This window comes from Meriones unguiculatus, chromosome 11 (assembly GCF_030254825.1).
Source record: "Meriones unguiculatus strain TT.TT164.6M chromosome 11, Bangor_MerUng_6.1, whole genome shotgun sequence".
Classification (NCBI taxonomy): domain Eukaryota; kingdom Metazoa; phylum Chordata; class Mammalia; order Rodentia; family Muridae; genus Meriones; species Meriones unguiculatus.
Window position 1 is genome coordinate 99,693,270 of NC_083359.1, and position 70,949 is coordinate 99,764,218.

The 70,949-nt window shown below is 50.4% G+C and overlaps 1 protein-coding gene across 2 annotated transcripts; it reads right to left on the reverse strand.

Annotated features, from left to right (window-relative positions):
* Positions 1 to 831: 831 nt before the first annotated feature.
* On the reverse strand, positions 832 to 52,801 carry Stum (stum, mechanosensory transduction mediator homolog). 2 transcript variants are annotated; one of them, XR_009584658.1, is made up of 4 exons: positions 52,003 to 52,801; positions 11,074 to 11,253; positions 7,703 to 8,978; positions 832 to 6,745 (listed from the first exon to the last, which is right to left on the reverse strand). XR_009584658.1 is itself a non-coding variant. In XM_060364812.1 (3 exons), the coding sequence occupies exons 1-3, from the start codon at positions 52,196 to 52,198 to the stop codon at positions 6,711 to 6,713; spliced, it is 411 nt and encodes a 136-aa protein (XP_060220795.1). In that variant the 5' UTR covers positions 52,199 to 52,795; the 3' UTR covers positions 832 to 6,710. The 2 variants fall into 2 exon arrangements, 1 of the variants encoding a protein (XP_060220795.1); XM_060364812.1 differs by lacking the exon at positions 7,703 to 8,978 and having other exon boundaries at positions 52,003 to 52,795.
* Between the last annotated feature and the right edge of the window lie 18,148 nt (positions 52,802 to 70,949).

Here is a 70,949-nt window from a genome sequence, read left to right on the forward strand (position 1 = left end):
AGAAGAATGTGAATTCTATAGCATTTGAGCGGAGTGTTTGTAGTTGACGTACAACGTCATTTAATTTGAATTATTTCTGTTTACTTTTCGTGGGGATGGCCTATGATGACAGTGTGTGATTGAAGTCACCCTCTGCCATCATGCTAAGGTTCTTACATGGCATTCCATCTAATAACATCTGTTTTATGAGCTCTAGCGCTCCTGTGTTCAGGGCAGACACATTTAGAATCACAATGTCCCCCTGATGGATTCTTGTTCTGGTTTGAAGTCTATTTAGTCAAATTTTGGAACGCTTTCTGGATTCTCCTGTGTCTGTGATGTGTTTTGTAATTCTCCTGTAGTGTATTTGCTTCCCATCATCAGTAGGTTCGGTAAGTTCTTCCCTAGCATCCCTGCATCGGACAGTGAAGATGCTGGCTGGGCTGTAGACAGCGCCTTGCCATCCCCTCCTTGTTTCAAAGATCCCCCACGATGGCCGACAGCCAGATCTAAGTTGTGGCTGTGGATACCCCGGTGCTCATTTATGGAAGGCATCATGTCCACGTTTATCTCACACACGGTTCCCTTGCCAGTCAAGAAAGGAGATGGGCTCCCGCTGTGCATCATTCGGTCCTGGTGCTTCGTTCAGAGTCCACACCCTTGGCTACAGGGACCCAATGAGCAGAGAGAACTTTGGATCGGCCCCCTTGCCCCAGAAAAGAGGGAGGTGGCCTTCTGAATGGAAAGAACAGCAGCTGGGATTGTAGGGAGAGAGGGATGGAAATGTTTAGGGAGGCTGGAGTTCTGTCTGATTACAGAAATGGAAGACAAGGGAATTCAAGAAGCCACCAGAAAGGTCACATGAATGTTTATTACATAGAAAAGAGGAAAAAGAAGAAAGGGTTGCCAAAACCATTATTTCCAAGGATTAGAAAAACAAAACAAAACCCACAAATTGGAATGCCAAAGAAATGCCATGCTCTTGTATCTTTCTATCAGGGAGACGTGTGTATGTACACATACGTTTATGGAGATATGTACACAGGCTTGTGGGTGGTGTTCTTCATCACATGTACAGCAGCTGAGAGAAAGGGGTTCAAAGATGGACGGCTGGAGAAGCAGGAGCCCAGCTCTGCTCCTGTGGAGCCCGGTGGGCCCTGGGCCAAGGCTTGGGGCTCAAGCCTGAGGACACTGGGAAAGTTGAGCCAAAGTCAAACCTGGGCCCCAGACTTCAGTTTCGGACAGGCGAGTCTAGAATCTTCCCCAGAGCTGAGATAGTCCAAGTAGTCTCCAAGAATGCTTGCAACCTTTGGAAGGGGCTCGCAATGCTCCCCTCCCCCCCCCCCCGGACAGGAGCATGTGGGCTCCGTGTGAGTGGGAGTGAGAAAAGAAAGCCCTGGCTATTGTCAGAGAACATGAAAACGTTCAGCAACTAATTTAACAGGAAAAAGAGACCCAAACAAAGCCAATGGCAACACCAAAGACAGTGATTCACAGCCCAACACTTGCCCATAATTCAGTGATATGGCCAGTGCCTTCCTTTTATGTGTTGTTGAAAACAAAGGGGCACCGCAGGCGCCTGCAGGAATTTGTCACGTTCCCCACCATCACTTCCTGCTCAAAGCTTCCCTCCTCATCTACTCCTTGCTGGATCCTGAGCTGGTGCAGACAGTGTAGAAGCTCAGAAGCCAAAGTCCTGCCTGAAGCCCCAGAAAAACGTCAGGAAGATGCCCCCCTCCCCAGACTCTCCATAGTGGACCACTCTGGGGCCCGGGGGGCTTCAGTAGAGCTGGACTTGGTGCAGTGGGGACACTGAACCCACCGACCCCAGGAGAGAGGGAGACTGGTGTGGACAGTGGGCAGAGTTGGGTGGGGGGTAAGGACAGTCACCACGCTGGGGTGGGGGTTTTTCAGTGACATAGTTTACCAAGGGTCACCCATGCTCCCGTACATAACCCCATAAACTCACTGGGTCCCAGATTTACCTTTGGTGGAATCTTTTCTTTAGTCTTTTGATGACCTAGTTGGGGCGAAGAGGCACTTCTCTGAGTCTCCCTGGAAAAGGTCACTCACCGGTGACCTGTGTTTGTTTTACCAGAGACAGTTTAAGCCCTCCTTGCTCTGGCACTATCAGCCTTGTGAACCAAGAGGTTAGCATACCTCCCTTGCCTGGTTGGGCCTGGGCTTCCTAGCCCCTTCGCCTTGGCAGGATTGGTGAAAATGACAAGCTGGCTTCACTTCTATACTGTAGATGGTTGAAAGGAGGTTAAAAGGCAGCTAGCTGAAGGGGCGTGGGTGAAACTGGACCGTGGTCACCCTGGGATGCCCATGTCTGTGTCCCCTACAGCCTGGACACAGAACCCTCGGGAAGGAAACAGAGCTGCTGGTCGTTGAGGAAAGGGTCTCCTGCCCCACTTGCCATCACGTCACTACTGCAGGGAGGAGGCCTGGAGGGCATCATCTTTCATCAGTTCCGGATCTGAGCATTTTAGCCCCGAAGGAATGCTTGCCAACTGCAGAACCTCACAGCAGGGGGGTGGGCCCCACCGGCAGGCCCACAGATGGTGTCCTGGCTTCCTGCCTCCACTAGGGGGCAACCTTGGTCTGCATCAGGTGCACTTCCACGCCAGAGTAGGAGAGGCAGTGGCCACAGAGGAGCTCTGACTGATGGAGTCCCTCCAGCACTCTGAACACGGCCCCAGCTTTCTTCTGTCATCAACCACAAGGAACATCACTAAGGCCTGAGTAGCCTACTCCCACCTCACATGAGCTGGAGGCCTCGGAGGTCACCACCCAGCCAGCCAGCCAGCCAGCCAGCCAGGAAGAGACCAGCTAAAGAAAAGGACTTAGGGCGAGCCGGTTGTGTTTTTGCATCTTAAGGTAGAAGGAAAAGTATCATTCAGCCTCACTTTCCCCCTTTGGGACCCCTGGGCCTTTAAAGGGGATTTTTTTTTTTCTAGTTTTGGGTTTTCAGCCCACTATATGCTGGCCTTTGACCCTGTGTTTGAGATGTGTGGATGTCTTTTCTTTTGGACATCTTGATTCTTTTCAGACATGCTAGCCTGTAGTTCTTTTTTTTTTTTTTTTTTCTGTATCTCCTTTAGCTGAGTTCTCCTCCCTGCCCCACCCCTACTCAGTCCTTAGCATCCTACACCCCAAGACTGTATCGGGCATCAGTGCAGCCTCAGTCCTGTGATGGAGTGCAGGAACTGGATCCCACGAACCAGGCAGCTGTTGGCACCAGCTCTGTCTCTAGCTGCCCTCTGCTCCCACCCTCCATAAGGGACCTGCAGAAGCCAGGGGGCATGGCTTTGAGGACAGATGAGCTCAAGGATCCAGGAAGACAGGTGGGAAAATGCTACCCCATCCTTCTGAGGAGGTTCATTATTCCTCCCTTGACTTCTGAGGGGCGTGTGTCTTGGGGAGAAGCCTGATCTCTCCGGGTGAAAGCTTCCCTCCTCACAGGCTGCTCATAGAATAGTAGGAGATGAACTGCCCTGGGCAGCACCCAGGCCAGGCCTACTGCTGGGGCTGTTGGCTGGGCCTGGACACAGGTCTGGGGCCATGGAGGCAGGGAGCTTACGGTGCCCATGTTACTTCCTTCTCCTGTCTCCAGAGCATCTGGAGACTTGGCCCAGGCAAGGGCAGCAGGTTTGTCAGACCGAGGCTGGGAGGTGGCCTTTAGGCCACAGTCTGAGGTCTTCAGTAGCCTTCACAATACGCTACACACTGCTGAGTAGCTTTAACTTGACAAAACCTAGAGCCACCTGGGGAAAGTCTTAATGAGGAATTATTTAGATCAGATTGGCCTGTGTGCACGCCTGTGGAGGATTGTCTTAGCTGCTCACTGAAGAGGGATGGTCCACCCTCAATTCGGGTGGTGCCGGTTCCTGGGCCGAGTCCTAGACTTTCTAAGTTTACATAGAACTAGCTGAGGCACAGGACAGACAAACAAAGAAAGAATAAAAACAAACCCGGCATGGACACGTTTGCGTCTCTCTGCTGTCGACTGTGGATGTGGTGTGACTTAGCTGCTTCCTGCCATCGTGACTCCGCTGCTGTGCCGGACTATGTATAACCTGGATTATAAGCCCAACCAACCAACCGACCAACCAGAAAACCTCTCCCCTTTCCTCCTTTGTGTTGCTTTTGTGTTGGGATGTTGTATCACAGCACCAGAAATGAAGCCAGGACGCTTGGGTTACCTGGTGCTGCGTTCTTGCTCCAAGGCTCCACTCTGGTGGAAGCAATGGCCACTCCGATCACCATGAGACATTAGGTCCTGTCAGTGCCACACTCACCATGCTCCCCGTGTGCCTGTGATTTCTGCCCCTGGCGCTCATAGCCAGGGAATACCCTTCTGAATTCTTTCCCCAAGTTGGGACAGAAGCCCTGAACTATGTCGTTCAGGCAGCTTTGTCACTAAAGGGTCTGACAGCCACTAAGCACTCGATGGGCTGGTCACCCTGCTTTCTAGATAGCTGAAATGAACTCTGGCCACCTAGATCCAATGGCCAGCTTGGACTATGAGGCATGAACTAGCCACTGTCCATCACCTGAGAATGATTATGCTAAAGCCATGCCTCACCCAGGCCTTGCTGTTTAGAGCCGGTGACCACCCTCAGACTCTCTATTCTGGCGGATCCTAAAGTCTACCCACATCAGCCCCTGGAGGGAGGGGGTGCCCAGGAGACAGCTTTCTGAGCTCACAAACCCTGGTATTAAGCCATCCCACACTGGAAGTCATGGTGACACTTGTCACTCAGGAAAAATCCCACTCGAGTCTGGCTCATTTCACTAAACAAGCAATACAAATTGCTATCTCCTCTAACTCCCCCGGTAGCCACCCCCAGCCCAAGCCAGGGAAATAGACTTCTCCCTCGCTGTGGGGGCCGCTCTTGCCAAGGCCTGTCATCTCTGGCTATGTGGGCTAATGGGACGTGGGCTGGCAGCATGGGAGGGGACGCTAACCCACCATTCATTCCCCTGTGTCACGGCTGTCTGGTGTAGCTCTGATACCCGACTAGCCTCTTTGAGAGCAGCAATGACAGGGGCTTTGGGAAAACAGAAGCAACAGAAGAAAACACAGAAATACACAGGCCCCTGGCAGGTATTCAAAGGGTGCAACTAAATCCCACACAGCCATGGAGGAAACTAATGGGTGGAGACGTGGTAGGACAAGCCAGTCAGCCCAGCAGCAGAGGCAGGAATGAGTACATCACGGGACTCCCATCTCTTCATGATACTGGGGGCTCTCCAGTTGGGGGTCTGCTCCCAAAGGTTGCAATTAAGGAGCCTGGTAGGGGGCTGGAGCCCCAGTGAAATGTGGGAGCGTCTTCCCAGGAGCCTCCGTTCACCAAGGCAGAAAGTGGCAGCTCCTTTCTTTAGCCCTGGTCACTCTATGACAGAGCCTCAGCTGGAGAAGGAAAGATTCCCCAAGAGGGACCTACTGATGGCTCAAGGCCAGTACGACCAGGGGGAACTGAGCTCCGGGCCCTTCCCACATGTTAGCGCCTCCTACCTTAGAATGAGAATGAGGAGAGATGCAAAGAGCCACTCCATCATTGTCATTTTGGTTCGATTTTCTCTTAATTTCAAATTGGTGCCCTCCTACCTTCTGTTGGTTTTTCTCTCTATTGAGGATCTAGCTCTGTACCATCGCTCCCAGGTTTGCTGCTTAAAGGGGCACAGAAGTCCACGTGCCAAGCCAACAACTTCAGCCTCTCAGGGCGTCTCCTTGCAGCACGTCTGAAATTCAGGTCGAAGTCCCCAACCTCATGATGTCACTCGGCGGCTCTCATCCTTCAAATGCAGACCAGTCTCCAATGTTCTCCAGGACTTGCTCCGGCAAGGCTATTTACATTCCATGGGCCCCAAGGCTCTGCCTGTCCACAGGAGTGTTTGGAGGTGAGTGGGGAGCCCAGACGCAGCTGGGGTATTAAGAAATGGCAACGAATGGATTCCATCATCTTCCTCAGAACAGTCTGGATTCAGAAATACGTGAATGTCGGGAAAAGGAGAGGACACCAGAAACGGTAGTAAATACGTCCAAGAAGACCGCTTCTCGGCAGCCATTCACAACTCAGCCACTTTGCATATAGCCGTCTGGATTCTAACAATGACATCCCAGAGGTGGAGCCGGTGGCGCCCTAGGGTCAGGTCACAAAGGTCACAGGCACACCCAGCAACTAGAAGGCTGGGATGTCATCAGACACCTGGGGGGGAGGGGCAAGAACCTTCCCACACTGGCTATCACCTGGCTGCCTCATAACCCCCACCCTGGTACTGCCCCTGGGAGGGCACAGAGCAAATTCAGGGTACCACGTAGGGGGTGAAGACCCAGAGGAAGTGTTCCGTGAAGTCCTGACGCCTGGGAGAGAGCCTGATCATCTGCACAGGGCTACAGCAACCCAGCCTGGCAGGCCTGTCCAGTGGTCAGTTGGATAGGCATGCCCAGCACCCCTGGCACTTGGTCAATATGCTGCCTCTAGCCCAGTCCTGATGTTCTGAGCCTGTTCCTTCCATGCACCTCTGGAGCAGGGAGAGGAGTTGACCTTGGAGCCTGCTGAGAAAAGCAGGTGTGTTTTTCAAAATAAATAATATTTTTTTAAATACTCCCTTTCCACCCCAATCTGAGAAATGGCAGAAGAGAAGATGTGAGGGTCCTTGTGCCCGGAGCCACCTGGTACGGCCCTCACAGGACCCTGGACTTCCTCGGAGGTCCTGTAGGCTCACAGCTGCTGTGGGATACCCTGATCTTTGTACCCTGTGAGGAAGGAGGAGAGGAGAGGTGGTTAGGGGAACACACCCCCTTTGGAATTGTCCAACATGGCCTGACACCAGAATATACTCATGAGACCTTGTTTATACCACGAAGATCCTATTTGTACCGTAAGCAGCAATGATCTACTATTTACAGGCAAGGCTATACAGGAGGAAAGGAGGCATGGGGAAGGGGGAAGGAAGGAAGGAAGGAAGGAAGGAAGGAAGGAAGGAAGGAAGGAAAAGGAGAGGAAAGGAAGGAGGGAGGGAGGAAGGAAGGATGGATGGAGGAAGGGAGGGAGGGAGGGAGGGGGGAGGGAGGGAGGGAGGGAGGGAGGGAGGGAGGGAGGGAGGGAGGGAGGGAGAGATGGATGAGGCTGGCAAACCCAGGAAGGGAACAACTGTCTGGCATATGTTTGGCTAACTGGATAGCTGGGACAGGAATAAGACTGGAGCGCACTGAGTCTTCAGAGCATCATTGCTAATCACAAGCTTTTTGTTTTCCAGCCTCAGAGATGAAACCCAGGTCCTCACACACACTCACCAGTGCCTCACCTCTGGCTGTAACCCTATCCTTCCCTGGGAAGGTAGGAGCACTGATGTCAGACTTGTTGCCAACCTGGCTGGGTGAGATTACAGAGGTGGGCTAGCAGGTGTATGGCGCTGTGGCTCTGCCAGCCAGTTACTTTGGTCTGAGGAGGTATGCCCCAAGGGCTCTGACTGGGTCCCTCTCTGTGTAGCAGGCCACCTATCAATCTTGGGTGATAACAACCCGGTGCTGGTTAAGGGTCCAGGAGCAATAGAAGAGGTGAGCGTGGCCAAAGATGGTTTGGCTATTAGGGACCCATTATGCTAGGTGCTCTCCTCTCCAAAGAAAAGCTAAAAATACAATCAACAGTTAACCAACTAAGAGGGTGGGGTGTCTGTGCAGGAGAGAGGTTTTACCTACCAACAGACTCACCTTGGGAGACTGCAGCAGCAGGGATTCAAGGCAGCAGAAGAAGAGAGAGAGAAAGAGAAACAGTCTGAACACAGAAGGCAAAGCACTGGGGATGTAAAATGGGGGTGGAGAGCTCTATCAAAGACACTGCAAGGGCAGGGCGTCAGCCGGGGGGGGTGGTATTAGTATTCCCCATGACCAGCCATGTGGCCAGCACTCCACCTGTATCACAAATTCCTGCCCCTGTCTTCCCAGCACCCACTTCAGCCATGCCCACACCCCTGCTCTCCTCCTGTCTTCATTCTTTCTTCATTACCACCCCCCCAACTCCCAGCCCCTGTTCTGGATGATTTAGAAGAGGGACAGACAAAGCAGGTGTGACTGACAAACTAAAGATGCCATGGTGACCTGCCTTGGTCCCAGGCCAGCTCTGTCCAGGCTTTATGGTCTGTCCTTTCTATGGACTGGACCCACATTGATATTTGGGGAAGACCTTAGGATAGAAAACATTTTGCAGATATCCTGGATCAATTGGTAATGACTGCCTGGAACCTTGTGCTGAGACAAATGTCATAAATGATTACCAGTGTCTGGTATGGATGTAGCAACAGAAAGAGCAGTCGGGAGAGCCGTCAGACAAGTACTGACCAGTGATCAAGACAAGCCGCTGTGACTGTTTCCGCTCGTTATTAACACAGATGAAGCTTTTGTGTTTGTGACTGTTCTCAGAAGTTTTTATTTGATACTGTGTTTGCTGGTGGCACAACAAAGGTGCCGTGTGAAACCCAACCTATATTTCTATGTGAGTTATGCGAGGGGAACAAGCCTCTACCTAGCTGTTCCTGGGGACAAAGTCAGTTGCAGCTGTCCCAAGATGGCTCCCCAAACATGGCTGCTCGGAGCAGTCCAGCCCACCTCATCTTTTACAAAAGGCGAGAAGGCAATGGCTGCTGAGCCTGGTGGGTGTGTCTGGTGGTCTGGGTAGAGGAAGCAGGGGTCAATTTTCTTCTTGCAGCCTCCAGAAACCATGGTGACAACTTGGGTGCCAAGACAGTATGCCTGGATATGTCCCAGGCAACCAAGAGGCTGAGCAACCCCCAAGGGGGCTGAGAGGGCAAGAAGGAGGGCCTGGGCCCAACACTCTGCCATCTGCACATCCTGCTCCTCCATCAGCCAAGTCAGCAGCCTGGGAGACAGGGAGGCAGGGCATGGACCTCCATCTACACATCTGTGTTATCTCATGTGGGGTTGACGGGAACACTCTTGAGCTTAATGCTTTGTTCTAGATCCCTCGATTCTGGAAAATAAAGAAGATCAAAAGCAAGTGCAGAAGATTTCTGACATGCAGTGGTTCAACTCGTGACCTTTTAAGTTTAAGATGTGTTACTTGGGGTCCTGAGTTCATTTGTGACATGGCAGTCCTGGCATGTCATGGGTTCAATGGTGGTAATCCAAGGGAGGTCAGCCTCCGGGAAGCTGCCAGAATCCAGTTTGGCCTCATCACCATTATCGAAACCCCGCCTGGCATATTCATCAGCATCGTTGCAGACCTGGAAGGCCCCCTGAAGGCCAGGTATTACGTCTTGGTCTGCTAATGGGAAGTCTTTGGCTTACTTGGGGCATTCCCTTGAGGGAGGTATGAAGACCTGTGTTTCTTCTCTTTCCTTCCCTCCCCCGACCCCAGGCAGAAGGTGAGTGAGTGGCTTCTGTCCTGCCCGAAGTGCTGTCTGATTGAAACTCAGAGCCACAAGGCCAACCAACCCTGGACTGAATCCCCTAAAACTCTGGGTAATGTAACTTTTTTTTTTCTTGATGAGTCTATTTATCCTGGGCGTTCGTTACAGTAACAGAAAGCTGACTAACACTCTTCCTAAGGCCCAGCACTGACCCCGGTCTAATGAGCAGACAAGCCCAGGGTATGAAGATGGCGTAGCTTCCCAGGCCTTCTAGAGAAGCTGTGCCTTCTAGGCTCTAGCCGGGAATGGGACCTGGGGCCTGCAGACGTCCCGCGCATCCCTGGGGAGGTGGCCTAGTGTCCCCTTGGAAGTCTCCACACTATCTTTGGGACTTCCCGTGGCTGGTGGCACGCATGGCAGTACATCTCTCCTAGCAGTGATGCCCTGACCCTCCTCAACAGCGTGAGTGAGCCCAGGTACAGGAGGTCATCAGATGTGACTCGAGGGAGCTGGCAGCTCCCCGCAGCAGACAGGGGTACCCCACTGCCGCCTGGCGCTCCTCCTGCCCTGGCTTGCTGCCATCTGCTGGGTTGGCTCTACCTATGGGGCGTCCTAACAGTCCACCCCACTGACTTCCTCTCTGAATTCCGGAAAGACTTGCAGTCAGTTCTGACGTCCTGGCCACCCACTCTGAGTCCCACCAGGCTGACATCTGAGCCTTCTCTGGTGTGTGATGGTCCTAGCGCTGTGTGTGCCTGAGCTCCTGCATCCTCCAAGGAACACCAGCTGAGGCTAATTACGTTCTGGATCGCTCTAGACTATTCTAGATCATTCTATGGCCTCTGTATCTTGGCTTTTCCTCCTGCCTCTAGGGTTCTCACCTGGCACGGCTTGCGTCTTTACTGGCAATTCAACCTGGGAGCCCAGTGAGGAGTAGCAGGTAGGGGCCGGATACAAAGAACAAAATGATGGAGGAGATGTGGGCCCCAGCCATTGAGCCCCTCCACCCAAGGAGGTAGGAACAGGAATGAGGGTACAGGGAAGCAGCTGTTCAAGACAGGTGATGTCTTATTTAAGACTCTGCCAGGTTATTTTTAAAATAATCATTTGTCTTTGGTGAATTTGATTTTGTAACTTTATATACTTCCACAAAACACTTTTGTGCCCAAACTGATTTTTGCATTAATGACGGTGACTCATTAATGCCTTCAATGATAGTCAGGACTAACTGGTAAGGCTTTGGCACCAACCAACCAAAGAGTGTAGTTTAACCCTGTGAAGAGTTTACGGGTAAATCGGTTACACAGCTTCCTGTGGGTGAAGACAGTGTGTGACCTTGCTCTTCCCCTAGAAGAAACTGTGATGGAGACACAGAACCATGGGCCAGGAGACTGACCTCATTCTGAATATACCAGCTTCCCAGTTTCAGTGGGATGGCTGCTTCCTTGACAAATGCAGTGAGTGGTGCCTTGGCTGGAGAGGGACCCTCCCTTGGAGGCCCACCCTGCATGGTAGAGAGAGGGCTCTGGACCAGGTGGGCATGGCACCAGGACAGAGGAACAAGCGTGGCCTTGCAAAGGATGCGGGTGTCTTTGGGGTGAGAGGTCCTGGCCCATGTGAAGGCCTCCTGTTCTTCCCAGGCTGCCTCCACAGCTCTGGTACCGAGGCCAGGCCCCACCCCCGCTCTGCCCTCAGAGCACACCGGCAGTTACTCACTGGCGAGGATGACCATGTCCATGCCCCAGAAGATGCTCATGATCCAGCCCACCATAACTATGGCTGTCAGCACCTGGATGAGGGCCGCGGCGATATTCAGCCAGAAGACGCAGCACACGTGCCTGTCTGGGAGGTCCGTGCGTGCCCCGCACAGCACAGTGAAGGCCGAGACGAACGTACCTGGGAGAGGCCAGAGGGGACAGCTTCAGAGGAGGCTGCAAAAGCCGGCCCACCCCCACTGCTCAGCCTCCAGTGCAGGGAGAGCAGCGGGGAGGCCCTGCTTCCTGTCCTCTGTGCAGCGCTCCTGCTCAGGTCCTAGCCACAGCTTCTCTCCAATATAAAGAGATTAGGGTACCACCTGGAGGAAGGAATATCCTCCACCAAGCCTATAGCTCCTGGAGAGCAGGAGTCATGGGTAGACCCAGAAGCCAGCCTCAGAGGTGGAATTCCAGAGAGCTCATAACTTTACTCATAGATTTACTCAGGAAGTAAATCTCAGGCCATGTGCTGACCGCTAGGGGACAGGATCTTGGTGCTGTGCTGTGCAGGACTGCAGCCAGGACAGTCTCAGAGCACCCCTGGTGTTCCCACAATCACTCCAACCCACAGGGAGGAAGAACCATCTGAGGGGTGCTCCCTCCCTTTCCCTTTTCCCAGCCCCTCCTCCCCTCCCCCTCCCCCTTCCCACCTCTGCCTTAGTGTATTGGAGATACTGCTAGGTCTAATAAGTTTCACTTGACTATAGCTCTTCTCCAGTGTGAGCTCTGAGCCCCACGAGGAGGACTGTGCCAGGTTGGTGGTCTCCCTACGACTGTCTCCTGGGGGCTCTCATAACAATCACCACAAACTTATTGGCTTCCACAACACAAATACATCCTTTCCCTGCTTTGGAGGTCAGGCAGGTCTGAATGGGGCTTCCAGGCTAGTATAGGGAGACCATTCCCTGTTGCCCCGGCTTCTGAACTTGCCTGTGATCTTGGCTCATGCCCCCTTGCTCCATGGCAAGAGTTGGCAGCATAGCACTTGATCCTTGATCTGCTCCGTCTTCCCATCCCTGAGCCCTGGTCCTCCGCCTGCCTCATGTGAGGACACGCTTAGATGATCTCATCTCGGAAGATGCCCTGCTTCACGGCGTCTCGTTGTTCCCTTCGCCAGGTGAGTTCGCATAGTCACGGGTGTGGGGATTGGGACATGAGCACCTTTGGGGGCAGGCATTCAGTCTTCCACTCTAGCTTATGCAGAGACTCGGGGTCCCAATCCCAAGCTGACCCCACACTGGCTCCAGAGGCCAATGACCCGTGGAAAGCACATCACAATCTAAACTGAGACTTTTGGGAAGTTGGCCCGTGGCCTGGCGTCTATTCTCAGGACCCCAATTCTCTCTGCTCCTGCCCTCGAGGACACTGAGATTGTCCAGTCACTTCCCACTGAACCTGGTTTCCAGCCCAGCTTCCCAGCTTGCTGGCTCCCGCTCGCTTCGGGACACAGGCTTTACTCTGGCCGGTCCTAAGAGTCCAGCTGCTGATCCATCCCCTCCCCATGCTCCTCCTCATCTGAACTGCTGCCCCCAATGAAGGCCCCACCAATCGCCTCATCCCTTTACTTTCAGATCACCAACAGGCTCACAGTACCTCTCACACAGCAGGTGGTCTGGGATGGCCAGGAAGCAACCTTCACTGAGCATCTCCAGACCCTACACCACCACCCGCAGCATTTGTTACAGGCACAGCGCCCAGGTTCCCCAACACTCCTGATGCCTGCACTGACTCCCCTACCACATCCTAATGAATCCTGACAACCAGGAAGTCGGCCTCGAACCCACCGCGGCAGGCCTCTAGGACAGAGCACGGGAGCCATAAAACCCAGCTCTTGTCTTCACAGGGAGGACAGTCTAGCAAGAGCACACAGCAGGGGCTGGTGGCTCTAGGGTCACTGGAAGGAGAATGTGACCTCGGAGAGGTGGCAGGGACCCGGGGGACGTAAGTACACGGCACCGTCCTTCGCTGCTGCTGGGGTGTCGTGTGTGGGGAAGAGGAGATGAACACGAGCTGACGGCATCACACAAGAGAACCCTGCAGATGTGAAAAGGCGGTGGGAGAGGAACCTGAATGCGTGGGGGGGGGATATTAAGTGAAAATAACACAAAATAACACGGGTGCCATCCCTGCAGAGCCGCTGCTTTTCTTTACATTCATTTATTTATTTATTAGAGGGAGACACGCGTGCCACCGCGTGTGTATAGAGACCAGAGGACAACGGGCAAGAATTGATTCTCTCCTTCTACCACGTGACATCCAGGGATCAAACTCAGGCGGGCTGCCTTCATGACGGGCACCTCCACAAACACACAGACTTGCGAGCATGTATGTGAACACTCCTCAACTCCTCAACACGCACGAAATGGGGAAGGCGTGTTTTCTGAACAGTTTCGTGTAGCCAGGCTGCCCCGGGAGCCCTGCCCCTCCTGTCACTGCCTCCCGAGTGCTGGGATTAGACGTGTGTGCGACTGTGTCTGGATGAAAGCCTCGTCCGTCCCGATGTTGGTGTATTCCTGAATCACTCCGCCTAGGCTTTAGTTGACACTCTCCCTCTGTAACTGTGGCCTCCTTTCTCTCTTCCTGCCAAGGAAACCTCCTCTGAAGAGGGGATTCTCCCCCACAGGGTATGTTACGTAGCCCAGGCTACTAATCTGAAGTCTCTGCCTCAATCTCCCAAGTGCTGGGATTCTAGACTTGTCTCATAGTGCTCGGAGCCTCGAGTTAGGCATCTGTTCGAGTGCTGTCAGAAGACGGGGCTCACCAGAACCGCCAAGCTGACAGAGCACAGGTCTCTGGGTATGCCTGTAGGGTATTGTCCTGATTGTGTTAGCTGATTCGGGAAGGCTCACTGTGGTGGTGCGTAGGACCATTCCCCGAGCGTAAGGTCCCGGACTGAATAAAACAGAGAAAGGACAGAGCACTAGCCAAGCTCATTCTGCTTTTTGACGACACATGTGATGCTCTCCCGACACATTGACTTTACCGTGGACTGTGAGCTGAAATAAGTTCTCTCTCCCTTAGGTTGCTTTTGTCAGAGTGTTTTGTCACAGCACCAGGAAAAGAAATGGAAACAGAACCCAAGGCAATTTGCACACGAGAACTCTTAGATGCAGGCCCTTGAAGATGTGGATTCTAGAGTCTCAAAGCCAGCCCACTGGAGGCACAAGGGTGACTCTGGGAACTGTTTATTAAGCACAAAACACAGGCCGGGATGTATCTCAATATCATGCATGAAACCCTAGATTCCAACCTCAGTACCAAAAATAAACAGAAAACAGACGGACCACTCAGTTTGCAAATATGCTCTCTGAGGGCTTCAGAATTACAGATACACCAGAAAACTACCCAACCAGATTATAGAAATGGCTCAGTGGGTAGGAGCATTTGCTGTGTAAGCAAGAGGACCTGAGTTTGAATCCCCAGCAGCCACTGGTGCCTGCAGTTCCCGAGTTTGGGGGTTAGGGGTGACAGGGATGAAGACAAAGAGATCTAAGAAGCTCTCTGGCCAGACAGTCTAAAAACACTGAGCTTCAAGTTCAGTGGGAAACCCAGTTTCAAAAAATAAGATGAGGGGCTAGAGAGATGGTTCAGTGGTTAAGAGTGCTGTCTGCTCTTCCAAATGGACCTGGGTTCAGTTCCCAGATGACAGCTCACAACTGTCTGTAATGCCAGCTCCAAGGGGTCCGACACCTTCACACTAATGCACATAAAATAAAAATTAAATAAATTTTAAAAATATTCCATCTTTCAAAAAGTAAGATGGAGAACAATAGAGGATACATATCATTTTCCTCCAGCCTCCATATGTACAAGCACCTGCACATATATTTGTGCATACACCCACCCACACACATACACCACACACAAGAGGAGGAGGAGGAGAAGGAGAGATCCATCCTTAGCAAAAACTCGAGTACCCATGGTTCTGGCCTTTTGAACATGATGCAGGGCAAGGCTGCCCTGGACATGAGGCCTCTGGAGGTGAGCACAGAACCAACTGGCACAAAGAAATGATGATAACACACTACCATGTAGCATTGAAATCCGAGCTACTCAGCACCTGGCACGTAGGCATGGACATATGTTCTACCATGGCTGTGACAGAGATGGCAGGCAGGAGTGGTCCGAAGGAGGTCTTTCCACAGAGTCACGGCAAATATACGCCAGGCCAGTTTGCTGCCACAGTCCTCCGGCTACCATTCCACCTGATGAAGTGTACGCTGTACTCAGCTTCTCCGAGGAGCTCGAGATGCAGGTCTGAGCCAGGCAGTGGGAGAAGAAAGAGCCTTCTACTCCCCTCATCCCACCCCGGGGAGGTCCCCGAGGGGCTTGACTGGGGTGGAACTTTGGGTAGAGTTCCTAGAACTTGCCTTCCATTCTCCCCACCACTCCGATCAGGAATGAGAAGGGATCTCTGCTTATGAGAATAGAGCTGGTGGCTGGAAGAGTCCATTCTTCATATTCTTGTGGGGTTCAGCTTCTCACGTGCCTCACATGGGAGCCTTAGAAGGAGATGGGTTTGGGGTGAGAGAGATCTTGCCCTCTCCCAACCCCAGGCACTAGGATGTAAGTCAGGCCTGACCCCAGATGTGCCCTACAGCTGGCTCTATAGTCATTAAGTTGTATTAGTGGTAATGAATGACAGCTAAATACTTTCATCACTCAGTTGATCACAGCCATCCATCTTCAGGGCCTGGCTCTGAAGATAAGTTTTGGAGAACAGGAAGAAAATGGAAAGGGAGCCCCAACCCTATTGCGTGGCCATTTGGAAGTTCAAACCACATGCCAAAAAGCAAGCCCTACTCAGAAGGATGGCTTGATTCAGGACATAAAGCAGTAAAGGGAGATTGCATTAGGGCTGAACTCAACCTTAGGAAGAGCTGGTCCTCAAGGGAATCCCAAGGGAAAGAGAACAACAAGGTCACAAACATGTCTGGATAAAAACCCTAGGGACAATGTTCAGTGCAGCCCTGAAAGCAAACAGCCTCACTCTCTAGCCACAACCTGCTGGCTCCTCAGCACGGTCACCCTGGAGCATGGTCTGAGAAGAAAGCTATGCCTAAGTAGGGCAGAGAGGGAGAACTGGAGGGCCAACTGAGGTTGTCAAGACCCTGAGTCCCAAGGTCAACACCGGCCTAGCAAAGAGCTGTGTCTTCCTGTGGAACTGCACTGAGTCATTTATGCAGACAGCACTTCACAGCCCCAGCCTGGGTCTGTGGCCTCACGCCCTGGCTGGTGAGGAACTCGCAAGACCGCGCCATAGAATGCCAGTGTGTGTGTCAAGAGGGGCGCGTGGGTGTGTCTCACCTTGTCGTCATCATCCTGATACCCTCAAAGTTCCTCAGGGCAGACTCACCAGGGTGTTTGATACCTACTCCCTGGACCGGTGATAGGAAGGGCCTATGGATAGCTTTCTAATTTGCAAACAAACAAACAAAAAAAAGCATAGATGTTTTCATAAAGATACCACACCATTCGTGGGGACACCAGCAGCATTCACTGTCACCGCTCATCTCAGTGTGTCTAATAGAGCTCTCCCCTGAAGTCAGCAGCTCCTCCTGACCTTCCTCCTGAGGATGAGGTCTGTGGAAATGAGACCAGCCCCCACCTCACCCTTCTCAATGCCTCCACCTTGACTTAAGGTTGATTGTCCCTCTGGAGTCAAGTCAACTGGAACCGGTCATTAATTTTAATGGCACTGAGCATTGCATCAGCTGCCCTGGGCTTAACAAAATCTCTGTCCTCAACCTCCTTTCCTGCTCCATCTCTGGCCCTGGAAGGGCTGTGGGGAGCTGGGGAGCTGCAGAGCAGAGCCACACACCTGAGGTGTCCCTGAGGGCCTCTCCGGGGATGGTAGGCATGAGCAGAAGTTTAACTACATAGAACATGGTCCTCTGGCTCTGTCTTGCTCCTCACAGATCCTGGACTTCAGTGTCGCAGGATACACTGGAGAGACGGCATGGTGCAGGGACAGGAGGACCAGAACAGTACGAAGGCCCCAAAGCACTCAGCTTTGTTCTCATCCCCATCCAGCCTGTCCCTCGCTGAGGACAGTCAGGTCAGTGAGAGAGTGGGGGATGGATCAGCAGTGACATTTGCTGAAGAGGATGAGGCAGCTTCCATTGCCTAAGAATTTATAACCTGGCCAGATGACATTTCCACGGCTGGAGAGGCAGTGAGATTAAAAACAGAGAGGGGCCCTACCCAAGCTGGCAGCTGCCAGGAGCCTTTCTGTGAGCAAGGACATGAAGGATGCTGATGATGTCCAGAGGCAGCTCTCCCGGGACACTATAGATGTTGAAAATGGAGCCTAAGTCTGCCTTTTCCTTAGTGGTGTCGCTGACACCAGGGCTAGGCTGACGAGGTTCACTCAGTCACCTGATTAAGTCACCTGATTATGAAATGCCTGTTATACAGTGTTCAAGCCAACTCACCCTTTGCTTATCAACTCCAGACGGAGCAGAGACCCGGGGTCCCTACCACCCGAGTGCACGTGTGTAAGAGCCAGGGTTGTCAGACACCAAGGGGAGTTCAAGGTGAGGCGTGGGTGACCACTAGGAGTGCTATAAGGAGATATCTTGGGTGCCACACACTCCAGGAAGAAAGGACAGAGTGCCCCGAAGCCTTTCCTCTGCGGAGGCCTCGGAAGGCTGCTGACACATGTTACATGTCATCGGAGAACATTGCAGACTTCAACATCAAACCAGGAGGTTGCATTCCCACACGTGAAGCTGCTTCCCATGGATGAATGCTTGTGCCCTTGTGCCTTGCCCTTGTCAGGTTCACACGTTGAGAACTTGAGCTCTGGCATGATCAGCAGGCAGAGGCCTTTAGGGGGTGACTGAGTTTTGCTGAGGTAGTCATATTGGTGCCCATGCTGGAGCCTGGTCCTCACAGGGGACAGAGAGGCCCATGTAAGCTCCCGGTGCCTTCTGAGTATCCGCTCTATGAACAAAACCAGGAAGGGGTCCTCATGAGCTAGCCTCACCAGCTTGTTACTCTCTGACTCCCAGCCCCCAGAGCTAAATGGCGCTGGCTTACAGCTACCCACACTGGCACTGCCTTTTCCTGAAAACCACACTCAGGTCATGCCAGCCAGCCCCAACATGGATTCAGCTATCGTTTGTACAGCACCTCTGGGGACCAAGAAAAGGGCAAAACGATGGATGCCATTACAGGAGGCCAGCAACCTGGCTACCAGGAGTCTCAAGGGGTAGCAAGAGAGAGTACCCAGAATGCAATGCTGTCAAGTCTGTTGCTGGAGAGGTGGGGGCAGGGGAGGCAGAGGATGGCACTTGAGCATAGCGGGACTCTGGTACTGGAATGCCAGGGTCCAGATCCCACAGGTGGGCCGTGAGACATCAGGTTTCCTTGCCTATGTAAGGAAATGTCCAGAGTCTGCCGCACAAACAAGAAGATAAGGGAATGTGTGACCCGCTCAGAACACAGGCCGTGAAAGTGACTGGTGTGGACAGTCCTCCCTCGTGGGCTGGACTGGAGCAGAATCTTGGCAAGTGAGCTTATTAAGTATGAATACGAAAACAAAATTGAAACAGTAGCTAGTGACACTGTCCTCCATTCTACTTTTAAGTTAAATTTTAATTTTTTATATTAATTACAGTTTATTTACTTTGTATCCCAGTTGTAGTTCCCTCCCTCATTCCCTCCCAATCCCACCCTCCCTCCCTTATCTCCTCCCTGCCACTCTCTAAACCCACTGATAGGGAAGGTCCTCCTCCCCTTCTATCTCACCCTAGCTTATCAGATCTCATCAGGACTGGCTGCAATGTTCTCCTCTGTGGCCTAGGAAGGCTGTTCCTCCCTCCATGAGGGAGGAAGGGGAACGGGGGGGAGGTCAAAGAGCCAGCCACTGAGTTCATGTTAGAGACAGTCCCTGTTCCCCTTACTAGGATACCCACTTGGATACTGAGCTGCCATGGGCTATGTCCAATCAGGGATTCTATGTTATATCCATGCATGGTCCCTGGTTGGAGAAACAGTCTCATAAAAGACCCCTGTGCCCAGATATATTTGGTCCTCATGGAGCTCCTGTCCTCTCCAGGTCTTACTAACTCCTCCTTCTTTCATATAGTCCCTGCACTCTGCCCAAGGTTTGGTTATGAGTCTCAGCATCTGCTTTGATACACTGCTAGGTAGAGTCTTTCAGAGGCCCTTCTGCAAACAAGAACACTGTCATCAGAACAAAATGACCGCCTACAGGCTGGAAAAGGATCTTCACCAACCCTGTATCTGACAGAGTGCTAATATCCAGTATAGAGAAGTAAAGAAGTTAAAAAGCAACAAAATCAAGTAATCCAATTAAAAAATGGGGTACGGAGCCAAACAGAGAATTATCTGTAGAGGAAGACAGAATGGCAAAGAAACACTTAAAGAAATGCTCAGTGTCCTTAGTCATCAAGGAGATGCGAATCAAAACGACCCTGAGATTTCACCTTACACCCATCAGAATGGCTAAGATAAAAAACTCAAGTGACAACACATGCTGGAGAGGTTGTGGAGAAAGGGGAACCCTCCTCCACTGCTGGTGGGAATGTAAACTTGTACAACCTCTTTGGAAATCAATTCTGGAGCTTTCTCAGACAATTAGGAATAGCGCTTCCTCAAGATCCAGCCATACCACTCCTAGGCATATATCCAAAAGATGCTCAAGTACACAACAAGGACATTTGTTCAACCATTCTACTTTAAAAAGAAAAAATTATGTTTGCTTTGCATAACATGTGCCTGTGTGGGTCTCAGGGGCTGTGCTCACCTGTTGGGGCGTGTGTGTGTCTGGAGGTTGACCTTGAGTGTCTCACTCTCCAGGCTGTTTTCCTGAGGCAGGGCCTCTCATTGAATCTGGGGCTCACCATTTCAGCAGCCTGGTTAGCTCGTAGCCCCCAGAATCCATCTGTCTTTGCCCAACACTAGGGTTGAAGGTGTGCGAGGCTGCACCTGGCTTGTCTGAGGGTGATGTTGAGAAAACAAACATGGGTCCTCGTGTTTGCACAACAACCATCTTACCCGAGTGCTGTCTTCCCAGCCCTTCGCCCCTTTACAAAGATCGCCTTAGCTGCTAAGTTTGCCATGTCAGTTCCATGAAGCCTGAGGCTTGCTTTTCTCCATATGCCTAAGTTTTAGGCAGCCAAGGAAAGTCTGCTCCTGGCTACACGGAGAGATGGAAAAAGTACTTTAAAGTGAGATTACAAAAATAGTGCACATACTGTGTAGGGAGATTATTTAAAACTATTTATGTGTGTGGACAAGGGCAGGCACGCTTAAACAAAATGAAAAATTGTCTTTACCATGGCAGAACTGCTGGTGGCTTTTTCTTTTTTCTTCTTTTTTCCAAAAACAGTAAAATAATAATAATAATAATAAAACATCACAAGCACTTGTTGAGATTGAACAAAGATGTCCCCCAATGGCATGCATCTTCCTGGCTACAGAGAAGATGATGGAACAGTCAAGCAAGTGAGGGGACAGAGGGCACATGGACGCCTGCCCAGAAAATGACTGAGGCCGTGGAAGTGGTCCAGGGCTGCTGTGAGGAACCTAGAGCTGCCAGGAACGTCCCTGGCCCTGGGGCACCCAAGTCACCAACCTTGGGTACCCAGTGCCGATATAAGGAAGACCTGGGGTCCCGAAGGTTCCATTCAACGGAAGGAGGTGACCCAGATGAACTGGCTCCTCAGCCTCCCAAAGTGCAGGGAGTGGCTCAGGCTCAGGTGTTCCTTGTCTGACTGATGACTCCCCACAGACCTGTCACTCTCCTTCCAGGAACGATGCCCTGTGGGGTAGCCCAATGCCAAGGGTAGTTTCCTGCCAGGGCTTAGGGGAAAGGCTAAGGAGTGGCTTTTTCCACACCAGGATGGTATTGCTGCTCACAGCCATGCCACAGGGAAGGGTCCCCCCACCGGGACCCTTATTTTGAACGTAATCATTGAGATGGGCTTAATTGTAGTGAATTGCTGGGAAAGCCCAGAAAGGCAGAGTGGTGTGGTAGGGGGGAGTTTTATTAATGACATCAGCATTCACTGGCTGTGTGAGCCCAGGCAAGCCCCTGTATCTGGGTAGGTCTCACTCTACCAAATCTTACAGGGCCAGTTTCCTTGCTGGAAAGACGTGGGGTAGAATGATACCCAGGCAGAGAGAGCAAGGAACTTAATAGAGACGACATATTTAAAGTGCCTGAGCAAGTTAAGGGCTTAGTAATGCATTGTTGTTGTTTCTTTGTTTGTTTTGTAATTGTTAACAGTCATTCAGGGCTGGTTCGATTTCTTGGTCCAGTAATTCATTACAAGCCCAGTGTTTTCCAACTCTGTCCCACAATATGAGCTTTTCACAGGGCCAGCGTCCCTCATGGTGACAAAATAACTGCAGGCGTCCCAGTTCTCACACCCAGCTACCACACATCCAGAGAAGAAGGAGCGTTTCTGTGCCAGCACTCCAGCCAGGAGCCCTGAGGGTTACCCAGACCTCACGCCCACGCTGAACCAACCGTTAGCGTGAGCGGAATGCGGTTGTTGAGCAATGAAACCTGTCCTCCGAGCCAGACGTGGCTCAGCTTTACCCACCATGCCCTGGCTGCACAGAGGAAGCATGGGTCCCTGAGAGAAACCAAAACATCTTGGGATGCAGAACGGGGCTTATGTGATGCTGTGTATCAGGGAAGCTCCGGATCAGAAGGGAAGCCTGTTAGACAAGCAAGCAGAGAAGCCATTCATGGTTTGTTTTCTTTGGCTTTTTTCCCCCCCAAGTGAGGTGTTGTTAAAACATGACCCCAGATTCACTGACACTTTATCAACAGTCAGTGCTGGTTAGTAAGGTTATCAGCTATGACCATGGATGCCACCGATGGAAGGAGATGGAAAAGATGGGCTGTTTTCCTGGTTCCCTTTACCACCCGCTGCCTGGCTGTGAAGATGCCACACGAGCCCACGTGAGATATGCTCGGGGAAGTCTTGTGACAACCCAAGTCCGTATCCGCCAGAAGATCTGGATGAGAAGACGCCTCATGATGATTCCACCCTGCCACCAAGTCACCCTGCGACAGGGACCCAATGTCCCCATGCCCTCCTGTCCAAACTTCTGACTCCCGGAATTTGGTGAAAATGTTCACCCCGTGGGATTTAGGGGTGGTTTAGCGGGGCAGCAATGGATAGCTCTTTGCCGTGTCTCCTGGCAGACGTCAGCAGTAAAGAAGGAAGAGAGCAGGAAGTGGGTCAGGTCATGTGGCTGTCCAGCAGCTGTGCAGCATCTGGAGTCCTGGAGGTCCTCTGTGCTCTGCATTTGGACCCAGATATGGTTCTTCCCAGCTCCCTCCTAGAGGAAGGCCTGGAGGAAAGACACAGCCTTACTTCCCACTGGCTCTGTCCCGGCTTCTTCAGGAGACCCTCAGTGCTCCCCTGGCTGGCAGTTCCTGTTGCCTTCCCAGAATTCCTCATCTCCAAGAGGCAGCAAGGCCCACCCCTTCCCCAGAGGAGGATCGTAAATTTTTGTTGAAACTACTGTGTCCTTAGAACCCAGCCTAGCACAGAACAGCATTTCCCTGTCTGCAGCTGGTGGCCGCAGTTGTGATGATATGTGTGTTACAGATTAAAGCAGGAGGAACAAGATAAGCAAGAAGCTTATCTTGGTTCGTGGCTTCAGAGGTTCAAGCCCACAGTTGTCTGGCCTCCTTGCTGTGGGCTCATGATAAGGCAGAGCATCACGGCAGGGAGGAACAGGGGAGCAGGCAGCTCCTCTCAGGGCATCCGGGAAGCTGGTGGGCAGAGATAAAGGTCCCTTCGAGGGAACACCCCCAGTGAGCTACCTCCTCCAGTCAGCCCTGGCCCCAGGTTTCTACCACCTTGTTGTCATAGAACACCATTCTGCCACGGCACGGCCATTGCAATCTTGAAAACAGAGTGGTTGTGATTACCCACAGAGATTTTCCCGGAACTGGGCCTGGCACTCCCCAAGAGACAGAGCTGGCCTCAGACCCTCGCCTGAGATTCCAGCCACTCCCTCCTGCCCCTCCCCCAGCCGCACTGGGACTTGGGAGGCACTGGAGCAATCAGAAGGCAGAAGCATCTGAAGGAATAACTCTGTCCATGCAGCTTGCAGGAGGCTGTCATCCAGGCTGGAGGGACTTCCAGTGTTACAACTGTTCTGAAGGCCACCTGCGTTCTTGCAAGCGACACCTCACCCATGTCCCTGTATGGACGCCTGATAAACACACTGCTTTACAGATCAGACTTGGATGGAATTATTTCTTTGGCCTGACATCAGTGAACTATCTAGGGCGAGTAGATATTTGTTCATGCATCTTTAGGGAAAGTCATACAAAAGCCACAGAATGAGGAATCCACAGATGAAATCAAGTCCTCCAAATCCAGTAAAGCCTATCAGCAACCAAGCCTCCCCTGCCTCGGCCTCCCATGCCTGAACCTTTCGGGACATCTTAAGTTGAGACAGTGACAGCCAGTACCCACCTCCATCAGTGAGCTGGTGGCTCATGCTGCCTTTTTTCAACCTGTTACCAAGTCGTTTCATGAGTCATTTGACAGGAGACAGTATGAGATTAGGACCAGAACCTTTCCTTTCAAAGAACTGGCAGGTGTGGTGTATGCTTTGGGTACAGACCCTGGAGCAAAGCACTGTGTAGGCCAGAGGGAACACACTAGCCAAACATACTACCTGGGTGTGCAGAAAACACAAGTGTGTGTCCATTGGCATAGGAGACCCAGGTCTGGGGCCAACAGGATGTTCATCAGATAAAGTGCTTATCACGAAAGGCTGCTGACCTGAGTTCCCAATCCATTCCAGAACCCATGGAAGGGCGGAAGAGAGAACTGACTGCACAAAATTGTTCTCTGGCTTCAGCTTAAGTGCTGTGACAGGCACCACACACACACACACACACACAGAGCTCAGTGGTGCAGGCCTGTAATCCTAGTTATCTGAAAGGCTAAGGTAAGGGCTATGATACATTCAAAGTCAGCCTGAGCTACAATGTGAGTTCAAGGCCAGCCTGGGTAGCTTAGCGAGACACTCTCTCAAGATGAAAAATTAATAATTGCCTGGCAATGTAGCCCTATTGAGTGGTTTGCCTCGTGTGCACAGGCCCTAGGCTCAATCCACAGCCAGTAGGGTCAACAGGGGACAGGGACCTGACACACAGCAGTAACCCTACTTCTTGTCATTGTGTATACCTTTAGTTCGCTAAGGTTCTCTTTCAAAATGCAACTTTATTTTCAGTTAAGTCCCTCCTTTATTTCATTGCTTAAGAGAGCTCAAAAGAGAAGAAACTGATGCTAGAGAGACCGCTGAGCAAGATTCAGAAGGTCAGGGTGTGTGGCCTCGAAGACCAGCCCTGTGCACACCACCTGCCCAGAAGCACAGCAGTAGGCAGGGCTGCAGACTCTTCCCATGGCCCTCGCTTCCTGTGGGATAACCCCTCCTCAGAGGGGCTCTGGACAGGCAGAGGGAAGACCAGCTTCACTACCCTGTCTAGTCAGCACCTGCAAGCATGAGCAGCAGAAGGAGATCTGCCGTGGCTCCAAAGGCGGGGTTCCTGGGCAGCAGTGTCGCAGCCCCACGCTACACTCACCTGAGCAAAACCACCTCGTCTGCCACTCTGAGGCAGGGCAGAAGGGGTCCCCAGCACACATCAGAAAGAGCTGCCTTTTTGAAAGTGGACTAAATTGCTAGGAGAGCATTTAAGGCTATTGTTTAGAAAGATACTTGAGAAAGGGACTTGGTAAGAGAGCGCTCCGTGAGCATGCGCAAAGCCCTGGGTTCCAGCAAAAAGAGGAAAGACATTTGGAGCACATGAGAGCAAGATGCTGAGGCATCCTGGGAAGCTGGCAAACAGTCATGACCTCGCTGTCCTCCACTGCCCAAGGCCCAGCTCTGGTCCCTTCATTCCCTGGGCCCAGTGTCCCACAGGACTCCTTGTCAGCTGGGCGGCATAGCCTCAACTCAGAACAACAAACTGAAGTTGCTTTTGAGAAAAAGCCCAAACTACCAGTGCTATGCAAGAGGTAACCTCTGCTGGGCAACACTGGAGGACAGAGGATGACTGGAAGTTTTATGCCCACTCCCTGCCTCCCATGCTCTCCTCTGCGTAGCCTGTCTGCTCAGTTAGTGGCATTTCCTCTACAGGTGGTCCTACCTCTATAAACCACGGGTCACATCAGGACACCCAGAAAAGGGCTGAAACCAACAAATGCCATGGCTGCTCCTACCACAGATGGAGCTGCCTACTGGCCTCCTGACCTTTGTGGCTGTTCTTACTTCACTGGTGATAAACTGCCCTGGGGTTCCAGAGGTACGCTCAGTTCCTCCACCCCCTGGAAGCTAAAGAAGGTTTTCATAAAGACTGTCAACCAGGCTTGATGGCATACATCTTTAATTCCAGCACTCAGGAGGCAGAAGCAGCCAGATCTCTTGTGAGTTGGAAGCCAGTCTGATGTACATAGTGAGTTTCAGACTGCCAGGACTATGTATAGAGATTCCGTTTCAAAACACAAGAGAGAAAAAGAAGAAAGAAAGAAAGAAAGAAAGAAAGAAAGAAAGAAAGAAAGAAAGGAAGGAAGGAAGGAAGGAAGGAAGGAAGGAAGGAAGGAAGGAAGGAAGGAAGGAAGAGAAAAAGAAAAAAGATTGTCTAGCCATAAGCAATTCTTGTTGTGTGCCTGTGTGTATGTGTGTGCCTGTGTGTTTGTGTATGTACCTGTGGGTGTATGCATGTGTTGTGTGTGTTAACTTTGGTAGCGTGGAGCTGAGGGCTGGTTCAGAACTGGCTGAGACAATTCTTGTTCACAAGCCTCCTGGGGCTTCATCCTCAGACTTCCCTGTGGCCCGGAGGCCTGATTCTGTTGCCTGGTTTTCTTTCTGGCCTCCTATTTACAGAGGTCACTTTAGCTGGCCACAGTGAGGACAGCTCCTGGCTGAAAATCAATCCCAGGAGGTGACGCTCCATCCCCTGCATGGGCTGCAAGGATGATCTGCTTGGTGTGGAGCCTGCCACTCACAAAACTTCTCTGTGTGACCTTGGACAAGTTGCCATCTTGCCTCTTTTTTTTCTGAAGATAAGAACACCACCCTGCACCTCTTCATGAGATTATAAGCGACAGCGCGGGCACTGGGCACCTTGACAAGCAGGTGGCATCCAGGAAGCATGGAGCTTCTGCTGCCTAAGAAACAGAGCACATCCTGCTTCCCTTTACAGTCCAGACAGTAGGGCAACACATTTCCTCAGGACCAGGAAACAGCTCCGGAGCATCGTCAACAAGGCGCGAGGAGCTGCATCTACACCCAGCTGCAGTCGCTGGCTTCTGCCACCTCCTCTCAGGTAGCTGCTGCAAAGGCTGCAGTTGGAGGGGGGGGGGAGCTGCAGTTCAAGGGCCACACACATGCTGTTTCGGAAGACGGAAGTGTTCTGGAGGTGGTGGGCGGTGACGGTTACACACGTGTGAATGTACTTAATGCGGCAAAGCTGTGCACTTAGAAAAAAACGGTTAAGTCGGGAGCAGTGAGATCTCAGTAGGTAAAGAAGCTTGCTGTGTACACCCGAGTGCCTGACTTCAATCTCTGGAGCGAACATAAAGGTGGAAGGAGAAAACTGACCCTGCAAAGTTATCCTCAGATCTACACACTCACACACACACACACTACCACAAAAAAAAAGTTTAGATCATTAAGATGGCAAAATTGAGGTTATATCCATCAGTTTAGCACAAACACCCTGCTAATGTGGGTCTTGACTATCCTCCAAAGGCCTGTGTGTGGAAGGTTTAGTCCCCTACTTTTTGCTCCTGGGTGGTGATGGAACCTTTAAAGTCTGGGGCCCCAAGTCATTGTAGGCATGCCTTTGAAGGGGACTGGGGGGCTGCCATCTGCGCTCTTGCTTGTTTTCGACGTCCTAACCAAGAGGTGACTGATTCTGTTCCGCAGCAGGCTCCTGGCACAGTGCTGTGCCCCATACCCAAAGCCATGGGCCAACTGACCACGGGCTGAAACTGTGAACCCTAACAGACCATTCCTCTGTACAAGCCACTTTTATCTAGGATGCTTCTTACAGCGACGGGAGGCTGGCTGACCTGGGCCTTTGGGTGCCCATCAACACTGTTCACTGGAGACCTCGGGGAGAGGTGAACAGGTATAATCTCAATCAAACAAAATCCCTCCTGGGGTAGGAATTCGTCTCATCGCAACCTGCAACCCTCGGCACACAGGGAGCCAGTGCTCACAGAGGCTCCGCCCCTGAGAAGGGTTTGCATAAGCCTGTCAGCCCCCCACACCTCTCCATGTCTGGGAGACCAGAATTCCTGCCCCAGCTGTGCACCCCCCTTCCCTGGCCCCAGCTGTGTCCATCGGACACACAAACTCCTTCAGCTCCTCGAGTTTCTGGCCAGCAGCTCCGCAGGTTGCCATCTCCCTTTCTTCTGAGACCTGCAGTTAAGGCAGCCATCAGTCCATCTGCGGAGAAGTCCCTGGAAGAGCAACTGGGTTCCCGCCCACTGAGCCCTCCAAAGTCTCACCGGCCAGAGGGGGAGGCTCTGCCGCTGATATTGTCCCCAGGCAGAACTTACTAGGAAGAGGTGACATAAAGGGTCTCCTAGGCCAGGACAGGGAGTTCTCTCTCCAGCAATCTAAACAAGCAGGGAAGAGATGGAGATAGTAAATCCCAGATGGGAGTCAGCCCAGCCGGATGCCAAAGCAAGCCCGGGAGAGAACTGGCTGAGACGTTTCCTATTAGGGCAAGAAGCAGCAGAGGCAGATGAGAGGGCGGAGCATGTAGCCAGCTCCACACCCTTCAACATTTTCAGTCCTAAGGAGCCACTGGGGCTAAAAGTCTGGGGCACAAGAGGCTGGGCATGGCACGCAGTTGCCGTAGGAGTGGCTGGTAGTGTTTTGTTTTGTTTTGTTGACTGGGTTTCTCTCTGGATCCTTGGCTATCCCGTACTTGCTTTGTAAATCAGGCTCTTGAACTCTCAGAGACCCGCCTGCCTCTGCCTCCCCAAGTGCTGTGATTACAGGCGTGTGCCACCATGCTCAGCTGTTTTGTTGGGTGTTTTTGTTTGTTTGTTTGTTTGTTTGTTTGTTTAAATATTGTTCCTTTCTCTTCTTTTCCCCTCTTGGAAATGGCACTGTGAGGAATCTGGTCCTCTGGCTGACACCAAAGGCTCTCTCACGTTGGCCTGGCAGGCGCTCTGGAAGCAAGGGCTGGCTGCCAGCCCTCTCACCCTCTCTGTCCAAACTCTTCATGCCTCTCAGCCACCGCATCCTTCTCTTCACCACCCAGCGACCGGCTGAAAGCTGTCCAGCCTAGAGCCTGGCACGTGCTGCCTGCCTGACCGCCTACTTCATCAGCTCTGGGTGCTCCCATGGTGTGGGGGTGGCTAGCAACCTGACGGAACCTCAGCCAGGTCAATCCGCCTTTCTGGAACCCTTAACCTTTGGCTTGAGTCGGTCCCCACTTCTCCTAGAGTGCTGTGTCCCGAATCTTATCCTACTGACAGAGTGACAAAGTAGCCCGCCCCATGCAGGCCTTACGTGGTCCTTTGAGGTCAGCATGATTTTCGAGGGAGAGGGGATTAGACAAAGAGCAAGGGCTCACTCCTCGTGCCAGGCTGCCAGGTTTCTGGGGTCGGGCCTCATTGTTTCCTCCTGCCAGGTAGGGTGACCGTGATAGTACCCACTTCAGAGGCCTGGTTTGAGGGGTGACATAATTACATGGAGCCCCTGGGCAGTCTGGCATCCCATGGTGGGGAGGCCAGACACTTGACCCAGCCTGCAAGTATCACCCGACGCTGGACACTGTCTTGGCACTGCTCAGGACGGTCACTGGGTGAGAGGGATCATCCATGCCTGCTCTATCTGATTGTCCCCCTGTGCCTTACTCCCACAGTCTGCTTGCTCACAGGCAGAGCTGACTTTCACACCCTCTGGGGGTCAGAGGTCATGTCACAACTCCTTGGACATTCAGCTGCACTGGCTCCTCAATAGACTTTAAAGAGCTCCGGGCCAAAAGGTGCTAACCAGTTCCCTGAGAAACCTGTCACTCCTGCCTCTGAGCCTCAGGTTCCGTGTCTACGAAGTGAGAGGCTTAGTGAGAGACCTGTCCTCACAGGTCCCTTCAGCATCAGAATTTGTGGCCATGGACTAGTCAGGCTGGATCAGCACCAGGGAGCTCATGACTTTCCTGCTTATGACTTGGCAGAGCCTTTCAGGGCACTGAGGCCTTCGCTCAGAGCTTTGAGGTCTTTGCAGATTCAAATGACTTTCCAGTGGCCTGGACCTGAGATATCCTGTGCTGTGAATTTTGCTTTGTGAAGAAAGGTAGCGCTGTGGGCTTAGTGAAGGGCACAGTGACAAGTTCCTACTGCCTCTGAAGCTGTCGTTATGTCCCTTATCCTGTTCTCCTCTATGGTGTCTGTCTTGCTGCTCTTGTCTGTGCATGTCAGCGCACCCGAGGCTGTGCTGGTGTGCAAGAAGCGTAGGCTTCCAGGACCTGGAGAGAGGAGGATAGAGACAGGAAATGGCCATAACGGGGTAGCCTGGCACACACAGCCAGGATCCACAACATGATGCTAAAATATAATCTCGATTTTCGCTAAGCTCTACCTTGATTCAGGCATCCCTTTTTACTGTGAGAGCAGGCACCGAGCCGGACTTTTACCCAGACGGAAGCTTTGCTACCCAAAGTCACTTTGCAGCAGTGACCACGTTCTCAAGCCACCCCCACACCACTACTTCAGATTACTCCAGGGGCTGGAGCCTGGGGCAGGTGTCATCATATACGACCCTCTCACCGATATAACTGTTTGTGGAAATCACTGGGGTGTTTTGAGAAGTCAACCTATTAGATACACTCTAAAATGTAGTTTTGAAACGATGGTGTTATTCTGAGGAGGAGTCAACTGGAAGACGGTCTGATGGCGCAAAATGGGGCTTAGAAACTGACTTTGGGTCCCTAACTGCTTCCTTGTGTGTCACCCCCACTCTTCAGGCTGACAGGCTCAAGAGCCCTTTGCTTGGACATTGGGTCTCCAGGCTGGAAAAGGTGGAGGCTGGAGGAGGAGCAGGCTTAGTGATGTCCACAGAGGAAGGGAGTCTCCTGTGGAGGAAAGGGAGGGAAGGAAGCAGGAAAGACAGAGGGAGGGAAGGAGGACAGAGGAAGGGAAGCTCCTATGTGAGGGAAAGAGGGAGGGAGAAAGGGATGAGAAGGAGAGGAGGAGGGAAGGAGGGAGGGAGAAGAGAAGGATGGCAGAGTTTGGCCTGGCTCAGTGCCCACCGCGTGCTGTGGACTCACCCCACAGTTCCTGCATCATCTGTCTGTGGTTCTGAGTTTTTCCACCTGTTGGAGGAGTTGTGCTACAATCCTGGCTCCTGCTCAGTACTTTTTTTTTTTTTTTTTTTTTTTTTTTGTAATTTTACATGGTGCTTGCGGGCATCGAGCATTTTCGGGTGTTCTGACACTGGCAGCATGCTTTGGATGAGCCCTGTTGCTAAGAAACAAACCCCAGATGTATCTTTAAACACTGCTCTAGAAAAGCACATTCCTCCTCACTCAACTCCATGGTGGCGTCTCTTCTTGGGTCCTGTTTAGTTTATGCAAGCAGCTGCTTGCCAAAGGCCGCATTTTGAACCTCAGTGAAAATCCAGCGAATGCTCCCTTTACTGACCGGAACTGCTTTCAGAGCATGAAGCAGTAGCTTGGGGCAGAGAGGACGATACCGTAGCAGCCACAGCCACCGCCTAGCAGGGGCTTGCGACGGAGGGCCTCCAAGAAGGAGGAGTGAGCACTGAGGCCAGTCCAGCCGCAGTGCAGCCGTGCTGGAGAGGACTCTCTGAAGGACGGGTGAGCCAAGGCTCTGTCTTGTGGTAGCTTCTCACGTTTCTAAGATGCCCGACCTCATCGTAACTACTTGCCAAGCAGTTTCATGCTCAGTTTGATTTAGGCCACACTCACTCACACCCTCAGTCCCCAATCCGTTCCTGCCCTGGCTACATCAGCACCTTCCACGGTGGAAACTTTGCCAGACTGCCCAAGGGATTCTGACGTACCTGAGGTCAAGGGTCTGCAGCATAGGATGACCCATCAGCTGTATCCCTCCAAATTAACTAAGCATGTGCTTCAAGCCGAGCAGAGCAACAAACTCAGAGACACAGACCAAATGACGACCTCTCCTCCACTGGACCAGCCCCACGATCCTACTGATTCACACAGCATTGGGCCCCGTGGAGCTAGACCAGGGAAACTGACATGACCTTACCACAGTGAAATTTCATGGGCAATAATCACATTTAATCTGTGTGCAAACTACTATTCTAGGACTATGTAGGTAACGACTGGGTTAACTCTCTTCAAGAGAGTCCGAAGAAATAGGTACTGTTAGCACCATTTTGCAGATCAAGGAACTGAGGCACAAGTAGAAATAGTGTAATAGAAATCTGAAACTCTCAGACTTCTAGCTTAAGGCAAACTTTGCGACCCAGAGGCAGGAAAAATTACTAAAGTAGAAAAACTTAAAAAGAAATGAAACGCAAAAGGAGTGGGTCACTTGGCCAAGGTCACTTGGCTGTGGTGTGGTAGAGGGCAATGGATGTTCTTTCGGCTAAGAAGAAAATATCCATAAAAAGATCATCAGGATTTGAGGAAGGACTCACATAATTGTTTGCATGCAACATGCCCCGCCTCAGTGAGCTGGGATCCTGACGGATGGCTGTCAACACGCCTTCACTGGGAACCAGCTAAGGATGCTCCCTAGCAGATTCCTCTGTAGCAACTGGGTGGTTTTGTTTCTGCTTCTTGCTTCTCAGAAAACGGACCAGCTGGCCTTCTTCCCCAAGGCGTTTCACACCTTCCAGTTCCGGCTCCTCCCCACAACTGGCCACCAGAGGGGACAGCAGGCAGCAGGGCCCCGTGCAGGGCGATGCTTCCCTCATTCAGTAGGCTCCTCTCTCTCCTGGCCGCCCACCAGTCCCAGCCAAGCTGCCAGCTACGGTGCTCTGAAACCTTTTCAATTCAACGCGTGTTGCAGGGAGAGGCTCGAGCTGCGAGGCAGGCGATGTTCTCGTTCCTGCTTCCACCCTGGCCGGGGTGGTGAGCCACATCCCTGCCGCTGTCCCTGCCAAATTGCTCTGGGCTATTTTAGGGCACATACAAAAATGCCTGGGAAGTCCCCCCTGGCAGGCCCTCAACAAGTCGATGCCAGCGTTGACAGTTGGACAGGTGGGTAACCAGGAAAAGAAGCCACCTCTCCCAGAGCCTAGAGTGTGACCAGAGCACCCCAGAAATAAGCCTTCTCCAGGCTTCACTCTCTGTTATGGAGGCACAACTCCTACCTTGATACCTCTCATTCATCTTTTTTTTTTTTTTTTTTCGCTTAAAAAACAAAAACTCAACAAATCACACGTCACCAGCAGCTGCCGGCTGTCTGGGCCATCTGCACAGGGGATAGTGGCACGCCTTTTCCACAGGTGTGAAGGGCAAAGCCGTGTGCCACAGGACTGGGGTGATACACGTTTCTAACGTGTACAGGCTTCCCAATACACACTTGTCCTAAGCACACACAGGAACAATGGCACATGTGCTCACACCTGCACACATCTGGCACACTCGAAATGACCTCATGCTTGGCCAGACACGATAATCTCACGCCTCCTCTTCTGGGGGGTAGGGGGGGTGTCCTTTTTGTGTTTCTGGCACTACAGAAATAATAACAGTCAACACAATGACTTTCTAGTAATTCATAATTCCTTGTGAGTCACAGTGCTGAATGATTCAAACCCCTTGGCAGTGCCCAGGTGCTCAATTAGGCAGCGCGGAGCCAAATCCTGACCTGCTCTCTTGAGGACTGCTACCACACACTCACTCTCAGTTCCTGTGGCCTTTCAAATCCTTTCTTCTTTGTCCCTCTCCTCCCTCCACCTCTCTGTACAGTCCACTCCCTAGGACACAGTTTCTCTGAGTCAGCAGTGATGGCCGGCACTACTGGTGAGAGACGATGCCGCTTAGTGCCATTGGTACAGCTAGAGTTCCTACAGCCAAAGCCTCAGACTGGCAGCCCCGCCAGGCTGGCCACCCATCCAGAATGGCAATTAAGGAACAATGCAAGCAAACAAACAGAGAAGAGGAGACTTATCCAATATGGCCACACAGAGAAGAAGGACAGATAAAGGGATCCAGTGACCTGAAATCTATCTTTGGAGTTTAAATAGAGGAAGAGTTGACACAAGAGGCAGGAAGACGCATAAGTAAGCAGCCCTGGCCAAGCTGTGGCCCTGCCATCAGCCTGGCCAAGTCCTCCAGGGTAGTCCAAAGACATCCCTCGATACTGTTGCTCAGGAGACGCTGCTGCTGCCCTGGGGTACAGCCTCAGCCCCGTAGATAACACTCTAGTATAAGCTAGGGGCCTATCCCAGGAAGCTTTGCTCTTCCTGAAATCTTCCTGGGGTTAAGACACGATACCTCTGAGCCTTTAGCCCTGAAGAGTGATGCGACCAGGTAGGTGGCCAGGCACTCACTGAGTGATTACCATGGCTACGATGGTCAAGCAGGACCCTGAACCACAGCATAGGAGACGCAAGAAATGAAGGCTCCGCTCCGCTCTCAGTTACTCTGTGGGACAATGTGAGGACTCAATGCTTTTTAGCACAGGCAACTTCAGATCTCCTCTTTCACTGGACCATCTACCTCTTTGACAAACTTGGTTTTCCTTAACCGGTGGCATTCCAGCTGAGAAACTCTTTCTTGGTGCTTCCTTGCTTAAGAGCTCAGGTTTTCCCTAGTCTTCATTTGCAAGCCTTCCACACTTCCGCAGTACAGTGCACTCCAAAGGAACTCTAGGCAAGCACGGTCAAGGAGAAAAAGAGCCCTCACTCCTTGGGTGGCTCCAAGCTACCTCGTCCCCAAACGCTTTTTGAAACCTAGTAGTTTGGGGAGAGGCTGAGGCCAGGTTTGTTCTGACTTAGACAGGTCAGGTAGCCAGCAAAAAGCCTGTGAACTTTCATCTTATTTTTCTAACCTGACTAAGTCCAGAGATGTCAGCAGTGTTTATGGACACCCAGGACCCTGCTGTGGCATGGATTCTTGGAATGTATTTGTAGCATTTGAGGGAAACAGTCATGGGATGGCTGCCAAATCCACCACCTACTTTTCCCCCAACACTGCATTTCAACCTCATCCTTCAATGTGCAACACTCCCCACAAAAAATCATGTTTATGGAAATTATATTACCATGGCAACTGTAAAGGTCTCACAAGTATTTTTAAAATAGCAAATTAACAAAAAACTCACTTATAAAAAAAATCTAAAATCTGTTCCTTTATGGGCATTAACGAACACAGGGATTCGAACAAAACACACAATGTGTTTCATGGCCAAAAGTCAGTAAAAAAGGGCTCTTGACTCCGGATTAATTGGGAGCAGAGGGCTGTCTCCATGAAAGCAAAGTTCAGCTTTTCTAATAAGAGCTTAAGACTTTGCATTTATTCTGGAAAATGACACCAATGTCTTCTGGTGCAGAAATTAAAAAAAAAAAAAATGTGGCTAAGAGACTCAAATTGCTGAAATACTCATTTCTTACTTTCTATTTTCATATTACTGATATTATTGCCTTCCCCACTCTGCAAGACTATTCCATTTTTAACTCATAGGTTTTTAGCAGTTGCATAAGCCTCCGCCACTGTGATTTAGCCTGGCTGAATCTCTATTATAAAACCTGTTCATCTCAGAAGTCTGCACACAAATCACACGGGAAGGGGAGAGAGAGAAAAGCCAGATTCACAAGAACCCAGTCAGAACCTCTTTGCTTTTTAAGCATGCGATTAATGTGGCTAGCAAATGGGATGCTTTTAAATAGAAGATGCACTAATTTTTGGCGTCTTTTGTAAGATTTAAAACACAATAGGCGTGTTATGATGACTCGGCTCATAACAAGGGATCCCTGCGAGCGAGAACAATGCAAACACTGGAGGCTTTTTCTGTGCACGAGGGGAGGAAAAAAATCAAACCTTGCAACCGAAGGTTTCAAGCTCCATAGGAGGGGAACGGGTCAAGGGTCAGGCAAGCAAAATGGCGGTGCCGTGAGGCCTTGCTCCCGGACTTAGCCTCGCCTGCCACCAGAAAAGTGAAGAGCAGCCTTTGTGCAGCATCGGCACCCCACGGGCAGATGTCGCCCCTTCCAAAATGAGGCAAAGGAAAGGATGGGCACTCCCAGGGAGGTCAAGGACCCTGAATCCTGTTGCTGGGGATGCTCAAGTCAGGAGCGGATGGCACAGGGCTCTCAGAGGGAGGCAGCCAGGATCCAGCACTGCCCAGGGAGGAGCTTGGCTGGGGAGTTCTATCTGCACCTTCTAAAGTGGCCGTCCCTCCCAGAGTCAGTGTCTTCCCAGCCCACCTGGGGCCGTGGCGTCTCCTCAGCACCAGGAGCCATCTGGAAGATGGACACCCACGCTCCTCGGACAACAGCTGCTCAGGCTTCAGAGCCGGCTGTTCCGGCAGCTTCCAGGAGGAAGAAAGTAAAACCCACTTCTTCATGAGAAGGAGAGGGAGGGAGAGTGCAGCGTGATCCCGGGCTGGCAGCACAGGGCTCCGTGGTCCAGTTGGGCCATGTGAGAAGCAAACTCTAAGTTGGAGAAGCTTGGAGCAAAAAGTACAGGTTTGCATGCCTAGGCCCGGCCACTGGGTTGGAGGATGGAATTGCAGGCTAGAAGCCATGGCTATAATTAGACAGCCGGAGGGAATAAAAGAGCTTGTGCTGGTTTGAATAGGAAAGCGCCCTCCCCCCACTCGTGTGTGTGTGTGTGTGTGTGTGTGTGTGTGTGTGTGTGCGCGCGCGCTTGGCCCCAGGGATTGGCACTATTAGGAGGTGTGGCCTTGTTGGAGTAAGTGTGTCACTGTGGAGGTGGGCTTTGAGGTCTTACAAGCTCAAGTCTGGCCAATGTGCTTCAGTCTCCTTCTGCTGCCTGCGGGTCAAGATGTGGAACCCTCAGCTCCTTCTCCAGCACCATGTCTGCCTGCGTGCCGCCATGTTTGCTGCCGTGAAGATAATGGACTCTAAGTCTGAACTGTAAGCCAGCCCTAATTAAATGCTTTCCTTCTAAGAGTTGATGTGGTCACGGTGTCTCTTCACAGCAATGAAGACAAAGCCCAAACCCCAAGCTCTCTCCTCTTCTCCTCCACCTTGCCAGAACCTTCCTTGGAAGACATGGGGCCAAGGAGTGGTGGGATACAGGCCCCAGAGGTCAACCTTCAGGTATGGAGCAGATCATAAGAGGGTAGAAATAGAGGAGGGAACAGAGAAGGCACTGGGAGCCCATTTCCCAGTCTCCCCATTTCTGTGAGGGTAGAACCTGTCATGCATTCAGAACTGGGGGTGGGGATGAGCTCCCACAGGGATGGCACAGAGCTAGGTATTCCCGTCCCTGATTTTATTTCCTTAACTATCTCATTGCAAACAAGAAAGCAGGACTAATAACAACCCCCACCTCAAATGGGTACAAAGTGGGGTCAGGCAGGAGCAGTGGGCACCATCATGGCAGAGTACATTACTGCAGAGTTGGAACAGGAATCTAGGAATCCAGGCCTCAGCCCAAAGGCACATTGCCCAGGTCATCACATAGCAGGAATGGCTGTAATTCTATTTGGGGCTCTGCCCTGGCCACATACTGGAGGAGACAGATGGTTCAAGAAGACCAGACTAACTCACACGATTCATCAGAACATCCTGAGTTAGGCCAGCAAGCAGACCAGAGAACCTGGAAGAGTGAATTCCTGCCTCCAATACACACTGGGTTCTTGCTTTACTGGGAGCTTTTCCCTTCACAGGTGGGGGCAGTCCCCAGAAGCCCCATAAGAACTGAAATGAGGAACTGGAAACAACCCATGGGAGATGGGCCATCCACCCCTCGTTTCCCTGAGTCTTCCTCTCCATATGACTTCCATCCTGTTTTAGAGTAGACTTGGCTCTTGGGCCTGAGCTGAAATCACCACAGAGCTCTAGAACAGCCTGCTGCATGAACCACAGGAAAACAAAGTACACAGTGGCCCGGGCAACTGTAGGCCTAGTGAGTCAGCATTACTACACGACAAGCCCATGGCTTGCTCTATCCCCTTACCCTTCAGCCCAAGTCAGTCTCCAAGCTCTACAGCCCCTCAGGACCTATTAGCCTCAGTCCAGCCATGGGCAGCAGACCCAGCCCCTCACAGGCTGCTGGCCAGGCCAAACCTTTGAGCTCAGAGCCTGAGGCTGCTGCCTTTTTGTAGAAGAATCCAGAAGCCTAGCAATGTGGTCCTAAGATGGTCATGTTTACTCTTTCTCTTCTGAGTCAGGCCACAGGATGATTCCTGGACTCATTCCTCGTGGGTTCAAGCCACGTTGCCCTTCTAAGCAGTCAAGGCCAAGGCTTGCGATGCCTGGGCTTGGCCTGCTACAGGCAATGAGTACTGGCTTGAGCTGGTTTCTCTGAGACCCATGAATGATTCCTGGACTCCAAATAAGATGGAGAATAACCAAGAAAAGAAAGACATCCCAGTGATGTTGTGCCTGGCATCTGGTTCATTTCTGGCTGAGGCATTCAGATTCCTGATTGGTCCCAAAGGACCTGTTAGGCTACCAAGGCAAATCTGGCCTTATACACAGCTTTGCATGATGGGAAACTTGCCAAAGTGACCATTAGCCCTCGCTAATGGTCAGAGAGGCATCTCAGACTCCCAAACAGTGGCAACTCTGAGCTTCGTGTGCTCTTTTAATTGTAGGCACCCAGGGAAATCTCCTTTGGGGACCTGGGCAAATGTCACCTGTGTCATGCCACAGGCATGCTAAGAAAGAAGGGGACAGTATTTAGAATTCAGGTGCAATTTGTGTGAACCACATGGCTATATCTAGCCTTTGGTTATGTACCTTTTGAAACTCAGTTTTAAAATAGCTTCAAACCGGCAGAAAAAAATATTCAAGGATTTTTCAGAGAACCCCCAGTCTACTCTGTCAGATTACCAGTATCTAACCTTTCTCTGTATTTGCCTGTTCTCTCTCTTCTTTCTTTGTCCTTCTTCTCCTTTCCTCATTCTTTCTTTCTTTCTTGGTGGGGGCTGTCTCAAGAACTGAGGATGAAGTTCAACCACTGATCTTGCCACCTCCACCTTCTGAGTGCTGACATTACAAGCTTATGCCATCATAATGATTTTAGGTGGTGCTAAGGGTCAAACCCAAAGATTGGAGCTGGCCAGGCAAGTATTCTACCAACTAAGCTGCATTCCCAGCCTATTTTTCTTTAAATGCTTGGAATAGGTTGCTGACTTCATGGCCCTGTATGCCTTCACACATTGAAACACACTGGTATGTGTTTTCGAAGAACAGAGGTATTCTGTTAAATATTTATGGCACAACTATCAAACTTAGGATGCTTAATATTAATAGACTGTTTCATCAAGTCTACTCCCCATGGCCCCATTTTGTCCATTTTCTCAGGGTCCATAGTGGTATCCTTTTCTTCTTCAGCACAGGATCTAGTCCAAGGTTACACTTGCCTATCACTGTATACACCAGGCTAGCGTCAGCACAAAATCCAGCCCAAGGCTACACTTGCCTGTTACTGTGTAGATCAAGCTAGTCTCAGCAGAGGGTCTAGGCCAAGGCTGCTCCTGCATATCACTGTGTGGACCACGCTAGCCTCAAGCTTGCAGCGATCCTCCTGTGTCTGCATCCTGAGTGCTGGGATTACACATGTGCACCACCTAACTTGGCTTGCTGTCATGTCTTTAAGTTTCTTTAGTTATTTTCATGAAAATGTTTGTGAGTCAGTTTGAATTTGCCTGATGTTTTCTTGTGAATAAATTCAGTTTACTCAAAACTGGTGTTCCTCAGGAGCTCACATTAGGAGGCACAGATGCCTGCTTGTACCTTACTTAGTGACATTAATCTTTAAGCTTTAGTTATCTTTCACATACCATAAAACTGATCTGTTTAATAATTCAGCAGCTTTTAGTATACTCACAGGGCTGGACAACCATCACCACTCTCATTTTCGGAATATTGGGGACGTTCCGTCACCGCCATGCTCATTAGTGGTCACTCCCCTTTTCCCACGAGCTCAGCACCATTCCCTACCATCTGTTTCCCAGGCTTTATGAAGGTTGATCAGCTCAGGGCTGGAAAGATAGCTCAGTGGTTAAGAACACTGAAGACTCTTCTAAAAGACTCGGGTGTTCTTCCCAGCACCCGTGTGACAGCTCACAGTATCTGTAGCTTTATTTCAGGGAAGCCAGAGTCCTCCCTGGCCTCTGCAGGCACCAGGCACTCCCACGGAACACAGATATGCATGCAGGTTAAATACTCAGACACGTGTTGTAGTAATAGTAATTTTAAAGAAGATCGATCAACTCCTCTGCTTCCTGAATGTTTATCAGTGGTTAGAAATACAACGTCAAAGGACAGGGTGGAAGATGGGTAGTGGCCTTCCGGTGAGTCCCCCACAGAGCCTTAGCTCTGCATCCTTCTTTTGATAGTCCAATGTTCCACCCAACTCCCTCTGTCATCCTCACCCTGCTCAGCTTTGAGGCTGCAAACTTACACTCTCTTGAACAAAGGCATACTAGGTTCAAAGATCAAGGACCCTGTTTTCGTCAGCTTTCCACTACTATAACCAAATATCTGAGAAAATGAACTTAAAGGAGAGGAAGGTTATTTTGGCTCGTGCTTTCAGAGGCTAGTGCCCCTGGTTGTTTGGCTTTGTCTTGCTCTCAGGTCTGTGGCAGGGGAGGCAGCACACAGGAGTGGGAGCCTGAGGGGAATAAGGCTGCTCACCTCTTGGCAGCCAGGAAGCAAAGAGGCAGGAAGTAGTTGGGATCACAGCATCTCCTTCAAGGGTTTGCATTAACTTCCTCCAGCTAAGTCTTACATCTTAAAGATTCCACCACCCCCTAAAAATATCACACATTGGGGACCAAGCCTCTGACCTTTGAGGAACACTTGTTCCAAATGATAGCAGGCCTCCTCCACCCACCATACAGTCAAAATGTATATGTATCTCAAACACCCATGGCAGCAGAAAGCACCACAGGAGGTAGGGTTACTAGAGCTCATTCCCACACTCAAGGACACGACTTTGCAGGAGAGGATTAACCTGGTCACAAAAGTACCAGAGTTTGGACAGCGAACAGCTTGCTCTAGTGGGTTGACGAAGGAGAAGCTGACCTCACTAGAGAGGTGAAGTCACCGTCCAGAGGAAGCTGTTTGAGATGGGATTTGGAGCTGTGCAATGGCCAGACAGTAAGGCAGAGGCAGAAAACCGATGGGGCTCATTAGACCTTTGAGGTCCAACATGGATCATGAACTTAGTTCAGTGAATAATGGGGAGCTACTGAGAATTTCAGAGTGGAAGACGCAATGATCAGAGCAGCGACTTGGGCAGGTATGTGCTTCAACTGCAACACAGAATTTCTACTACAATAGTAAGGTCATACCACACTAACATGCTGAAATTTGTTCCTTCTCCCTCCCACAGCTTGGCCTCGTGGTGTCACTCACTCTGCATCACCACAACTGATAGATAGCTTCAAGATACCAAACTGGGCTTAGAAGGCTGGGGGTTTTATGCACAAAGGGGAAATTTCCAATTTCCATAGCAAAATGACTGTAGGCAAAGCCTCAAAGGTAGGGGTGTGTGAGTGTGTGTGTGTGTGTGTGTGTGTGTGTGTGTACATATGTATCCCCCCCACCCCCCGATTCACCACTTTACTGTTTTCATGGCCTCTTCACAAATTGCAAAGTCAGCCTTGGGACACACTCCCTGGATATGGAAGTGTCACACAGATGCCTTCGTCTTGGTGTGTTGAGCTAAAACTTGGAGACCGTAGGTTCTTCCTGACATGTTGGTGTGGGCAGTCTGGTCAGGTACCGCTATACTTTGCATCTTTCTCTAAAGGTCCAAGTGTTGAAAGTGTGGCCCTCACCATGGCACCATTATAGGCACTGTGAACCTTTTAGCCTACTGAGAGGCTCTGACCTCATTGGGGGCATGCCCTTGAGGGGACAGGGAGACTCTATTCCCCCTCCTCGTAGTTTTTCTCTCCAGGTGAGAACTTGGCTCTACCACATTTTCCTGCCGTGATGTGCTGTTTCATGCCAGTCCCAAAGCACGCACTGACAACTCCAAGACAGCCAGCCAAAATAAACCTTTTATCTTTGTGAGCTGAACATCTCAGGCATACTGTTACCATGGCGGAAAGCTGACTAGCACGAGTGCCCAGGAGGGATGCCTAGGTCGTGGCTTTGTAAGACTCATGGGAAGAAAAGGCTGAGCAGGTACAATTGCCAGTTACACACTCTGTCCAGTTCTGGTGTCAGTCTGAGAAAGACCCCTTCAATGACCTTGGGAACAAAGGCGATGCTTCCTCATTAAATCAATAATGGTATTTCTAACCACTGAGTCTCTCTCTTCCTTTCTTTGTTTTTGGTTAACAAAGCATAATGATCTTGTGCAGAGGCCAGGCAGGGAGACAAGCTCAGAGAGGCTAAGAGAGCTGCACAGGTCCCTGCCACCCAGGGACCACAGGAGGGATCATACTCAGGTCTGAAGCCTTCTGGGTCTCATCATGTCCATGATGCTTTGGGGCAACATGAATCTGAGAAAACAGGAAACACAGTGTCCAGCACCTTTCCTGACATTCTACTGAACTTGCTGCATCTTACCCTTTCCTTCCATTTCTCTTTCCTCCTTTTTTTAAAAATTTTTTTTTTGTTTTTTTCTTTTCTTTGTTTACTTGAGATGGGGGTCTCACTACGCAGTCCAGGCTGACCTCAAACTCATGATCCTCCTGTTTCTGTGTCCCACGTACTGGGATGGCAGGCACAGGCGACCACACCAGGCTCTCTGATGCTCATTTTCCAAGTCTCCAAGTTTTCCAGGAAAAGCATTGTATCAGTAGGTTGCAGCCCCTCAGTGCACACAGCCCTCATTATGTATCTATTGTCCTTTCTTCTTGGGGAGGCCATTAGCTTCTGAGTGCTGGGACCCATCTACTGTGTCTTTGGATTCTAGCTCCAAAGAGCAGAGCTGTCACACAGTAGGTACACGGCACAGGTCTGCTAAGGCAGTCACAAATCATCTCCTTTGCTTGGCAGGTCGCCTACTCATCACTGAAATACCTACTCTTGGCTGCAGCTAGTTTCCAAGTCAGAGCTCAGAAGAAACGCAAGCACAGCTTGTACAACCACGTGACATTCTGCAGGTGTAAAACACACGCTGGATTTTGTCAGGTTTTGAAAACTTTTACACACCAAAAGAAACACCAAAGTCTCACTGATAATTTAGTGTTGGTTATACATTGAAATAATAATGTCCGTGTGTGTGTGTGTACATACATATATGTGTGTGTATGTACTTATGCATATATCTACACACACATATCTAAAGTGAAATAAAATGTTACGATTAGTTTTCACCATTTTTTAAACCTTTCGTAATTTAGGTACCAGAAAATCCTATAAGTCCTATAAAATACTTATATGACCTGTATAATGTTCCACTGAAAAATTCTGACCTAGGGTTGTATAAGTCATAACAAGATTTAAAATTTTACTGACTACTTTGGGAGCTATTTGAGGGGGTTTTGTTTGGCTTAGTTGTTTGTTTGTTTGTTTGTTTGTTTGTTTTGATAGTTGGAAAACAAAAGTGAAATGACCTAACTTAGCTGTGTTTTAAAACAATTGATCTACCTGATACATTAAGAACAGACTGTAAGAGACACCAAGTGTCACACAGTGAAGGCAAAAAGGCCATCTGAGAAGCCATCACAATGCTGGAGAGGTGGCTCGGTGGTTAAGAGCACTGGCTGCCCTTCCAGAGGACCCAGGTTTGATTCCCAGCATCCACTTAGTGGCTCAAAAACATCTGTAATTCCAATCATAGGGGCTCCAACCTCCTCTGGCTTCTACAAGCACTGCATACATGGTACACAGACATACATGCAGGCAAAACATCCATACACATAAAATGAAGGACAAAATTTTGAAGCCTGCCTGGGCTACAGAGTGAGACCCTATTGCAAAATCCAACAGGCCAGAGAGATGATGGTTCAGTGGGAGAAAACACACACACAAAGCATTACATAATTTGGAGAAAAATAGAGGTTTAGGCTACAGAGCGATGAGAAGTTGTCAGGTATTGGACAGAGTCTGAAAGCAGGAACAGGGGTACTTCCCAGGTATGGTGTGTGAGTGACAGTAAGCCAAGGGTGAGTCCTGGCGTCCAGCCTGAGACTTTCACCAGGATCGAGTAAAGTAAAAGAAAAGCAAGTTTGTGGAAAGAGCAGGCATTTGCTGCTGGAAAAGCCAAGTCAGGAGGCCTTGTGGTTTGGGAGGGAGGTGCTGTGCTGGATAGGAGAGTCTAGAGTTTGAGACCAGGTCTGATCTAGGGATCTGAGCTTGGGAGTCATCATCCTGAAGCTGTGATTTAAACCCGAGGCAGCAAGTGTAGGCAGAAGAAGATCAAAGTCAAGATCAAGGCCCTGGGGAACTCCCACGTCTAGAGGCTGCAGAAAGGAGCAAAGGAAATGAAGGAACCATGGGGGGTAAGGAACATGAAGCCAGATGAAGAAAGCATTTCAAGGAGAAGGGAACAAGCAGAGTCCAACGCCGGTCGGTCCAGGAAGGAGAGGCAGAGGACTGGCCCCTGGATCTAGCAACCTGGAGGTGTGAAAATGGTGACAATGCTAGGTGGGTGACAGAGGCAAAAACGTTAGGAAAGAGAAAACATAGTGGAGACCACGATTCCAGACAAGCCCAGTTTCAGAGAGTTTTGCTTTAGAGTACAGAACTATGAAGTGGTCCCAGGCAGACACATAATCAAGAGACTGTCTTTGAAAGAGGAGACACAATTTCTGCGTGTGTATACGCTGCTGGGATGGGGTGAACCAGAAGACAGAAAAAAAATGATGATGCAAATTCTGCGTCTTCCTAATCTCCAAAGAGCATGTGTATAGTGCTATTTCCTGTTTTCTCACTTTCAGATGTCATTTATTGACTTTCTGCTATGAAACATCAAAATCAGCTCGGTATATTGTCTTAGTCAGGGTTTCTATTACTGAGACGAAGCACCATGACCGAAAAAGCAAATTGAGGAGGAAGGGGTTTATTCATCTAATACTTCCAGACCATAGTCCGTCACCAGAGGAAGTCAGGGCAGGGACTCAAGCAGTGCAGGAAGCTGGAGGCAGGAGCTGCTGCAGAGGCCGTAGAGGGGTGCTGCTTGCTGGCTTGCTCCTCGTGGCTTTCTCAGCCTGCTTTCTTATAGCACTCAGAAGCTCCAGCCCAGGGACGGCACCACCCACCGAGGACTAGGCCCTCCCCCACTGATCAATAATTGAGAAAATATCTTAGAGCTGGCCCTCACGGAGGCATTTTCTCTGATGACTCTAGCTTGTGTCAACTTGACGCACAAAACCAGCCAGTACATACATCAACCCTCATCTCCCTTTCCTCGTGTTCCGACTTCATCACTGCATGGCTTTCTTGTCCCAACATGCTACTAAGGCAGTTTATCTATGGGTCACCCTGGGACCTCTATTCACCTATCAAGTATAAGAGCATCTCTTCACCCCCCACCTCATGGGATCAGGGTTCTAATCCCTACCTGCAAGTCAGCTTTGGCGCATGTCCCAGGACAATCACAATGAAAACTAACAACAAAATCCCAGCCGTCCCAACTTAGGTCTCCCATGGCTTGTCATGCCCTGCTTCCGATGCGCTGGGATTCAGGCTCTGTTACTGAGAGAGCACAGAACCTCACCGCACCTCTTGCTGGATCTGTTCAGCATGAACAGATCATCACTTCCGCTCACACACAGTTGGACAGAGCAAACCACGTGTCAAGCCGGATGTCAAGCAGACAGAGGAAGAAGCCACGTGGCACCAGGTAAAAGCGTGCAACCTTCTCTCGGGAAGGACGAAGAATTGAGAACACTGATTTAGTCACACAGACTTCTCCTCCTCCTGTGTTGTCCGTCTTCTCTGGGCTGCTTTTCACTTTGTATTGTAAAGGGGGCAAGAATTACACACATTTCCTCTGTGCCTAGTTCGATTGCTCTACAGTTTTTGTTGAGTTTACAAAGTGAAAGCCACAAGGCAGCATTTACATCATTATAACTAAGCAAATGCCCCGACTCTAGATCCAAAGAGCCCATATTCTGTACCAAGGACACATAACTCACAGGCTTAGCAGATTCCTTCTCACGTTCTATCACTTGTATCACTCACAACTGGACCGCACTTTAGATGGCCTCATTTTTGACCTATGACACTATGGCACTCATGAAACTGTGTTTGGTTTGTTCTCACGGAGTTTCTGACTGCCTTTTTTTTTTTTTTTTTTTTTTTTTTGATAGAAGAAACGTGCTTTATATGACACATCCCTGGAACTGACATCAAAACTGTTTCCCAGCCATTGTTTGAAATCTTTTCCTTCTTCCTGAAGTCACATGACTTCTGAACTAACTGGGCAGGTGTCTTCACACTTGGATCTTAATGTTTCCGCATGGCCTTTTATTTACTACAGTTACCATGGGCCTTTTCTTTTTAATTTGTCTCTTCCTTCCTTCCTTCCTCTTTTTTTGAATTTATTTATTTTTTTATAAATTACAGTTTATTCACTTTGTATCCCAGCTGTGGCCCCCTTCCTCATCCCCTCCCAATCCCACTCTCCCTCCTTCATCTCCTCCCATGCCCTTCTCCAAGTCCACTGATAGGGGAGGTCCTCCTCCCCTTCCCTCTGACCCTAGCCTATCAGGTCTCATCAGGCCTGGCTGCATATTTTTCCTCTGTGGCCTGGTAAGGCTGCTCCCCCATCAGGGGGAGGTGATCAAAGAGCCAGCCACTGAGTTCATGTCAGAGACAGTCCCTGTTCCCATTACTAGGGAACCCTCTTAGAGACTGAGCTGCCATGGGCTACATCTGTGCAGGGGTTCTAGGTTATTCCATTCAGTCTCAGAAAAGACCCCTAAGCCCAGATTTTTAGTTCTGTTGCTCTCCTTGTGGAGCTCCTGTCCCCTCCAGGTCTTTCTATCTCCCCCTTCTTTCATAAAATTCCCTGCTTTATTTGTAATAGCCAGAATCTGGAAACAACCCAGATGTCCCTCAACTGAGGAATGGATACAGAAATCATGGTACATTTACACAATGGAAAACTACTCATCAATTAAAAAGAAGGAAAATCATGAAATTTGCAGGCAAATGGTAGGAACTTGAAGAGATCATCCTGAGTGAGGTATCTCAGAAGAAGAAAGACACACATGGTTTATACTTACTTATAAGTGGATATCAGACATATAATATAGGATAGACATAGTACAATCTGCACACCTAAGGAAGCTAAGCAAGAATGAAGACCCTGGATAAGATGATCAATCCTCACTCAGAAAGGCAAACAGGATGGACATCGGAAGAGGAAGAAAACAGGGACTAGGACAGGAGCCTACCACAGAGGGTCTCTGAAAGACTGCCCAGCAGTGTATCAAAGCAGATGCTGAGACTCATAGCCAAACTTGGGCAGAGTGCAGGGAATCTTCCTTCCTCTTTTTATATAGAGTCTTATTTTCTAGTGTGACCTAGGCTTAAATTTGGAATTCCCCTGCACCAGCCTCCTGAGTGCAGGGATCCCAGGTACAAGTCACTACACTAAGCCACTAATTACCTCAGTTTCTCTTGTTTACATTATCTTTTCCCATTAAAATCTTAGACTTTTTGTGTGTGTGTGTTTTCCTGTAATGGTTTCTACTGTGTAGAATGTCCTTGTTTCATGTCACCCTCAGAGACCCCTTTAAAGGGGCCCTCTGCCCTCTCCTACTCTAATGAAGACTGGCTGTCCTCCAGGCTGCTGAATAATTTCATCTCTTGGTTGCTTTTCCTGACTGGCCTAAGTAGTGCTTTGAATCATCTGGACGGGGTTCTTTTTCCTGCCCTGGCCACTGGCAGTTTTTATCTGCACCCTTTCCAACCCCCAGTATTTAGCAGCCCACAGCCACAGGTAGCACCTTTCCACTAGAATTCTCATGCAGGCCTCCAGTGCCAGGATCCTCTGCCCTGTAGGTTTTGCATCCCTTGTATGGGCCTAAGGATTGGGGATTCATCACTTGGCAGTGTTATAGTTTTGCTGTTGTTGTTTTAGACCTAGGAAGTTGGATTATTTAACCCTTAACACCAGCCAGTTCCAGAGCTCCCAACTCAGGGACCCAAAATCCTTGGCCCCAACGACTTTTAGAATTCAAGCCAGGACTTCAAATGCCTTTAATCTCAGCACTTAGGAGGCAGAGGCGGGCAAATCTATGAGTTAGTTCTAGGCCAGCCTGCTCCACAGAGTGAGTTCCAGAAGAGCCAAGCTACACAAAGAACCCCTGTCTCAAAAAACTAAAAACAAGAGAAGGACTTTACAGCTCTCTGAAACTCTTAGCAGCCAAGCTGCAATTGCTCTTCTCTGCCTTTTGTAGTCTTTTATCCTTCCTTAGTCTCAGCTCGCTGCCTTCCCTTGCCATCTTTCTGCCTTGGCTGCCTTCTTCTGGTGCCCTAGCCAGATGCTCTCAAATTGTTCAGCTGCTTCTTCACTGCCAAGCAGCCAGCTTCCTTATTGTTAAAACCAATTGTGATCTTAAGAAACTTTTAGCAGTACTTAACGCTAGCCCAGTGCCCAAGGGTGAGATGGGTCCCCCTCCTCTGTCTCAGTAGGACCCATTATTTTCTGAAGCTCATCTGATCTTTCATGTACTCCCTTACTCTGCTGAAGAAGCATCTTCAAGTAACTCCCTTAAGAGATCTGAGTAGGAGATAAACTCCCCCTCGTTCTTGAAACCTCGGGCCTATTTTCCTTATGTGTTATATAAAAGGGCTGGACCAGGTGGTCTCCAATGCCTCCTCCAGGAGTATAATGCTGTCAGTGCGTGTTCATTTATAGCACCTGAGCTCAAGGAGAAAGGTTTAAGCAGTTGCCGCTCTCCAGGAACTTGCGATTTCTTTAGATGGATACATATAAATTCTCAAACCAGTAACAGAAAGGCATCCGTACAAAAGACACAGCAAGGTGGGGGCTGACTGGTCACCAATTTGAGCCTCGGACTAAAGGAAAGAGCTATGAGCTGCACCTTCCTGGGACATTCCTACGGAAGCCAGGCCTCCGTAGTGTCAGAGTATAAGCAGTGAGCTACAGGAGGGGTGAATGTTTATGCCACAGTCAGCAGATTAACGGCCAACATCAGGACTGATGGAGCAGTCAGTGGCCAGTAGACAAGGCCTCCTCGCCACCTGCTCTGTCTCTCTGACCCACCGACATTTAGATCTCATCAAATCACAGCAGCTCATAATTTTCAAATATGGAAGCACAATGATGACTTGTTTGTCATCAACTGACAAGTTTCCAGACCATTTCAGGGCACGATATGGTAACTTTCATTACATCTAGTAATGTGTGTGTGTATGTGTGTGTGTGTGTGTATGTGTGTGTGTGTGTATGACTTCCATATTGTACGTATATACCTACACAGAGACTTCCTTCTTGAAACATGAAGGACCTGGAAATCACCTTCATTAGCAGGTAATCTGAATTAGAATGAAGATGACGTCCCTCCTCACCACATCACCATTTAACAGAAAGGTTTTTCAGCCTGGACGTGCAGCTCAGTGGTAGAGCACTTGTCTAGCATGTACCCGGGACCTGGATTCAATCCCCAACACCACAAAAAAAAAAAAAAAAAAAAAATCAATTAAAGTTTTCACTGAGACAATGGGAAGTGATTATAAATCCCAGGGCAAATCTTATTCTCCAGGGAGCACCAACATGGATGGAGAGATGGTCTGGAGGTAGTTAAGGACTGTGGCCTCTGCAAGGCGAGTCCCACAGACTGATGGACCTGAGATACCGGCAACACGCGTGGTAGGCAGTTTTCATTCAGCCAACGCTGGCTGCCCTCTTTGTTGCAAAAGAAGGAAATAACTCGTAAGAAAGGAAACTTCCAGAAGCAAGATGGCATCTTTGTGTCAGTCTGAGCAGTTTCTAAAGAGTGGGTGCTGTAGGGAGGGGTGTGTGGGGCCATGGGTGAATTTTCCGACTGCCTCTCGGGAAAGCAGCCTATGACATCCCTACCCTACCCCGGGGAGCATTAACTACTGCTAAAACTCTCTGTCCCTGCTGGCCTCCTCAAGGTTTGTGCTCATTCTCCAGCACAGGCATTGGTCTTGGCTGCTTGATTCATCCTTGCTTCCCCAGTGCCTAGCATATGCTGGTGCCTGTGCTGGCTCAGTGGATCCGTAGATGGATTAGAAGACGCTGCATTTCATGAAAGAGCAGAAGAAACAGTCTGAGTAGTCAGTTGTCTCTGGAGCCTTGAGCAAGCCAGGAGGATTAGCAGCTGTAGACCTGAGCCAAGAGGAGGACTTCCAGGAGCTGAGACCGTCCAAAGTACTCCCCAGCCAGGGCAGTGGAGATGGCAGAAAGGCAGGGGGCGGGGTGGGGGGACGCTTTCAAGGTCTGGGGTCTGTTGAGGACACCACTGCAGGTGCAGAGGGAAGCAGGAAGATGAGGAGCACTCAGAAGCAGAGCTGCCACTGTGCCAGGTATCCCGCCCAGGAATGAGGCAAACTGGACAAAGCAGTATGGCAGAGGACAAGCAGGAATAAGCCCAGCACATGGAAGTCTAAGGCAGGAGTGCTTCGAGTTTGTGGCCAACCTGGGTTGCCTAGCTAGTACCAGGACAGCCAAGAATACATGAAAAGACCTTATCTGAAAAAGAAAAAAGAAGTATGGAAGAGAGAGCGCACACTCAGGACACGTGGACCCATTTCTAGCGTGTTTTCTGTGGTCAGCCTGGGGCTTTGACCTCTCACACCTTATCGACCCAGTCTCCTAGAGGACCAGGCATCTCAGACTAAACAGATGAGAAGCCCTACCTACCAAGGGCCCAAGAAATCCCATTCCTTGTGGATAGCTGCCAAGGCCTGCACACCCAGAAAACTATGTAATAGCAACTGACGTAAGAATGAGAAAAAAAAAAAAAAAAAGCCTGTGTTAACTTGCTGAAAATGCACATTTCCACATCTCACATTTCCATAGTCCTTGTGTAGTTTATTTCTTTTTATCCAAGTTTCTTAGAAAGGTGTGTGTGTATGTGTATGTGTGTGTAAGTAAAAACCCCACAGGATTCTGGCCTACAGATGGAACAGTGAAGGGGAGAAAGCTAGATCCATGGGGTGAGGTTTTACAGGTGAGTGGAATGGATGCCATCATAGCAGCAGGACTTAGGGGAGAAAGCTGTCTCGTGCCCTGCACGGAGAGGGACATGCACTGGCCAGCCATGAGTGTGTGGGCTCCTGCTGCCTCCTCAGGCTGGCTTCCCACAGCTCCGTCCCTCTCCTGCAGCGCCTCAGTGCAGCCCTGCCCACTTGATTCCACAGCATTTGTTTCTCAGAAGCCTATGCTAGGATGTTGTTTTAGGAAAAAATTCTATCAACACGCACCTTGCCTTATCCTCAGGGAGACGGGCAGGTAGGTGGTCTGGCTTTACTCCAGCAGGTGGACGTTTTGGGCACATGGAAATTAACACCAGCTCGCCTCCGGGGCAGCAGCTAACATTTGAAGTTGGCCTGATGACTTGAAACCTGGGAGCAGGCCGCTAAAGGCATCTCTCAAGGGGGAAGCCCAGTTGAAGGTTCTGACTTTCTGCTCAGCCTGGAACTCCTGGCCAGGGCAACCCTCAGGGACTTGGGAGCCCAGGCAAAACCAACAGTTCGGCTGAGTGGGCGTGGCCTTCAAAATCACCACGGAGGAGCCCGATAGGAGCAAGGCCATGAGAAAGGCCAGAGGGAGACAGAAGGCCACTTCCAGCCGACCTCTGCTTTTGGGAACTTTGAGCAGCTGGCAGGAGCAGGCTCTCTGGAGAACACACAGGATGCCTGCTTCTCCAGCCCTGCAAGCTGCAGGGGAGGATGCCTCCTTGGTGTGCCGGATCTACCTGAGAGTGATCAAGTTGGAGGTGGGGGAGGGGAGCACAGGCAGAGATTGGGGGCTGGAGAGAGGTCAGGAAAGCTCTCATTCTCTACCTCTATTCACCCTTAGGCACTATTCTGGGACAGCAATGCCACTAGGGTGTGTCCAGGGAGCCGGAGCCTTCAGGCTCACCGGGGCATACTCTGTTTTCTTACGCGTTACTTCTGGTCACATGCAGTACAAATCCACATGCATGCAAATCACCACCACCATCACCACCCCTTCCCTCGTTGTACAGAAATGCGGGCACCAGGAAAAGAGACTCTGGCTAAAGAGCTGTCACCCCTCCAGGCTCTGCCCCGCAGAAGCATGACGTCTCCTAAACTGTGTCTCCTAAAACTGTGGGGGCCCCCTTCCCCCAGCTCAACTGACTTCTCAGGCTCCCTGGAACCACAGCCACGAGTTCCTCCTGCTCTGCTTCCTCTCTTCCTGGAGTAATGGGATCCCAGAAAGATGTGCCCGATAGGGAAAAACAGCCAGGATTCCATTGGACGGTAGGCTAGCCTGGAGCCAGGGAGCCGTTGGCTGCCTGCTTGAGGCTCCAAGATTCTCTGTCAAGTTTGTAGCTCTTCTCTACCTGACCACCTCGCTTGCGGGTCGGAGACCCTAAAGCGATACTTCTCCTCCAGGACGCCCACTCCACGGGCTTCAGCTACCTGCCAGATACTAACCGTGGGATCACAGCCTGAGGCTGGTGGGCACACCCACAGCTCCCAGCCAGTGTCCAGTCCCTCCCCTGCCCCCACTCTCCATCAGGCAGCCCAGGTCACAGGGGCCTCAGGGGGTCAAAGGAGTCACAAGGGTCGTCGCTCCCCTCACCCACCCACCCCAGCTCCCTCCTCCCCCCCCCCCCAGCCCCGCACTTCTTACCCAATCCCGGCACGAAAGTGTTGAGGAAGAGACAGATGACAGCCACCGGGAAGGGCATGTAGGGGATGGCGGCCCGCAGGGGTCCCTTCTTCTCTCGAACCTGCACGACCACCCCAGAGGACGGCCCCCTGGGGTCCACCGCTGTCGCCGCCGCCGCCCCCGCCGCCGTCTCAGCGTCTTTGTGCAAAGGCTCCATGGCTGGACGCGCTCTCCAGGAACCCGGCGGCCGCCCAGAGCACGACGGCAGGCGACGGCCGGCTGCGAGCTCCGGGCCGCGGGCTCCGTGCCCTGCTCAGGAGGCCAGTGCGCTCCGGGAGCTGCGAGGCTGGCGGAGAAGCCCGCCCTCCCGCGCTCCACGCCCCCACCCCCGGGCGGAGGGCGGGAGGGGCAGCATGACACTCCGTGACAGCGTTCTCTCGCCCCTCCCCTCCGGGCCCCTTCCCCGCCCCCTCCACACCTCTCCGCAACGCCTTGGCTCACCAGCGGTGGAGACCCGGGCTAGGGGAGAAAGTGCAGCGAGAGCGCAAGGAGGCTGGTGGTCCAGGTGCCTGGAGGGATGGACGCGCACGCACGCCTCGCCTTCCCAGCGCAGGTGAACTGAGAACCTCATCCAAGGTCCCCGAGGGCTGGTCGCGCACTAGGCGGATCCAGCTGGAAAAGGCTCAAGGTTGAATCTCTCTGGTGGAGTGTGCATTTAATGCTAGGGAGACGGGGGCTAGGAACGCGTGGAGCCCGAAACCTAGAAACACTCTGCGTTTCAAGTCACGGAGAAAAAGCAGCGTGTTTCAAGTCATAGATATTGATAGGACTGGAAACGAGAAATGTAGCTTACAGCTTTATAAACCCAGGCATGTCTGCGAGAGATGTTTCCTTCACGCGCCCACACACACACACACACACACACACACACACACTCAGAGAGAGGGGGAGAGACTGTCTCACGTACAGGTTCGCACACAGAGACGCGAAGAATGGAAAGGAATGCTCCTGCTTGAGGGAGCGGCTAGTGGGAGCCAGGCCCTGACCCGTGCAACCGGCCATCTGGGCCATTTATGACTACCTGGTGGGTAAAAGGCAGCGCGACCACAGCGCCCCCTGGTGTTGACAATGCATCAGTGGGAACAAGAGAAAGGTCTTGGCAAGAGTCCAAGCCAATTCAGGCTTCTCATCATGATCGTCCATCGACCCCTTGAATAACCTCCCCTAGCTGGACATGGTGCTTCACAGTCTGAAATCCCAGCCCTCGAGAGGTGGAGGCAGTAGGCTCTCTTCCTATCGCGTTCAAGACCAGCCTGAGAAAGACCACACTTCCAAACAGATAACTATCTTCGAGTCTACTAGGTAAACAGCAGGATTGTAGTCACTGCAACTATAGTACCGTGGAGCCAGTGGCAAAATGGCGGCTGGGATGTGCTGAAGGTGGCAAAGATGCTGTGACTGGGGCCTTCCAATGCAGCCAGCTGTAGGGGAGCTATCAGTCACTAAGGTGTCTCCCAGAAAGTGACACACGTCAAGATTTAATGACTAAAGGAATCTACTTGCAGGTGTGTTTTTATGTTCGTCATTTATCACAGCGTCCTCTGTTGGGCAGCATCCTAAACTCTTAACCACAGTCAATGCATGCCTTAACTCTGCAAGGCGTTACCCTGTTATGTAGGTGAATCAATTAAAGCACAGAGAGAGAGCCTAAGTAACTGCACAGTCATCCACTTGACTGCAGGTGATCCCAATCCAGGAACTGACCTCCATTCTACGAACGGTCCTTCACAGAATACCTGGACCTGCTTCCTGCTTCGGGGTCCCTCTGTCATTATTAGTCCCGAGGAGAAGGAATCCAGAGAGCGAAATACATTTCCATTGCCTCAATTTCCTCTGGCTGTCTCTCTCCCACCCAGGCAGAGCCAGTGTGGGCGCCAATGCAGGGGAAGCCCAGGGAAGCAGAGAGAACCCAAACAGGCAGGAAGGCTGGGCCTGGGGCCGCTAAGGTGGGCAGGAAGCTGGCTAATGCTGAAGAACAGAGGAATTGGGACTTCATTCTATTGTCTAGGAATCACTGACATTTTAAGACATCATGAGGGTTCTATTTATTCCTACTGTGCAACAAGTGACCCTCAAATTGAGCAGTGTGACGTGGCCATTCTTTGTTCTTTGTTTTTGTTGTTACATTATCATACTCTAAGGTGAGAGCATAGCATGCGCAGTTTCTTTTTTCCCTCCACTATGTCCAGGTCTGTAGCTAGGAAGCTCAAACGGCCGGAACTGCTGGGGCCACAACACTGAGTTCTAACAACATTCTCAGGTCAGTGACTTCAGGAGGAGAGCTCGCAAGCTGGACCCTCCGGGTCCTTCATGTCACCTCCATTGTCTGTATAACTCGGACTTTTACAGTAACATACGGTATGGTTTCTAAAAGGGGACTTGCCCAGAGGAGTCCTCCCGAGAACGGAGACCGCAGAATCAAAAGAAGCATGGCGCCCTCTCCTGCAGCACTCACAGCATCTTCTGCCCTGTCAGGCACTCAGCCAGCCACCCACCCAGACAGGGCAGCCCACCTCTGAACAGAAGAGTGAGGGCCCAGGCTTTAAAACTGGCATTATGACTATGTTGGCTGGGAAGACCTCTCAGCCAACAGCAAGAGGATGAGGCCACAAGGACCAAGGGTAGCCAAGAAGGACTGCCGTATAAGGACAGAGAATGGAGAGACTGTTCCCGGGTGGTAATTAGGCAGGATTGGCAGACAGAAAGGAGCTGCTGTGTTTGACAGGCACACTCCTCACTTTTTCTATTTACTGTGATCAAATGCCTGACCAAAAAAAAAAAAAAAAGGAACTTCAGGGAGGAAGGCCATATTTTTGACTTATAGTTTAAGGAAAAACAACCCCCAATCCATCACCACAGAGGGAAGGCATGGCGGGAGGATCATGAAGCAGCTTGTTGCCCTGTTTAGCCCCTGAGACTTGTGGAAAATTATTCCCCCAAAGCCTTTTCCTTAGGAGAACGCAGCTCCACTTGCTCAGTTTTCTCCGCATGGCCCAACCCTCTCTCCCCCTCTCCTTGCTCCCCACCACCCCATGACCTATTTTCCCCCTAGCTTTTAGCTTTTGCTCCTTTTCTATAACAAGCCAGCCTCAGCCAATTACTTGCTGGCCCACTTAGCTCCTAATAAATCTATTAAGCTGTAATCAATCCTCTGAGTATCCTTAAGACCAACTCTCCTGATTAAACCTGGTGATGATTAAGTCTGAGGGTCTCTGTAATTACCACCGAAAACCTGAACAATAAGTCAATTTGATTGGCGGTGACACGACACAATTCATCTAGTCAGGCTCTGACCATGTAACTGCCTGCCGTTCTTCTCCTCCTCTCCAAAGGCTTCAGATCAAGAACCAGCAGCTCGGAAGAAGCAGTCTTTGAGGTGGACAAGAAGCCTGCAGCACTCTAACCTCATCATTGGTGAGAATGTCTGTTGTCCAGATCTTGCATAATCAGTTTCTCTCTATCCACCCCCAAATCTCTTCCCTACCACATATACACAACCAGGGCAGGGCTTTCTGGGAGATGTCAGTCTCTGGACTGGTCTGGAAATCCCCTGTGATGTGGGGCCATTTCTGACAGTAGCAGAAGGGGACTTCAGGCTTCAGTGACCTGACTGGGGGGTGGGGGAGGCACGGTGGAGAGGGGTTGCTAGGAAGCACAGATGGTGAACAGACCCTGGAAACCCAAGATCAGCCCCTCACCAAAGCATCACGTAGAGATGGAACAAGGATGCTTTACGGAGACAGAGACAGCACCCATCACCTCCCTCTCATCTGAGCATCCTAAAGATCAAGCCTAAGTTCTGCAGTTGCACCATCCGGAGCCCCAACTCCCCAACCCCAACCCCAACCCGTGGCTGGCAGAGGCTGGCACGCCCCAGGCAATCATCAGTGTGAACTTAATTTGCTCACTCACCCAGGTGCCAACCAATACAATGTCCTGACACCCCACAATTCACTAACATCTTCTCAAAAGTAGGAATCCCAGAACTGAGGACTCTCTCCAAACTGAGAATAGCTGGGGGGAATGGAGAGGGAGGGGGTGGAAGGGAGGATGGGAGCAGTAAGAAGTGACAACAAAGATAAGGATTGCTTGCCTTGGACCTTGAAGGTCAACACACCACCGCAAGAGTTTTCCGGTCAGTTTTCTGTCACTGTAACCAAACACCAGAGATGCTGGTTGTAAGCAGGTCTGTTTTGGCCCACGGTTTCAGAGGGTCCAGCCCGTGATCCATTGGCCCTGACCTTTTACCTCATGGCAGAAGCCTGCGGTGGGACAGACTGGCTGAAGAGAACAGAGAGGGTGGAGTCCCACAATCCTCTCTGAGGACATTCCCAGGAACCCAACAACTCCTACAAGGGTCTTCCTCTTAAAGGTTCCCCTACCTCCCCAAAGTGCCATGCTAGGGACCAAGCCTTTGGCACACGGGCATTTAGGGAACACTCTAAATCCAGCAGACAGTGGATCCTGTGCAATCATACTCACCACCATGGCATTTGACTAAGCCATATTTAACAGGAAATATCTTACAAAACAAAGAAAGGGAGGGCTGGGGCTATAGCTCAGCTGGCAGAGCGCTTGCCTAGCACGCATAAAGCCTAAGATTTTCCCCCAGAAACCCAGCACAGTAGCACATGCCCGTAATGCCAGCGCTTGGGAGGGTGAGGGAGGAGGCTCAGGAGTACAAGATTGTCTTCTCCGATGTTCGAGTTCGAGGCCTGCCCGGGAGAGCTGAGGCCCTACCTGAAAAAATGAAAAGACAAAAAAGGGACAGCAAAGCCAACTGAGACAGCAGGTGCTGGGCTCTTCTGCACCCACAAGCCACCAAGGATGGGTGTCTTCTTCATGAGCCACCTTCAAGTCTGTCCCTGAACCCCCGTCCCCCAGAGGCCTGGCTCCTGAGCCCCTGACCAGCAGCTTGAGCCACCCAGCTCAGCATCGTATTGCTTCTGTTTCTCGAGGCAGAACGCTGGCCCCAGCTGCTTTGGCACGGGTTGCGTGGCCCCCTGTTTCCTGTGATGACACATGGGGACACGGAGCTCTGTTATTCTGGCAAGCACTGAAGACTGGTCCTTCTAGCATCTAGTTCCTGGCGTAGGTTGATTTGTTTCCCTCTTAACCACCTGGCACCGATGTCAGTCAGAACCTCTGAGGCTAGGCAAGGTGGGGGAGGGGTGCCGCTATGCAGCAAACGGAGCCAGAATGCCCAAGGGCGGCTCTTTCTGCACTGTCCCCAGCATCCTTAGCACCCCTCAGGACACTTGGGAACCCCAGCCTCGGCTATTCCCCACCACGACCATGTTCTGGGCTTGTACAGGGCACGTGAGACCTGACAATGGGGACAGGATGGACTGTCTGTGAGAGGATAGTCCATCACACGGGCCTGGTGTCTGACATGCCAGGGAGGAGACCCCCTCCTCTGCCAGTCACCGGCTTTTTAGTCTTTGGCCCAAGCTTAGACTCTCAGAGATTTAGTATCATTATTTCCCAAATGGGGCAATAGTAGCCCCTGCCCCCTAAGGCACGGTGGAGGGAGTCATAGAAGCTGAGCGCTGTGCTGGCGTCTAGGAAGTGCTCAGCTGAAGGGCCTGCTACCATAGTCATCAGCAAAGATCCTGGTGAGCCTCCAGTCAGCAGCAAAGATCCTGGTGAGCCAGCTGCTCAGATGGGAGCTCAGTCACAGCTGGAGGGGGCTTAGGATAACCTCTTCCAAAAGAGGATGGCAGGGGCAGCTCACCTTTAGCCCCTTACAGAGGAGACGGGACTCTGCCCTTAGTACCAAACATCTCCAAAACCCCATCATACAAGTGCAGGTGGTTTGTCTGGCCAGTCACCCTCTGAGGTGGCAGGAGGTGGAGGGATGACCCTCAGACCCTACCAGAGATGGCCCTATGGGGCAAAGTAGATGTTCTAAACAGGGTGGTTGAGAATGGCCTTCCCAACACCCAAACACACCCTCGATTTGACCAACTAGTGATGTCTCTGTCAACCACAGTCACTTCTTCAGGATAAGGCCCCTGACAGTACTAACACACTGTCTCCTTTGGGTGATTCAGTACCTTCTCCAGTAACTTCCACCTTGCCCAACAGCTAGGAGGAAACTGTGTTGGGGTAAGATGAAAAACTGAGTCTTAGAGACAATGGGTTGGGAGGGGGACAATCGGTGCCCTTTCCAGTGGCTAAATCTATGGTGAAAAGAACTGATAAGCAGGTACCCTGGCACACAGTGGGGTACAGAACACAGGCGTGGACCTTAGCTTGTGGCTTCTCAGTGGGAGGTGCTACCCCCATAGTATTGGCCCTGACCACTGCCCATCCTTCTGCTTCATCTCCATGTGCAAAGGGCTGGATCTGCTGCCCTGAGACTGTGTACCTGAACTTGAGACCAGGCAGAGGGCTTTCTGGATCCCACTGTCAAGTACCCAAGAACCGGTAGGGCTCTGGAAGGACAGTCTGCTCATACAGACAGGGTCTGGCTGCAGTGAGGGACAGATTCTTTAGTCAGCTCTCCTAAAGGACTGGAATCTTCACTCAGACTCCTACGGAAGGGCCTCTCGCCACCTTTACCTGGATGGAACCCAGGGCTTCACACACACTAACGTCTACCCCAGCCATGCTCCAGCCTCTCACTCCCTCAGGTTCACCAGTGCCACCCTGGGCAGAAGGGCCACACTCCCCCAAACCATACCAAGCCAAAGCACAGCCTGAGGCCTTCGCCGAGCAGGACCCGCCCTACCTGCCCAGCCCAAATTACCTCAGCTGCCTTCCCCAAACACCAAAGGCATACAGAGCTGTGTCTTAACCCCTGTGTCCTCGACGTGCAGGAGGAGGCATGGGGACTGGCAGTATTTTTCCAGACAGAATCTCTAGGTGACTTCTAAGTCACTGATAGTTAGCCCCAGAACTCTCTCTTAAAATAATAGCATACGTAAAACCTCAGGTCATCAAAGCTCATGTCATCAAAAACTGTCATCAAAGCTCGTGTCATCAAAAACCAAGGTCCTCAAAAACTCATTTCATCTCAAGAACAGAAGAGTGGAGCTCTGATGGACCAGATCCATGGGGGGGTGGGGGGGAGCCTTGCCTCTGCCTCCTATCCGGTGATAGCCCATAGAGGGACTCAGTGGGGCCTGCCTGTTCCTTGCAAGTTTGGACACTCCTATTCAAGACTAAACAGGCCTTTCTGATTGCTTTTTGGCAAGACAGGAAGTCCCACCTTCTCGCCTTAGTGCAGCTGTCAATCAATAAGAGCAGGAGCTGGCTCCCAGCCCAAGGAAGCTAGCTAAAGGCCTAAATCCTCCTCTCTGAGATATTTCCCACCTGGGAGACTACAGTCCCTATGCTCAGCCCCTTGGCAAGGGGTCCAACATGTGAATTTGCTATCTGCGAGACAAATATTCTTGGCCAGCCGGGGAGGCTTTAAATAGACTTAGAGTTGAGAGGAAGCTTAGCCATTATTTAGTCCAGCTCCCTTTGCAAGCGAGAATCCTCAGCACCCCAAGAGGTGGTCTTTGAGACAAACAAAAAGACAGAATCTTTTCAAGGTGTCAGATGATCTCCTCGTATTTCATTTCATTTCTTGAGACAGAGTCTTGCTCTGTAACAGCCCGAGGTGGCACACAATCCTCCTGCCTCAACTTTCCGAGTGCTGGGATTGCCACCGGGCTGGGAAGAAGAGGTAGTCTTTGAACACTCAGCGTGATGGGGAACTCACTACCCCACAAAGCAGGTGTAACGAGGTGGGCCACTCTCGTTACAGTCCTCACCCACCTCCCTGTTGCTCTCTCCCACCAGCTCTGCCTCCGGGGCTTAAAGGCTAGGAAGCTGTGCCAGGAAGGTCGCTCCTCCCTTGAGCATCTCTGAAGCAGAGGATGTTGTATTTGTACATACCAAGTAGACGGAGCCCCGGGATCACCTCGAAACTCTCCCTAAACTCAGTGAAGTCTCTAAGGCGCCAATGAACCCAGTCTACAATGTCTGGGTAAGGGCTGAGGCAGAGAGAAGCAGAACTGGTGGGAACTTGAAGGGTCTCCTGGCTTCCCGCAAGGAGCAATCTCTGAGGTGCCTGTTGCCCAGGTGTCCTGGCCTGTGGGTAGCTTTATTTCTGCCCAGATGAACCTGGAACAGAGATGACCCTTGAGAAGCCAGTTCGTGACTGCCAATGAGGAGCCTCCTGCAACCACAGCCCTTGCAGAGGTCCAGTAGTTCTTCCCAGAATCCCCAGGGAGCATGAGCCCAAGCCCCAACCCTGCCTTACTCCGTCTTGGCCTTCTTTTAGGGGGAGACTAATCCAACTCCATCTTAGGTGGGTACTGCCCAGCGCAGCTCAGGGAACTGAGTTCACACTGGCAGAATAAGCCAAACACACAGAAGAAATTTTCCTCCTCTCTGCCCAATCCTCTGTGACAGAGATGCTAGCGGGGGACAGCTCTTCAGGACCCCTGCTAGACCCTCTCCCATCCACCGTAGAAAAAGAGATGAGCCTGGAAGCATGCAGCCTGGTGTCACGCCAGATTCTGAAGAGGCAATAAGAGGTGACTAGGGTCAGTCAGATTCAAAGAAGTCAGGAGCTGGGACAAAGGGCGTCCCACCGGGCACTTCCTAAGGGTAGTGAAAGACGGAAACAGGTCAAATGCATTAAATTCGGGATTCTGTGATGGCTAAAAGCAGCTCGCTGGGCTCCACTTAGGATGCTAACAAACTAATTCATTGTTTTGACAAGTAGCATATAAAAGAAAAAATTGAGCAAGCGATCAAAACAGAAAGAAACCACTTTGGTCAAGAGTAAAAACAAACAGCAAACCCCAGAAGAGCTTGGCCTGGACAGAGTCCAAAGCAGGGAAAGAAAAACAGAGCTTTCTACCGATGTTCTGTGGGGTGGAAATGGGGGTCCAAGGATCAGGCCCTCCTGATAGAACGCTCCTCTGCAAGACACAAGCAGAAAAACAGCCAGTGGTTTGGTATAGGACAGCAGGCCAGAATGTTCCAGAAAGCCTCTGAGGCATTTTCAATAAAGTAGCCTACACACTGGTGGGTGAGGAAAAGGGAAAGGCAGGGACAGGAGTGAGGCCACCGAGTAGCTGCGTGGACTCTGCAAAGCCTTCAGAATTGTTGATCACAGAAAGCTGTGGGTTTCACAACAAACCTCAGAGTCTGAAGGGGGAAAGCTGGGGCTGGCTGCTGAAAACTAAAGGATCTGCTGAAGCAGCAAAACTGAAACTGAGGCCCTGGGTTCCATCTCCAGGAGAAAGACAAACAGAAGAAAATAGAAGGAGGAAGAAGAGAAAGAAGATTCTGAACCTGACACCTCTCTAATTTTTTTCAGAGTAAATACTACTAATCCAAAAGTTCCAAATACCTCAAAATCTAAAATGTATTGAGCACCATCATGATACTACATGTGGAAAATTCTGTGCCTGACTTCACATAATGAACCAGTCAAAAGAGGTATGCTAAAAACGTACAAAATTCACTGCAGGCTGTGTGTGTGCGCTTGTGTAAGGTGTACGAAAGACAGGTGCGGCTTTTATGTTTACACTTGAGTCCCACTGTGTATGTATCCCCAAATCCAAAGAACTCCAAAATCTGCAACATCCTCACATTTGGAATGGGAGTGCTCAACTTGTCTGTGCAAGTGAAATCCTGCTGGGCTCAAGGGCATCAATTCCAGAGTCAGACCGCACCTGTCTAAATCCTAGCCCTGCCAGTCAAGCGTCTCTACAACATTGGCCAAGTGATTTAATTTCTCTGTGCCTCCACTTCTTGTCTGCACAGCAGTATGGAGACGGAAAGGCTTCACTGCTGAGCATCCTGGGAATGGCAAGCGTGAACAGAAGTCATGCCAGGCCTTGAAGGTCTAAGTTGGCAGCTTCCATTGGCCTGCAGAGTGTCTACTCTGGCTCCGAAGCGGTAGGAATCACTGGTGGCCTGGAAGTATCCCTAGCTGTCTCTGAACTCTTCTCTCCTGGAGAGCAAACTCCACCGCTGGTCCTCAGACAAGCTTTATGCTGGACGCTTCCTCAGTCATCTGGACAACCTGTGAAACAGGGACGGTATTTGTCACGGGCCACACACAGCAAGAGTCCGCAGATTGAGGTGATGCAGGCTAAACTCTCATTGCCCCTAGCCCATACGGCTCCACCTCTCTCCCCTCGCCATTGACTTACAGGCAGGATAGTCTCCTAGGGCAGCCTCCTAGTTTGCCTTACAAACCTACCCGAAGGAGCAGGGTAACCTGAAGACTGGGGAAATGACTCCTTCACATAAGTTCAAACTTCTCCTGCAGAGAACACCAACTAGCATGCCCTGCCGCCTTTTGAGAGTGGGGCTCAATCTATTAGGCCTGAGCTATGACGGGCTTGACCTCGTCATCATCACAGGCCTCCTGTATGAGAGTGAGGCTGCAGCTGAAAGGCTTTCTGCCCACCATCCTGGGCATGCCTGTGCAGTTAACTGCTAGCATGATGATCCCCAGCTGGGAAGGGAGGGGCATCTAGAACAGGAAGTTATGGGATAAGGCCTGGGGCACAAGCCCTGCACAGCAAAACTGCTGTGGGGTTCAGGGGCCACCCAGAAAACCTGCCCCATAATGAAAGATGGCCATGCCATGTACTGGCCTGAACCATGTCTACCTTTTTGTCCTAGCTGGGTCTTTAAGAAATGCCTCATTTCAAAGAGACTGGAGTTAGGAGGGCAGAATATGGTCTGGGCTTGGTCACCAGAAGCCAGATGAGAGAGAGAAGCCAGATAAGAGAGAGAAGAAGCCGACCGAGAGAGCTGGAGAGGAGGGTGCTGAGGAAAAAATGGGAGGAGAGAGAAGGAATGAGAGGGAAGAGTCACGGGGGAAGGGCTAGCCTGGGGAGGGGGTACCAATAAGCACCTTGTTGAGAACTTCCTCGTGTCAGGTGAGCCCCAATTCAGATGAGGGCACTGACTGAGAAAAGCCTGTTCTTGGCTACAAAGCTGAGCTCTGCCCCAGAGGAGAATGGCAGGGAAGAAACATCCAGAAACTATCTCGGCTGAACTCTCGGAGACTTCCTTCAGAGAGAAGAGGCTGGGACACCTAGCCCAGATCCCCAAGGAACTTCAAAGGTGGGTTGGAGTCTCAGTGTGATGGGACAGGCTTGCTACGTTGGGACTCCCCTGCCCTTCTCCCAACCTCCCCCTTCTACAGCAAAGCATGGCTCAGCTCAAACAAGGCTGCAGTGGGAAGAGATGTGTACCCCGCTGTCCCCAGGTAATGGGAGCGAACACATATGAGAGGGTGTCTCATATGTGAGGTGTGGGGCAGATTAGACCTGGCCCTGAGAGACAGGCTGCCCCCCTCCCAGGCCTTGGCCACAGTCACCATGGAAACCTTACTGTAAAATACCAAATGGCCTCAGATTTTGCCTTTCATCTCTTGGAATGGGTTTTGAAACGCAGACCGTGGCTCCTGGACTCTATTTCGCTGGCAGCCAAGCAGCACATCGGTTGTGGGGGCTGTGCTGGAGTGTCACAGACTCACCCGAATTCGTGTTAGGACATCGCTCTGAGCTGCCATTCAGCCCCGGTTGGCCGAAGGCCCTGCTGATCCACTCTGATCTGATCTTAACACCTCAACAACAGCGGAACGGCGGAGGATAGCAGGTGCTCAGTCAAACACCAGGGATACGTGAGTCTGACTCAAAGCCACAAGCGAGCCAGGGAAATATGCAAATAATGATGGTGGACCTGTATCTGTGGCTTCGCCTCCCTTGGCTTCAGTCACCACTGGTTACTCCCGTCTGAAAATACTAAATGAAGAAGTCTAGAAATAAACAATTCATGAAATTTAAATGGTACACTATCCGGAGTAGAACATGAGACCTTGTCCCAGCTGCCACGTCCCCATCATGATGATAGCAGACTAACTTCCCTGAAACCGTAAGCAAGCTCCCATTTAAACGTTTACCTTTGTAAGAGTCGCCTTGGTCACGGCGTCTCTTCACAGCAACAGGACACTAAAACTAGAGTTGTGTTTGAGAACCAAGTTCTGAGGTAACCCTACCCTTCCTATCAGTCACCCTTACAGTCTAGCTACAAACCATGTAGCCAAATGATCATGGAACCCCAAAGCCACTTCGGGCCAACCTTAGATCGGCTAGCCACCGTCTGCCTGGAGAGAGGTCTGCCTGTATAGGAAACCTATATAGAGTTTTGTTTTGGTTTATTGTCAAGGAGATTGTCATTGTGCCTAATGTTAAAAGTTATGTTAGTGTAGCTTTATTCAAACTCATTAAAGATGCAGCTATTATATCTATTGAGATAATGAGGAAGTGTTTCTATTTTAGACCTAATATGGTAAGTGCATTTTACAATTTTCCACTATTAGACTTTCCAAATACCCAAGATAAATCCAACTTGAATGCATGAAATTGTTTTAGCATCATTTTGGTATTTTATTTGCTGATGTTTAAATGTTTTCACATCTGTATCTGTATGTAAGACAGACTTCCACTTTTCCTTTTTCATAAAGTCCCTATTTTGATATCAATTTTGAGGAAGGAAGATGCTATAATGCAACTGAAATATGTTGTTTTGCACAGAAATCCCTGGGGGCTCATTTTTAATAAGCAATCAATAGTACCTCCTGAGGACTGCCTTTTCTTAAGTATTTAAAAATTAATAATTTTCATAATCTCTTCATGTAAGTTGACATTATGTTCTCAGAGGGTAGATGATAAAAAAAAGTCTATCTTTTTCTTTTTTTTTTTTAACTTGGTTAGTTTATCCAGCTTCAATTTTCCCATACCTTTTTCTTTGCTGTAATTTCTTAAAATTTTCTGCATGTGTTTACACATCTGTATTCCCCGGCCAGCCCTTTATAACTTGAGCAAAAAAAAAAAAAAAAAAAAAAAAAAGTGTAGTCTCAAAGATGGGACAAATGGATGAAATGCCTATTAACATTTGAAATCAAACCTGGCCACCAGATTCTCCCAGTGTCCCTCAGTCCCTGCCTGTTACAGGGTCCTCCTGGCTGGCATATCCAGCCCCCTGCCCTGAATTCTCCAGCCCAGGGACTGGGTTGCTTTCCCCCGGCTAGTCCTCCCTTTATAATCCAGCCATTTTAACTATGTGGTCCTTCTCACTCTTGTTGAATTTTTGGCCTCCTGGTCTCCTGGCTTCCTGGCTCTCCCGCTCTCTCCCCTCTCCTATCTCCTCGCCCTTTGCCCTTCCCGAACATGGCCCAGCACAGTCTGCTAGTCATGTCCACTCTGGACTCTCCCAGATGTCTCTGTCCCCACCCCTTGCCGTGCTCTCTCCCATCTCTACAATAAACCTTCTCCTCCACCATACCTAGAACAGCCGAGTCCTCCTTTTATGTCTTTTTTTTTTTTTTTTTTTTCTCTAAGAAATCCAGTCAATGTCTGCACACAGCCTGTTCGATTCTTAGAAGAGAAGTTTACACCAAGAGCTGGGGAGAGGGCTCAGCAGTTAAGAGCCCTGGTTGCTCTTCCAGAGGACCCAGGTTTGGTTCCTGGTACCTACATGACAGCTCACAACGGTCTGTTACTCCAGTCTCAGAGGTTCTGTTGCCCTTTTCTGGCCTCTGAGGAAAGTTTTGCCTGACATACAGGCAAAACACTCACACACATAAAACAAAGCCTAAGCCAAAAGTGTCTTTAGTTGCAGGCTTCAGAGTAAAGGAACGGTTACAATCATAGCTAGAACTTCTGGGTCTGGGGGTGTAGCTGAGGGAAAAGGATGGTCACCCAGTACATCGTTACTATAGGGCTCTGACCCCAGCACTGTGTCAACTAGGTGTGGTGCTGCTGACTTGAAACCCCAGCACTGGGGAGGTAGAGACAGAGTCAGGCCTGGGAGAGGTGGCCCAGTGGTTAGAGCCCTTGCAGCCCTGGCAGAGGACCCTGTACCCACATGATGGCTCACAACCACCTGTCACTCCAGTTCCAGGGGATCCGACACCTTCTTCTCACCTCCCCTGGCTTCTGCACACATATGGTACACATGCAAACACCCAGGCAAACACACATACACAGAAAATAAATAAATATTTTTTTAAAGTTCAAGATTTTCCTTGGCTACACAAGGAGTACAAGGCCAGCATACACACACACACACACACACACACACACACACACACACACACGGTAGGGAATTAGAGATATAAATAAAACTCGGATACACCACGAGAACTGACATACAAAATAAAGGCTCACTACCCCTTCCCCCCCCAAAAAAAAAAACCTTTTTATATTTGCTTCAAGGTGGGTGGCCTGTGGACTAGAATGAGAGCCTTTGGTGGCTACGCAGTGCCTCTAAACCACTAAGGAGCAGACACTGTTGTCAGTGGAGCATCTTGTGAACGGATTTCCCCGTCTAGCAAGGCTTTGCTGCCATGAGTGTCCCTTACACCCTCCCTCGGCCCTATTCTGAGCGCTCGCTCCAGGAACCCTCAGAGCCGAGTCTGGCTTTGGTGTTCAATAGCGGGAAGGCACCTGCGCCCAGCACCTCCCAGGAAGACACAGCGAGCCTCCTTCCTTTCATCTTGTGGCTGCTGGAGCTGGAGCCAAGCAGGCTGCCTAATCGCCAGCTAGGCTGCCCCACTTCCTCCTGAGCAGCTAACTAGCAAAAGCTCTTTCCACTGTCAAAGCCAAGCCAGTCTCCCCTTTGAAAAAAAAAATATGGCGACTGTTTACTGGGCCCAAGGAATTTCTGAGAGCTGATCCAAGGATCATGAGATGAGGCAGTTAGTTTCATAGAGGAGAAGAAGTTAGGCATTTTCTTTCTCTGGCCCTTCTTATCCTCACTGTGATGGGAATTTTATGTGTCAACTAGTTGGGCCATGGGAGTTCATTTGTGGTTCTCACGTGGAGCTAATGTGGCTAAGTACTATTCTGAGTGTGCCAAGTAGACCAGGCCCTTCCACTGCAGTTAAAGCCAGGTGAGATGCAAGTAAGTAAGAGAGAACTCACTGTCTTCAAGATGTCTTGTCAATCTTCTGCCTTTAGTCTTGGCCTTAGGCTTAGGTCTTGGCCTTGGCCTTAGGTCAAGGAACATGAGAACTCCAGGCAGCCTCAAGGGTGGGATATAAGCTGACCATGGTTGAATTCAGTACCATTTGGCAATAAAGTGGAACCTTTCCCTGGCTGGGCTAGGACTGTTCTATGCCACGGACAAAACAAGGTACCTTTTGCACTTGTCTGTGGTTATACATGAAGTCCTATTCCGTCTCAAGCTTGACAGCTGGACTAGTTCCCTTCATAGAAGTTTCTGTCGTGGGCCTGGCTTCCTGTCTAGATGTTCATCTTATCAACCACCCCCACTCTCAGTTTGTTGCGCTCTTATGAGTCTCTATTTCCTGCCCAGGAGCAAAGGGTCAGCCTCCTTAACCAGACTTCATCAGGCCCAAAATGAAAGGGAAAAGAGGAGGACCCAGTCCAGCCCAGAACAATCTGTATGGCTTATCCTTTCATTACACTCAGAAAATGAGGGTGTGGACAAGTACTGACATTGTAGAAAAGACAAGTTACTCACAGCCTGCCATGGATACAGCCAGTGTTAGCAGTCCGGCCGACACCATGTCCCAGTAACTTATCCCATTGTAGTGAGATGCATGTGAAAGCCTATTGAGCCAGAAGGCAATCACAGCCCAGAGGTGGGTGAGATGTTCTCTAAAAGCCATTCTCTTGAATTGACATAGTGGAAAGAGGGGCCTAGGCTCTCTTGTTTTAATTTTTACGTGTGTGGGGGGGTGCATGTCATAGTGCCTGTGTGGAGGTCAGAGAACAAATTACAAGACTCGGTGTTCTCCTTCCAGCTAATGGAGCAAACTCACATTGTCAAGCTTGGCAGCAAGGGCTCTACCCGAGGAGCCATCCATCTTTCCTGCCCCACCCTGCTATCTCTTCTTGCGCTTTCTAAATCCTGTTTTACTACTTGGATTCTTATCCATCTCATTCTTATTACTTTGGAGCCCATTTTATAAGATTAAAAACGTATGTTCCAGCATCACCAACAGATCTTATGTGTAGGCACACATCCTACACACTGCAGTCATGCAAATGGAGATAGTCACAAATGTACAAAACTCACATGTAAAAATCCACAACCAGCAAGTAATTCAGGATGTGGCTGAATTTGGACAACTAAGTTAAAATTTGGCTTCTAGGGAGACCTAATCCAATCCACTGACATGCTTATAAGGAAATCGACCCATAAAGAGACTCGGGGGAGGGGACATATGAGAGAAGGTGGTCACTCAAGAAGATGGCCATTGCAAGCAAAGAAGAGACCACAAAGAACCCAGCACAGCTGTAACCTTGACCTCAGACTTCTAGCTTCCAGCACTTCAAGGAAATGAAATCCCATCATTTCAGCCACAGTGTGTCGTAATCCCTTAGAGCAGCCCTAGCAGGCTGTGCTCTAGCTGTACAGCCCGGGAAAGCTGCTTCCCAGGCTCCACTCACAGCTCTCGGATCTCTGCCAGTCTCCACTTATAACCAGGGTCATCAGAGACTTAAGAGCCTCGGGATGCAGCAAGTGGTTAAGATGCGGAGATAGAAACAGAACTTTCCTCTCTGTATAAAACGCAGGTTCCATTCTATACAACTATAGAACAAAACATCTCAAAAGTTGGTGGCTTAGAACATCAACAAGCACTCATTGTCCTTAGTGATTCTGTGGGTTGGCTCTACAGTTCTGATTTCCACTGGGATCCCTCATATCCCAGTGAACAGATAACAGCCAGGCCACGATATCTGGAATGAGGCTCCAGGTGCTGGCTGCCTTGGTAGTCTGGTGAGGGCCAGGCATTCTACCTCCACGGCCTAGCTTGAGGTTTGTCACTTGGCAGCTGAAACCTGAATCTCAGGGGAGAGGGAGGAATCAAAAAGGAAGCCAAGGGCCGGGAAACAAGATGGTGTCACTTCTGTTACACTATCCTTGTAAAGACAATCATAAAACCAACCCAGCTTAAGGAAAGCAGAAAGAAAAACATCAGGTCTCACTGGGAAGAGCAACAACAAAAGAGTCATTAATTACATACAGGAAGGGAGAATATGAATATGTACGTATTTGTTATGGATTCTAAAGATTAATGAATGGAAATCAGGTACTAATAAAGGTCACATATAAGGAGAGGAACAGATGAAAGAGGTAGAGAGAAGAACCAACTCCAAGTGCCTTTTACCTTATTATTTTTAACTTTGAATTTAGATTTTTAAACAATATTTTCGAGGCAATATGCAAATATGAAACAATGAGAATAAACGGAAAGAAGTGTGCCTGACAGAATGTAACAGCATGGAGGCTACAACTGCTTCCACACGGCTCCTACATGGAGAACTGTGCCAATACATTCCTGGTGTGGACTCGTGTGGAGAAGCGATCTTGTGCTACAGTCAACCACCACATCGAGGCCACACTCACAGCTACGGTGAAACCATTACAGTTACATGGTAGAATAGACAAATAATTATGTCAAACTCACTTTTAAAGACCAAGCCTTTCAGCAATGAAGAAAACAAAAAGTATAAACTCAACCAAGTTAAGTAGAAATCCTGCCATCTTAAATTCAAATATCTGTAGAAAGTTGTAGGCTTTTCCCCCTCATCTTTAATAGGACAGTGTATCCTGTACAATCAAACACAAAAGAATTCAGTACGCCCAGGTTGTGCTAAAAGCAGACTGCTCAGGTTCCTCTGAACGGTACCTCTGCTCAGTACTGTTCAATTCCTCCGGACAAAGAAAAGGAAGGAGCTGCATCTCTACAGCAGATAACCGGACAATAAGCCAGAAGAAAAGGTGTGACTGGAAAGTCACGTGACAGATCTGGGCTACCCAAACCACCAGGCTGGTAGACCCTGAGCCCACTTGATAGAACAAGAGAGCAAGCCAGGCCTTCTGTGCCTCTAGCAGGGAGGCCGTTGGAAGAGCAAGTACTCCATGAAATATTCCTGCGTGGGAGGGATACAGACCCAGGGTGCTTTGTAGGAAAGGCTGAACCAGCAATGAAAGTGACTGTAAGTCTGTCAGTGTGCACCAGTGTCAGCGATAAAACACGATCTCCCTCCAGGAGCAGGGAGCCCACCCCTGACCCCACACCCACCCCTGAGTCTAGTTAAGCTCCTAGGCCTAATGAGAGCTCGTAGCAAATAAAGTTCACGTGTAAGGAAGCTACTGCTTCCCAATCCAGAACGTCGTGTGCCGCCCTCAACACATCCCTCAGACTCCCCACCCAACCACGGGCATGACAGAGGGGAGGGACTAGCCCAGGGCTAAGTAAAGGGGTCTTGAGAAACTTCAACAAACGAATGTGCAAACTTCGTCTGGTTCCTAATTTAGAAAAACCAACTGGTAAAAGATAATTACATGAAGATAATTACATAGAGACAATTAAGTAAATTTATGTGAAGTGTGATAACGGCATACAGATAGATCCCTGAAGTTCATTATAAATTTAGAACGAGGGTTGACAAGATGGCTTAGGGGTTAAGAACGCTGACTTCTCTTCCAGAGGACCCCTGGCTTAATTCCCAGCACACACCATCCGTAATTATGGTTCCAGGGGATCTGACACGTTCCTCTGACCTCTGTGAACTCCAAGCAGTACACTCAGGTAGTACGTAGACACATATGCAGACAAAACACCCATGCACACAAAATTAAAAATATATATTTTAAAGTAAAATAAATAAATTCAAAATGACTGAAAGCCTTGTACGCTTGTGGCTGAAAGAACATGAGATTTGCTTTGAAATGCTCCAACAGACAAGCGCATGAGCAGCCATGGCACACAGAGCAGCGAGAACAAGGCTGAAGGAGCTGGAAAATGTTAAACTTGGCTGACATATCGGTTCCTTACTACTCTCCCTTTCTGATAATATTGTAAATTTTTTTATTAAATAAAAGAAAAAGACAGGCAGTAC

What these genes read in the sequence shown, in the direction of transcription:
- Stum (XM_060364812.1), bottom strand. Translation starts at nt 52,198, where the DNA reads ATGGAGCCTTTGCACAAAGACGCTGAGACGGCGGCGGGGGCGGCGGCG. An exon ending in CACTTTCGTGCCGGGATTGG is followed by an intron (nt 11,254 to 52,002) that starts GTAAGAAGTGCG and finishes GGCCTCTCCCAG; the next exon opens with GTACGTTCGTCTCGGCCTTC. An exon ending in GGACATGGTCATCCTCGCCA is followed by an intron (nt 6,746 to 11,073) that starts GTGAGTAACTGC and finishes CCTTCCTCACAG; the next exon opens with GGTACAAAGATCAGGGTATC.